The 72,089-nt window shown below is 33.5% G+C and overlaps 4 protein-coding genes across 4 annotated transcripts; all 4 read left to right on the top strand.

The window, feature by feature from the left end:
• The first annotated feature begins 27,724 nt into the window (after positions 1-27,724).
• On the top strand, positions 27,725-29,614 carry LOC142232423 (uncharacterized). Its single transcript, XM_075303246.1, has one exon. It carries the CDS (start codon positions 27,725-27,727, stop codon positions 29,612-29,614), a length of 1,890 nt encoding a protein of 629 aa, XP_075159361.1.
• Positions 29,615-46,227: 16,613 nt separating this feature from the next.
• Positions 46,228-54,679, top strand: LOC142221980 (uncharacterized). The gene is made up of 2 exons (XM_075291883.1): positions 46,228-46,740; positions 53,902-54,679. Exon 2 carries the CDS (start codon positions 53,978-53,980, stop codon positions 54,395-54,397), a length of 420 nt encoding a protein of 139 aa, XP_075147998.1. The 5' UTR covers positions 46,228-46,740; positions 53,902-53,977; the 3' UTR covers positions 54,398-54,679.
• On the top strand, positions 48,510-50,530 carry LOC142232414 (uncharacterized). Its single transcript, XM_075303236.1, has 2 exons — positions 48,510-50,385; positions 50,481-50,530. Exons 1-2 carry the CDS (start codon positions 48,510-48,512, stop codon positions 50,528-50,530), a joined length of 1,926 nt encoding a protein of 641 aa, XP_075159351.1.
• On the top strand, positions 50,598-53,723 carry LOC142232409 (uncharacterized). Its single transcript, XM_075303222.1, has 2 exons — positions 50,598-52,666; positions 52,889-53,723. Exons 1-2 carry the CDS (start codon positions 50,598-50,600, stop codon positions 53,721-53,723), a joined length of 2,904 nt encoding a protein of 967 aa, XP_075159337.1.
• Positions 54,680-72,089: the final 17,410 nt, after the last annotated feature.

Genomic DNA, 72,089 nt, shown 5'->3' with positions numbered 1-72,089 from the left:
AATTGAAATTTTTATATGAAAAACTTCTTTTGCCCATATCTCCTAAACTAAGCGTCCTAGAGCGAAAAGGACTTTAATTGAAATCCACCCACAAAATTGAAAAATCCACCCAAAACCTAAAAAAATTTAAATTTTTATATGAAAAACTTCTTTTGCCCATATCTCCTTAAATATGCGTCCTATAGCGAAAAGGACTTTAATTCGTGACCACCCCCAAAAAATTGAAAAATCCACCCAAAACCTAAAAAAATTTAAATTTTTATATGAAAAACTTCTTTTGCCCATATCTCCTAAACTAAGCGTCCTAGAGCGAAAAGGACTTTAATTCGTGACCACCCCCAAAAAATTGAAAAATTCACCCAAAACCTCAAATAATTGAAATTTTTATATGAAAAACTTCTTTTGCCCATATCTCCTTAAATATGCGTCCTAGAGCGAAAAGGACTTTAATTCGTGACCACCCCCAAAAAATTGAAAAATTCACCCAAAACTTAAAAAAATTGAAATTTTTATATGAAAAACTTCTTTTGCCCATATCTCCTTAAATATGCGTTCTAGAGCGAAAAGGACTTTAATTCGTGACCACCCCAAAAAAATTGAAAAATCCACCCAATACCTAAAAAAATTGAAATTTGTATATGAAAAACTTCTTTTGCCCATATCTCCTAAACTAAGCGTCCTAGAGCGAAAAGGACTTTAATTCGTGACCACCCCCAAAAAATTGAAAAAATTCACGCAAAACCTAAAAAAATTTAAATTTTTATATGAAAAACTTCTTTTGCCCATATCTCCTTAAATATGCGTCCTAGAGCGAAAAGGACTTTAATTCGTGACCACCCCAAAAAGTTGAAAAATCCACCCAAAACTTAAAAAAATTTAAATTTTTATATGAAAAACTTCTTTTGCCCATATCTCCTTAAATATGCGTCCTAGAGCGAAAAGGACTTTAATTCGTGACCACCCCCAAAAAATTTAAAAATCCACCCAAAACCTAAAAAAATTGAAATTTTTATATGAAAAATTTCTTTTGCCCATATCTCCTAAACTAAGCGTCCTAGAGCGAAAAGGACTTTAATTCGTGACCACCCCCAAAAAATTTAAAAATCCACCCAAAACTTAAAAAAATTGAAATTTTTATATGAAAAACTTCTTTTGCCCATATCTCCTTAAATATGCGTCCTAGAGCGAAAAGGACTTTAATTCGTGACCACCCCCAAAAAATTGAAAAATCCACCCAAAACCTAAAAAAATTTAAATTTTTATATGAAAAATTTCTTTTGCCCATATCTCCTAAACTAAGCGTCCTAGAGCGAAAAGGATTTTAATTCGTGACCACCCCAAAAAAATTGAAAAATCCACCCAAAACCTAAAAAAATTGAAATTTTTATATGAAAAACTTCTTTTGCCCATATCTCCTTAAATATGCGTCCTAGAGCGAAAAGGACTTTAATTCGTGACCACCCCAAAAAATTGAAAAATCCACCCAAAACCTAAAAAAATTGAAATTTTTGTACGAAAAACTTCGTTTGCCCATATCTCCTTAAATATGCGTCCTAGAGCGAAAAGGACTTTAATTCGTGACCACCACCAAAAAATTGAAAAATCCATCCAAAACCTAAAAAATTGAAATTTTTATATGAAAAACTTCTTTTGCCCATATCTCCTTAAATATGCGTCCTAGAGCGAAAAGGACTTTAATTCGTGACCACCCCCAAAAAATTGAAAAATTCACCCAAAACCTAAAAAATTGAAATTTTTATATGAAAAACTTCTTTTGCCCATATCTCCTTAAATATGCGTCCTAGAGCGAAAAGGACTTTAATTCGTGACCACCCCCAAAAAATTGAAAAATTCACCCAAAACCTAAAAAAATTGAAATTTTTATTTGAAAAACTTCTTTTGCCCATATCTCCTAAACTAAGCGTCCTAGAGCGAAAAGGACTTTAATTCGTGACCACCCCCAAAAAATTGAAAAATCCACCCAAAACCTAAAAAAATTGAAATTTTTATTTGAAAAACTTCTTTTGCCCATATCTCCTTAAATATGCGTCCTAGAGCGAAAAGGACTTTAATTCGTGACCACCCCCAAAAAATTGAAAAATTCACCCAAAACCTAAAAAAAATTAAATTTTTATATGAAAAACTTCTTTTGCCCATATCTCCTAAACTAAGCGTCCTAGAGCGAAAAGGACTTTAATTCGTGACCACCCCCAAAAAATTGAAAAATTCACGCAAAACCTAAAAAAATTGAAATTTTTATATGAAAAACTTCTTTTGCCCATATCTCCATAAATATGTGTCCTAGAGCGAAAAGGACTTTAATTCGTGACCACCCCAAAAAATTGAAAAATCCACCCAAAACCTAAAAAAATTGAAATTTTTATATGAAAAACTTCTTTTGCCCATATCTCCTTAAATATGCGTCCTAGAGCGAAAAAGACTTTAATACGTGACCACCCCCAAAAAGTTGAAAAATCCACCCAAAACTTAAAAAAATTTAAATTTTTATATGAAAAACTTATTTTGCCCATATCTCCTAAACTAAGCGTCCTAGAGCGAAAAGGACTTTAATTCGTGACCACCCAAAAAATTGAAAAATCCACCCAAAACCTAAAAAAATTGAAATTTTTATATGAAAAACTTCTTTTGCCCATATCTCCTTAAATATGCGTCCTAGAGCGAAAAGGACTTTAATTCGTGACCACCCCCAAAAAATTGAAAAATCCACCCAAAACCAAAAAAAATTGAAATTTTTATATGAAAAACTTCTTTTGCCCATATCTCCTAAACTAAGCGTCCTAGAGCGAAAAGGACTTTAATTCCTGACCACCCCCAAAAATTTGAAAAATCCACCCAAATCCTAAAAAAATTGAAATTTTTATATGAAAAACTTCTTTTGCCCATATCTCCTAAACTAAGCGTCCTAGAGCGAAAAGGACTTTAATTCGTGACCACCCCAAAAAATTGAAAAATCCACCCAAAACCTAAAAAAATTGAAATTTTTGTATGAAAAACTTCTTTTGCCCATATCTCCTTAAATATGCGTCCTAGAGCGAAAAGGACTTTAATTCGTGACCACCACCAAAAAATTGAAAAATTCACCCAAAACCTAAAAAAATTGAAATTTTTATATGAAAAACTTCTTTTGCCCATATCTCCTTAAATATGCGTCCTAGAGCGAAAAGGACTTTAATTCGTGACCACCCCCAACAAAATTGAAAAATTCACCCAAAACCTAAAAAAAATGAAATTTTTATATGAAAAACTTCTTTGCCCATATCTCCTTAAATATGCGTCCTAGAGCGAAAAGGACTTTAATTCGTGACCACCCCCAAAAAATTGAAAAATCCACCCAAAACCTAAAAAAATTGAAATTTTCATTTGAAAAACTTCTTTTGCCCATATCTCCTAAACTAAGCGTCCTAGAGCGAAAAGGACTTTAATTCGTGACCACCCCCAAAAAATTGAAAAATCCACCCAAAACCTAAAAAAATTGAAATTTTTATATGAAAAATTTCTTTTGCCCATATCTCCTAAACTAAGCGTCCTAGAGCGAAAAGGACTTTAATTCGTGACCACCCCCAAAAAATTGAAAAATTCACCTAAAACCTAAAATAATTGAAATTTTTATATGAAAAACTTCTTTTGCCCATATCTCCTTAAATATGCGTCCTAGAGCGAAAAGGACTTTAATTCGTGACCACCCCAAAAAATTGAAAAATCCACCCAAAACCTAAAAAATTGAAATTTTTGTACGAAAAACTTCGTTTGCCCATATCTCCTTAAATATGCGTCCTAGAGCGAAAAGGACTTTAATTCGTGACCACCACCAAAAAATTGAAAAATTCACCCAAAACCTAAAAAATTGAAATTTTTGTATGAAAAACTTCTTTTGCCCATATCTCCTTAAATATGCGTCCTAGAGCGAAAAGGACTTTAATTCGTGACCACCCCCAAAAAATTGAAAAATTCACCCAAAACCTAAAAAATTGAAATTTTTATATGAAAAACTTCTTTTGCCCATATCTCCTTAAATATGCGTCCTAGAGCGAAAAGGACTTTAATTCGTGACCACCCCCAAAAAATTGAAAAATTCACCCAAAACCTAAAAAAATTGAAATTTTTATTTGAAAAACTTCTTTTGCCCATATCTCCTTAAATATGCGTCCTAGAGCGAAAAGGACTTTAATTCGTGACCACCCCCAAAAAATTGAAAAATTCACCCGAAACCTAAAAAAATTGAAATTTTTATTTGAAAAACTTCTTTTGCCCATATCTCCTAAACTAAGCGTCCTAGAGCGAAAAGGACTTTAATTCGTGACCACCCCCAAAAAATTGAAAAATTCACCCAAAACTTAAAAAAATTGAAATTTTTATATGAAAAACTTCTTTGCCCATATCTCCTTAAATATGCGTCCTAGAGCGAAAAGGACTTTAATTCGTGACCACCCCAAAAAAATTGAAAAATCCACCCAATACCTAAAAAAATTGAAATTTGTATATGAAAACTTCTTTTGCCCATATCTCCTAAACTAAGCGTCCTAGAGCGAAAAGGACTTTAATTCGTGACCACCCCCAAAAAATTGAAAAATTCACCCAAAACCTAAAATAATTGAAATTTTTATATGAAAAACTTCTTTTGCCCATATCTCCTTAAATATGCATCCTAGAGTGAAAAGGACTTTAATTCGTGACCACCCCAAAAAATTGAAAAATCCACCCAAAACCTAAAAAAATTTAAATTTTTGTATGAAAAACTTCTTTTGCCCATATCTCCTTAAATATGCGTCCTAGAGCGAAAAGGACTTTAATTCGTGACCACCACCAAAAAATTGAAAAATCCACCCAAAACCTAAAAAAATTGAAATTTTTATATGAAAAACTTCTTTTGCCCATATCTCCTTAAATATGCGTCCTAGAGCGAAAAGGACTTTAATTCGTGACCACCCCCAAAAAATTGAAAAATTCACCCAAAACCTAAAAAAATTGAAATTTTTATTTGAAAAACTTCTTTTGCCCATATCTCCTAAACTAAGCGTCCTAGAGCGAAAAGGACTTTAATTCGTGACCACCCCCAAAAAATTGAAAAATTCACCCAAAACTTAAAAAAATTGAAATTTTTATATGAAAAACTTCTTTTGCCCATATCTCCTTAAATATGCGTCCTAGAGCGAAAAGGACTTTAATTCGTGACCACCCCAAAAAAATTGAAAAATCCACCCAATACCTAAAAAAATTGAAATTTGTATATGAAAAACTTCTTTTGCCCATATCTCCTAAACTAAGCGTCCTAGAGCGAAAAGGACTTTAATTCGTGACCACCCCCAAAAAATTGAAAAAATTCACGCAAAACCTAAAAAAATTTAAATTTTTATATGAAAAACTTCTTTTGCCCATATCTCCTTAAATATGCGTCCTAGAGCGAAAAGGACTTTAATTCGTGACCACCCCAAAAAGTTGAAAAATCCACCCAAAACTTAAAAAAATTGAAATTTTTATATGAAAAACTTCTTTTGCCCATATCTCCTTAAATATGCGTCCTAGAGCGAAAAGGACTTTAATTCGTGACCACCCCCAAAAAATTGAAAAATCCACCCAAAACCTAAAAAAATTGAAATTTTTATATGAAAAATTTCTTTTGCCCATATCTCCTAAACTAAGCGTCCTAGAGCGAAAAGGACTTTAATTCGTGACCACCCCCAAAAAATTTAAAAATTCACCCAAAACTTAAAAAAATTGAAGTTTTTATATGAAAAACTTCTTTGCCCATATCTCCTTAACTATGCGTCCTAGAGCGAAAAGGACTTTAATTCGTGACCACCCCCAAAAAATTGAAAAATCCACCCAAAACCTAAAAAATTGAAATTTTTATTTGAAAAACTTCTTTTGCCCATATCTCCTAAACTAAGCGTCCTAGAGCGAAAAGGACTTTAATTCGTGACCACCCCAAAAAAATTGGAAAATCCACCCAAAACCTAAAAAAATTGAAATTTTTATATGAAAAACTTCTTCCCAAAAAATGGAAAAATCCACCCAAAACTTAAAAAAATTGAAATTTTTATATGAAAAACTTCTTTTGCCCATATCTCCTTAAATATGCGTCCTAGAGCGAAAAGGACTTTAATTCGTGACCACCCCCAAAAAATTGAAAAATCCACCCAAAACCAAAAAAAATTTAAATTTTTATATGAAAAATTTCTTTTGCCCATATATCCTAAACTAAGCGTCCTAGAGCGAAAAGGACTTTAATTCGTGACCACCCCCAAAAAATTGAAAAATTCACCCAAAACCTAAAATAATTGAAATTGTTATATGAAAAACTTCTTTTGCCCATATCTCCTTAAATATGCGTCCTAGAGCGAAAAGGACTTTAATTCGTGACCACCCCAAAAAATTGAAAAATCCACCCAAAACCTAAAAAAATTGAAATTTTTGTACGAAAAACTTCGTTTGCCCATATCTCCTTAAATATGCGTCCTAGAGCGAAAAGGACTTTAATTCGTGACCACCACCAAAAAATTGAAAAATTCACCCAAAACCTAAAAAATTGAAATTTTTATATGAAAAACTTCTTTTGCCCATATCTCCTTAAATATGCGTCCTAGAGCGAAAAGGACTTTAATTCGTGACCACCCCCAAAAAATTGAAAAATTCACCCAAAACCTAAAAAATTGAAATTTTTATATGAAAAACTTCTTTTGCCCATATCTCCTTAAATATGCGTCCTAGAGCGAAAAGGACTTTAATTCGTGACCACCCCCAAAAAATTGAAAAATTCACCCAAAACCTAAAAAAATTGAAATTTTTATTTGAAAAACTTCTTTTGCCCATATCTCCTAAACTAAGCGTCCTAGAGCGAAAAGGACTTTAATTCGTGACCACCCCCAAAAAATTTAAAAATCCACCCAAAACCTAAAAAAATTGAAATTTTTATTTGAAAAACTTCTTTTGCCCATATCTCCTTAAATATGCGTCCTAGAGCGAAAAGGACTTTAATTCGTGACCACCCCCAAAAAATTGAAAAATTCACCCAAAACCTAAAAAAAATTAAATTTTTATATGAAAAACTTCTTTTGCCCATATCTCCTAAACTAAGCGTCCTAGAGCGAAAAGGACTTTAATTCGTGACCACCCAAAAAATTGAAAAATCCACCCAAAACCTAAAAAAATTGAAATTTTTATATGAAAAACTTCTTTTGCCCATATCTCCTTAAATATGCGTCCTAGAGCGAAAAGGACTTTAATTCGTGACCACCTCCAAAAAATTGAAAAATCCACCCAAAACCAAAAAAAAATTTAAATTTTTATATGAAAAACTTCTTTTGCCCATATCTCCTAAACTAAGCGTCCTAGAGCGAAAAGGACTTTAATTCCTGACCACCCCCAAAAATTTGAAAAATCCACCCAAACCCTAAAAAAATTGAAATTTTTATATGAAAAACTTCTTTTGCCCATATCTCCTAAACTAAGCGTCCTAGAGCGAAAAGGACTTTAATTCGTGACCACCCCAAAAAATTGAAAAATCCACCCAAAACCTAAAAAAATTGAAATTTTTGTATGAAAAACTTCTTTTGCCCATATCTCCTTAAATATGCGTCCTAGAGCGAAAAGGACTTTAATTCGTGACCACCACCAAAAAATTGAAAAATTCACCCAAAACCTAAAAAAATTGAAATTTTTATATGAAAAACTTCTTTTGCCCATATCTCCTTAAATATGCGTCCTAGAGCGAAAAGGACTTTAATTCGTGACCACCCCCAACAAAATTGAAAAATTCACTCAAAACTTAAAAAAATTGAAATTTTTATATGAAAAACTTCTTTGCCCATATCTCCTTAAATATGCGTCCTAGAGCGAAAAGGACTTTAATTCGTGACCACCCCCAAAAAATTGAAAAATCCACCCAAAACCTAAAAAAATTGAAATTTTCATTTGAAAAACTTCTTTTGCCCATATCTCCTAAACTAAGCGTCCTAGAGCGAAAAGGACTTTAATTCGTGACCACCCCCAAAAAATTGAAAAATCCACCCAAAACCTAAAAAAATTGAAATTTTTATATGAAAAATTTCTTTTGCCCATATCTCCTAAACTAAGCGTCCTAGAGCGAAAAGGACTTTAATTCGTGACCACCCCCAAAAAATTGAAAAATTCACCCAAAACCTAAAATAATTGAAATTTTTATATGAAAAACTTCTTTTGCCCATATCTCCTTAAATATGCGTCCTAGAGCGAAAAGGACTTTAATTCGCGACCACCCCAAAAAATTGAAAAATCCACCCAAAACCTAAAAAAATTGAAATTTTTGTACGAAAAACTTCGTTTGCCCATATCTCCTTAAATATGCGTCCTAGAGCGAAAAGGACTTTAATTCGTGACCACCACCAAAAAATTGAAAAATTCACCCAAAACCTAAAAAAGTGAAATTTTTATATGAAAAACTTCTTTTGCCCATATCTCCTTAAATATGCGTCCTAGAGCGAAAAGGACTTTAATTCGTGACCACCCCCAAAAAATTGAAAAATTCACCCAAAACCTAAAAAATTGAAATTTTTATATGAAAAACTTCTTTTGCCCATATCTCCTTAAATATGCGTCCTAGAGCGAAAAGGACTTTAATTCGTGACCACCCCCAAAAAATTGAAAAATTCACCCAAAACCTAAAAAAATTGAAATTTTTATTTGAAAAACTTCTTTTGCCCATATCTCCTAAACTAAGCGTCCTAGAGCGAAAAGGACTTTAATTCGTGACCACCCCCAAAAAATTGAAAAATCCACCCAAAACCTAAAAAAATTGAAATTTTTATTTGAAAAACTTCTTTTGCCCATATCTCCTAAACTAAGCGTCCTAGAGCGAAAAGGACTTTAATTCGTGACCACCCCAAAAAAATTGAAAAATCCACCCAAAACCTAAAAAAATTGAAATTTGTATATGAAAAACTTCTTTTGCCCATATCTCCTTAAATATGCGTCCTAGAGCGAAAAGGACTTTAATTCGTGACCACCCCAAAAAATTGAAAAATCCACCCAAAACTTACAAAAATTGAAATTTTTATATGAAAAACTTATTTTGCCCATATCTCCTTAAATATGCGTCCTAGAGCGAAAAGGACTTTAATTCGTGACCACCCCCAGAAAATTGAAAAATCCACCCAAAACCTAAAAAAATTGAAATTTGTATATGAAAAACTTCTTTTGCCCATATCTCCTTAAATATGCGTCCTAGAGCGAAAAGGACTTTAATTCGTGACCACCCCCAAAAAATTGAAAAATTCACCCAAAACCTAAAAAAAATTAAATTTTTATATGAAAAACTTCTTTTGCCCATATCTCCTAAACTAAGCGTCCTAGAGCGAAAAGGACTTTAATTCGTGACCACCCCCAAAAAATTGAAAAATTCACGCAAAACCTAAAAAAATTGAAATTTTTATATGAAAAACTTCTTTTGCCCATATCTCCTTAAATATGTGTCCTAGAGCGAAAAGGACTTTAATTCGTGACCACCCCAAAAAATTGAAAAATCCACCCAAAACCTAAAAAAATTGAAATTTTTATATGAAAAACTTCTTTTGCCCATATCTCCTTAAATATGCGTTCTAGAGCGAAAAGGACTTTAATTCGTGACCACCCCAAAAAAATTGAAAAATCCACCCAATACCTAAAAAAATTGAAATTTGTATATGAAAAACTTCTTTTGCCCATATCTCCTAAACTAAGCGTCCTAGAGCGAAAAGGACTTTAATTCGTGACCACCCCCAAAAAATTGAAAAAATTCACGCAAAACCTAAAAAAATTTAAATTTTTATATGAAAAACTTCTTTTGCCCATATCTCCTTAAATATGCGTCCTAGAGCGAAAAGGACTTTAATTCGTGACCACCCCAAAAAGTTGAAAAATCCACCCAAAACTTAAAAAAATTTAAATTTTTATATGAAAAACTTCTTTTGCCCATATCTCCTTAAATATGCGTCCTAGAGCGAAAAGGACTTTAATTCGTGACCACCCCCAAAAAATTGAAAAATCCACCCAAAACCTAAAAAAATTGAAATTTTTATATGAAAAATTTCGTTTGCCCATATCTCCTAAACTAAGCGTCCTAGAGCGAAAAGGACTTTAATTCGTGACCACCCCCAAAAAATTTAAAAATTCACCCAAAACTTAAAAAAATTGAAGTTTTTATATGAAAAACTTCTTTGCCCATATCTCCTTAAATATGCGTCCTAGAGCGAAAAGGACTTTAATTCGTGACCACCCCCAAAAAATTGAAAAATCCACCCAAAACCTAAAAAATTGAAATTTTTATTTGAAAAACTTCTTTTGCCCATATCTCCTAAACTAAGCGTCCTAGAGCGAAAAGGACTTTAATTCGTGACCACCCCAAAAAAATTGAAAAATCCACCCAAAACCTAAAAAAATTGAAATTTTTATATGAAAAACTTCTTCCCAAAAAATGGAAAAATCCACCCAAAACTTAAAAAAATTTAAATTTTTATATGAAAAACTTCTTTTGCCCATATCTCCTTAAATATGCGTCCTAGAGCGAAAAGGACTTTAATTCGTGACCACCCCCAAAAAATTGAAAAATCCACCCAAAACCTAAAAAAAATTTAAATTTTTATATGAAAAATTTTTTTTGCCCATATCTCCTAAACTAAGCGTCCTAGAGCGAAAAGGATTTTAATTCGTGACCACCCCCAAAAAATTGAAAAATTCACCCAAAACCTAAAATAATTGAAATTTTTATATGAAAAACTTCTTTTGCCCATATCTCCTTAAATATGCGTCCTAGAGCGAAAAGGACTTTAATTCGTGACCACCCCAAAAAATTGAAAAATCCACCCAAAACCTAAAAAAATTGAAACTTTTGTACGAAAAACTTCGTTTGCCCATATCTCCTTAAATATGCGTCCTAGAGCGAAAAGGACTTTAATTCGTGACCACCACCAAAAAATTGAAAAATTCACCCAAAACCTAAAAAATTGAAATTTTTATATGAAAAACTTCTTTTGCCCATATCTCCTTAAATATGCGTCCTAGAGCGAAAAGGACTTTAATTCGTGACCACCCCCAAAAAATTGAAAAATTCACCCAAAACCTAAAAAATTGAAATTTTTATATGAAAAACTTCTTTTGCCCATATCTCCTTAAATATGCGTCCTAGAGCGAAAAGGACTTTAATTCGTGACCACCCCCAAAAAATTGAAAAATTCACCCAAAACCTAAAATAATTGAAATTTTTATATGAAAAACTTCTTTTGCCCATATCTCCTTAAATATGCGTCCTAGAGCGAAAAGGACTTTAATTCGTGACCACCCCAAAAAATTGAAAAATCCACCCAAAACCTAAAAAAATTGAAATTTTTGTACGAAAAACTTCGTTTGCCCATATCTCCTTAAATATGCGTCCTAGAGCGAAAAGGACTTTAATTCGTGACCACCCCCAAAAAATTGAAAAATCCACCCAAAACCTAAAAAAATTGAAATTTTTATTTGAAAAACTTCTTTTGCCCATATCTCCTTAAATATGCGTCCTAGAGCGAAAAGGACTTTAATTCGTGACCACCCCAAAAAATTGAAAAATCCACCCAAAACCTAAAAAAATTGAAATTTTTGTATGAAAAACTTCTTTTGCCCATATCTCCTTAAATATGCGTCCTAGAGCGAAAAGGACTTTAATTCGTGACCACCACCAAAAAATTGAAAAATTCACCCAAAACCTAAAAAAATTGAAATTTTTATATGAAAAACTTCTTTTGCCCATATCTCCTTAAATATGCGTCCTAGAGCGAAAAGGACTTTAATTCGTGACCACCCCCAACAAAATTGAAAAATTCACTCAAAACTTAAAAAAATTGAAATTTTTATATGAAAAACTTCTTTGCCCATATCTCCTTAAATATGCGTCCTAGAGCGAAAAGGACTTTAATTCGTGACCACCCCCAAAAAATTGAAAAATCCACCCAAAACCTAAAAAAATTGAAATTTTCATTTGAAAAACTTCTTTTGCCCATATCTCCTAAACTAAGCGTCCTAGAGCGAAAAGGACTTTAATTCGTGACCACCCCCAAAAAATTGAAAAATCCACCCAAAACCTAAAAAAATTGAAATTTTTATATGAAAAATTTCTTTTGCCCATATCTCCTAAACTAAGCGTCCTAGAGCGAAAAGGACTTTAATTCGTGACCACCCCCAAAAAATTGAAAAATTCACCCAAAACCTAAAATAATTGAAATTTTTATATGAAAAACTTCTTTTGCCCATATCTCCTTAAATATGCGTCCTAGAGCGAAAAGGACTTTAATTCGCGACCACCCCAAAAAATTGAAAAATCCACCCAAAACCTAAAAAAATTGAAATTTTTGTACGAAAAACTTCGTTTGCCCATATCTCCTTAAATATGCGTCCTAGAGCGAAAAGGACTTTAATTCGTGACCACCACCAAAAAATTGAAAAATTCACCCAAAACCTAAAAAAGTGAAATTTTTATATGAAAAACTTCTTTTGCCCATATCTCCTTAAATATGCGTCCTAGAGCGAAAAGGACTTTAATTCGTGACCACCCCCAAAAAATTGAAAAATTCACCCAAAACCTAAAAAATTGAAATTTTTATATGAAAAACTTCTTTTGCCCATATCTCCTTAAATATGCGTCCTAGAGCGAAAAGGACTTTAATTCGTGACCACCCCCAAAAAATTGAAAAATTCACCCAAAACCTAAAAAAATTGAAATTTTTATTTGAAAAACTTCTTTTGCCCATATCTCCTAAACTAAGCGTCCTAGAGCGAAAAGGACTTTAATTCGTGACCACCCCCAAAAAATTGAAAAATCCACCCAAAACCTAAAAAAATTGAAATTTTTATTTGAAAAACTTCTTTTGCCCATATCTCCTAAACTAAGCGTCCTAGAGCGAAAAGGACTTTAATTCGTGACCACCCCAAAAAAATTGAAAAATCCACCCAAAACCTAAAAAAATTGAAATTTGTATATGAAAAACTTCTTTTGCCCATATCTCCTTAAATATGCGTCCTAGAGCGAAAAGGACTTTAATTCGTGACCACCCCAAAAAATTGAAAAATCCACCCAAAACTTACAAAAATTGAAATTTTTATATGAAAAACTTCTTTTGCCCATATCTCCTTAAATATGCGTCCTAGAGCGAAAAGGACTTTAATTCGTGACCACCCCCAGAAAATTGAAAAATCCACCCAAAACCTAAAAAAATTGAAATTTGTATATGAAAAACTTCTTTTGCCCATATCTCCTTAAATATGCGTCCTAGAGCGAAAAGGACTTTAATTCGTGACCACCCCCAAAAAATTGAAAAATTCACCCAAAACCTAAAAAAAATTAAATTTTTATATGAAAAACTTCTTTTGCCCATATCTCCTAAACTAAGCGTCCTAGAGCGAAAAGGACTTTAATTCGTGACCACCCCCAAAAAATTGAAAAATTCACGCAAAACCTAAAAAAATTGAAATTTTTATATGAAAAACTTCTTTTGCCCATATCTCCTTAAATATGTGTCCTAGAGCGAAAAGGACTTTAATTCGTGACCACCCCAAAAAATTGAAAAATCCACCCAAAACCTAAAAAAATTGAAATTTTTATATGAAAAACTTCTTTTGCCCATATCTCCTTAAATATGCGTTCTAGAGCGAAAAGGACTTTAATTCGTGACCACCCCAAAAAAATTGAAAAATCCACCCAATACCTAAAAAAATTGAAATTTGTATATGAAAAACTTCTTTTGCCCATATCTCCTAAACTAAGCGTCCTAGAGCGAAAAGGACTTTAATTCGTGACCACCCCCAAAAAATTGAAAAAATTCACGCAAAACCTAAAAAAATTTAAATTTTTATATGAAAAACTTCTTTTGCCCATATCTCCTTAAATATGCGTCCTAGAGCGAAAAGGACTTTAATTCGTGACCACCCCAAAAAGTTGAAAAATCCACCCAAAACTTAAAAAAATTTAAATTTTTATATGAAAAACTTCTTTTGCCCATATCTCCTTAAATATGCGTCCTAGAGCGAAAAGGACTTTAATTCGTGACCACCCCCAAAAAATTGAAAAATCCACCCAAAACCTAAAAAAATTGAAATTTTTATATGAAAAATTTCTTTTGCCCATATCTCCTAAACTAAGCGTCCTAGAGCGAAAAGGACTTTAATTCGTGACCACCCCCAAAAAATTTAAAAATTCACCCAAAACTTAAAAAAATTGAAGTTTTTATATGAAAAACTTCTTTGCCCATATCTCCTTAAATATGCGTCCTAGAGCGAAAAGGACTTTAATTCGTGACCACCCCCAAAAAATTGAAAAATCCACCCAAAAACTAAAAAATTGAAATTTTTATTTGAAAAACTTCTTTTGCCCATATCTCCTAAACTAAGCGTCCTAGAGCGAAAAGGACTTTAATTCGTGACCACCCCAAAAAAATTGAAAAATCCACCCAAAACCTAAAAAAATTGAAATTTTTATATGAAAAACTTCTTCCCAAAAAATGGAAAAATCCACCCAAAACTTAAAAAAATTTAAATTTTTATATGAAAAACTTCTTTTGCCCATATCTCCTTAAATATGCGTCCTAGAGCGAAAAGGACTTTAATTCGTGACCACCCCCAAAAAATTGAAAAATCCACCCAAAACCTAAAAAAAATTTAAATTTTTATATGAAAAATTTCTTTTGCCCATATCTCCTAAACTAAGCGTCCTAGAGCGAAAAGGATTTTAATTCGTGACCACCCCCAAAAAATTGAAAAATTCACCCAAAACCTAAAATAATTGAAATTTTTATATGAAAAACTTCTTTTGCCCATATCTCCTTAAATATGCGTCCTAGAGCGAAAAGGACTTTAATTCGTGACCACCCCAAAAAATTGAAAAATCCACCCAAAACCTAAAAAAATTGAAATTTTTGTACGAAAAACTTCGTTTGCCCATATCTCCTTAAATATGCGTCCTAGAGCGAAAAGGACTTTAATTCGTGACCACCACCAAAAAATTGAAAAATTCACCCAAAACCTAAAAAATTGAAATTTTTATATGAAAAACTTTTTTTGCCCATATCTCCTTAAATATGCGTCCTAGAGCGAAAAGGACTTTAATTCGTGACCACCCCCAAAAAATTGAAAAATTCACCCAAAACCTAAAAAATTGAAATTTTTATATGAAAAACTTCTTTTGCCCATATCTCCTTAAATATGCGTCCTAGAGCGAAAAGGACTTTAATTCGTGACCACCCCCAAAAAATTGAAAAATTCACCCAAAACCTAAAAAAATTGAAATTTTTATTTGAAAAACTTCTTTTGCCCATATCTCCTAAACTAAGCGTCCTAGAGCGAAAAGGACTTTAATTCGTGACCACCCCCAAAAAATTGAAAAATCCACCCAAAACCTAAAAAAATTGAAATTTTTATTTGAAAAACTTCTTTTGCCCATATCTCCTTAAATATGCGTCCTAGAGCGAAAAGGACTTTAATTCGTGACCACCCCCAAAAAATTGAAAAATTCACCCAAAACCTAAAAAAAATTAAATTTTTATATGAAAAACTTCTTTTGCCCATATCTCCTAAACTAAGCGTCCTAGAGCGAAAAGGACTTTAATTCGTGACCACCCCCAAAAAATTGAAAAATTCACGCAAAACCTAAAAAAATTGAAATTTTTATATGAAAAACTTCTTTTGCCCATATCTCCTTAAATATGTGTCCTAGAGCGAAAAGGACTTTAATTCGTGACCACCCCAAAAAATTGAAAAATCCACCCAAAACCTAAAAAAATTGAAATTTTTATATGAAAAACTTCTTTTGCCCATATCTCCTTAAATATGCGTCCTAGAGCGAAAAAGACTTTAATACGTGACCACCCCCAAAAAGTTGAAAAATCCACCCAAAACTTAAAAAATTTGAAATTTTTATATGAAAAACTTATTTTGCCCATATCTCCTAAACTAAGCGTCCTAGAGCGAAAAGGACTTTAATTCGTGACCACCCAAAAAATTGAAAAATCCACCCAAAACCTAAAAAAATTGAAATTTTTATATGAAAAACTTCTTTTGCCCATATCTCCTTAAATATGCGTCCTAGAGCGAAAAGGACTTTAATTCGTGACCACCCCCAAAAAATTGAAAAATCCACCCAAAACCAAAAAAAATTGAAATTTTTATATGAAAAACTTCTTTTGCCCATATCTCCTAAACTAAGCGTCCTAGAGCGAAAAGGACTTTAATTCCTGACCACCCCCAAAAATTTGAAAAATCCACCCAAAACCTAAAAAAATTGAAATTTTTATATGAAAAACTTCTTTTGCCCATATCTCCTAAACTAAGCGTCCTAGAGCGAAAAGGACTTTAATTCGTGACCACCCCAAAAAATTGAAAAATCCACCCAAAACCTAAAAAAATTGAAATTTTTGTATGAAAAACTTCTTTTGCCCATATCTCCTTAAATATGCGTCCTAGAGCGAAAAGGACTTTAATTCGTGACCACCACCAAAAAATTGAAAAATTCACCCAAAACCTAAAAAAATTGAAATTTTTATATGAAAAACTTCTTTTGCCCATATCTCCTTAAATATGCGTCCTAGAGCGAAAAGGACTTTAATTCGTGACCACCCCCAACAAAATTGAAAAATTCACTCAAAACCTAAAAAAATTGAAATTTTTATATGAAAAACTTCTTTTGCCCATATCTCCTAAACTGAGCGTCCTAGAGCGAAAAGGACTTTAATTCGTGACCACCCCAAAAAATTGAAAAATCCACCCAAAACCTAAAAAAATTGAAATTTTTATATGAAAAACTTCTTTTGCCCATATCTCCTTAAATATGCGACCTATAGCGAAAAGGACTTTAATTCGTGACCACCTCCAAAAAATTGAAAAATCCCAAAACCTAAAAAAAATTAAATTTTTATATGAAAAACTTCTTTTGCCCATATTTCCTAAACTAAGCGTCCTAGAGCGAAAAGGACTTTAATTCGTGACCACCCCCAAAAAATTGAAAAATTCCCGCAAAACCTAAAAAAATTTAAATTTTTACATGAAAAACTTCTTTTGCCCATATCTCCTTAAATATGCGTCCTAGAGCGAAAAGGACTTTAATTCGTGACCACCCCCAAAAAATTGAAAAATCCACCCAAAACCTAAAAAAATTGAAATTTTTATATGAAAAACTTCTTTTGCTTAAATATGCGTCCTAGAGCGAAAAGGACTTTAATTCGTGACCACCACCAAAAAATTGAAAAATTCACCCAAAACCTAAAATAATTGAAATTTTTATATGAAAACCTTCTTTTGCCCATATCTCCTTAAATATGCGTCTTAGAGCGAAAAGGACTTTAATTCGTGACCACCCCAAAAAATTGAAAAATCCACCCAAAACCTAAAAAAATTGAAATTTTTGTATGAAAAACTTCTTTTGCTTAAATATGCGTCCTAGAGCGAAAAGGACTTTAATTCGTGACCACCCCCAAAAAATTGAAAAATTCACCCAAAACCTAAAATAATTGAAATTTTTATATGAAAACCTTCTTTTGCCCATATCTCCTTAAATATGCGTCTTAGAGCGAAAAGGACTTTAATTCGTGACCACCCCAAAAAATTGAAAAATCCACCCAAAACCTAAAAAAATTGAAATTTTTGTATGAAAAACTTCTTTTGCTTAAATATGCGTCCTAGAGCGAAAAGGACTTTAATTCGTGACCACCACCAAAAAATTGAAAAATTCACCCAAAACCTAAAAAAATTGAAATTTTTATATGAAAAACTTCTTTTGCCCATATCTCCTTAAATATGCGTCCTAGAGCGAAAAGGACTTTAATTCGTGACCACCCCCAAAAAATTGAAAAATTCACCCAAAACCTAATAAAATTTAAATTTTTATTTGAAAAACTTCTTTTGCCCATATCTCCTAAACTAAGCGTCCTAGAGCGAAAAGGACTTTAATTCGTGACCACCCCCAAAAAAATTCACCCAAAACTTAAAAAAATTGAAATTTTTATATGAAAAACTTCTTTGCCCATATCTCCTTAAATATGCGTCCTAGAGCGAAAAGGACTTTAATTCGTGACCACCCCCAAAAAATTGAAAAATCCACCCAAAACCTAAAAAAAATGAAATTTTTATTTGAAAAACTTCTTTTGCCCATATCTCCTAAACTAAGCGTCCTAGAGCGAAAAGGACTTTAATTCGTGACCACCCCAAAAAAATTGAAAAATCCACCCAAAACCTAAAAAAATTGAAATTTGTATATGAAAAACTTCTTTTGCCCATATCTCCTTAAATATGCGTCCTAGAGCGAAAAGGACTTTAATTCGTGACCACCCACAAAAAATTGAAAAATTCACCCAAAACCTAAAAAAAATGAAATTTTTATATGAAAAACTTCTTTTGTCCATATCTCCTAAACTAAGCGTCCTAGAGCGAAAAGGACTTTAATTCGTGACCACCCCCAAAAAATTGAAAAATTCACGCAAAACCTAAAAAATTTGAAATTTTTATATGAAAAACTTCTTTTGCCCATATCTCCTTAAATATGCGTCCCAGAGCGAAAAGGACTTTAATTCGTGACCACCCCCAAAAAATTGAAAAATCCACCCAAAACCTAAAAAAATTGAAATTTTTATATGAAAAACTTCTTTTGCCCATATCTCCTTAAATATGCGTCCTAGAGCGAAAAGGACTTTAATTCGTGACCACCCCCAAAAAATTGAAAAATCCACCCAAAACCTAAAAAAATTGAAATTTTTATATGAAAAACTTCTTTTGCCCATATCTCCTAAACTAAGCGTCCTAGAGCGAAAAGGACTTTAATTCGTGACAACCCCAAAAAATTGAAAAATCCACCCAAAACCTAAAAAAAATTGAAATTTTTATATGAAAAACTTCTTTTGCCCATATCCCCTAAACTAAGCGTCCTAGAGCGAAAAGGACTTTAATTCCTGACCACCCCCAAAAATTTGAAAAATCCACCCAAAACCTAAAAAAATTGAAATTTTTATATGAAAAACTTCTTTTGCCCATATCTCCTAAACTAAGCGTCCTAGAGCGAAAAGGACTTTAATTCGTGACCACCCCCAAAAAATTGAAAAATTCACCCAAAACTTAAAAAAATTGAAATTTTTATATGAAAAACTTCTTTTGCCCATATCTCCTTAAATATGCGTCCTAGAGCGAAAAGGACTTTAATTCGTGACCACCCCCAAAAAATTGAAAAATCCACCCAAAACCTAAAAAAATTGAAATTTTTAAATGAAAAACTTCTTTTGCCCATATCTCCTTAAATATGCGTCCTAGAGCGAAAAGGACTTTAATTCGTGACCACCCCAAAAAAATTGAAAAATCCACCCAAAACCTAAAAAAATTGAAATTTGTATATGAAAAACTTCTTTTGCCCATATCTCCTTAAATATGCGTCCTAGAGCGAAAAGGACTTTAATTCGTGACCACCCCCAAAAAATTGAAAAATTCACCCAAAACCTAAAAAAAAATTAAATTTTTATATGAAAAACTTCTTTTGCCCATATCTCCTAAACTAAGCGTCCTAGAGCGAAAAGGACTTTAATTCGTGACCACCCCCAAAAAATTGAAAAATTCACGCAAAACCTAAAAAAATTGAAATTTTTATATGAAAAACTTCTTTTCCCCATATCTCCTTAAATATGCGTCCTAGAGCGAAAAGGACTTTAATTCGTGACCCCCCCAAAAAATTGGAAAATCCACCAAAAACCTAAAAAAATTGAAATTTTTATATGAAAAACTTCTTTTGCCCATATCTCCTTAAATATGCGTCCTAGAGCGAAAAGGACTTTAATTCGTGACAACCCCAAAAAATTGAAAAATCCACCCAAAACCTAAAAAAAATTGAAATTTTTATATGAAAAACTTCTTTTGCCCATATCCCCTAAACTAAGCGTCCTAGAGCGAAAAGGACTTTAATTCCTGACCACCCCCAAAAATTTGAAAAATCCACCCAAAACCTAAAAAAATTGAAATTTTTATATGAAAAACTTCTTTTGCCCATATCTCCTAAACTAAGCGTCCTAGAGCGACCCCCCCAAAAAATTGAAAAATCCACCCAAAACCTAAAAAAATTGAAATTTTTATATGAAAAACTTCTTTTGCCCATATCTCCTAAACTAAGCGTCCTAGTGCGAAAAGGACTTTAATTCGTGACCACCCCCAAAAAATTGACAAATCCACACAAAACCTAAATAAATTGAAATTTTTATATGAAAAACTTCTTTTGCCCATATCTCCTTAAATATGCGTCCTAGAGCGAAAAGGACTTTAATTCGTGACCACCCCCAAAAAGTTGCAAAATCCACCCAAAACCTAAAAAAATTGAAATTTTTATATGAAAAACTTCTTTTGCCCATATCTCCTTAAATATGCGTTCTAGAGCGAAAAGGACTTTAATTCGTGACCACCCCCAAAAAGTTGAAAAATCCACCCAAAACCTAAAAAAATTTAAATTTTTATATGAAAAACTTCTTTTGCCCATATTTCCTAAACTAAGCGTCCTAGAGCGAAAAGCACTTTAATTCGTGACCCCCCAAAAAATTGAAAAATCCACCCAAAACCTAAAAAAATTGAAATTTTTATATGAAAAACTTCTTTTGCCCATATCTCCTTAAATATGCGTCCTAGAGCGAAAAGGACTTTAATTCGTGACCACCCTCAAAAAGTTGAAAAATCCACCCAAAACCTAAAAAAATTGAAATTTTTATATGAAAAACTTCTTTTGCCCATATCTCCTAAACTAAGCGTCCTAGAGCGAAAAGGACTTTAATTCGTGACCCCCCCCCAAAAAATTGAAAAATCCATCCAAAACCTAAAAAAATTGAAATTTTTATATGAAAAACTTCTTTTGCCCATATCTCCTTAAATATGCGTCCTAGAGCGAAAAGGACTTTAATTCGCGACCAAACTTCTTTTGCCCATATTTCCTAAATTAAGCGTCCTAGAGCGAAAAGGACTTTAATTCGTGACCACCCCCAAAAAATTGAAAAATCCACCCAAAACCTAAAAAAATTGAAATTTTTATATGAAAAACTTCTTTTGCCCATATCTCCTTAAATATGCGTCCTAGAGCGAAAAGGACTTTAATTCGTGACCACCCCCAAAAAATTGCAAAATTCACCCAAAACCTAAAAAAATTGAAATTTTTATATGAAAAACTTCTTTTGCCCATATCTCCTAAACTAAGCGTCCTTAAATATGCGTCCTAGAGCGAAAAGGACTTTAATTCGTGACCAGCCCCAAAAAGTTGAAAAATCCACTCAAAACCTAAAAAAAATGAAATTTTTATAAGAAAAACTTCTTTTGCCCATATCTCCTTAAATATGCGTCCTAGAGCGAAAAGGACTTTAATTCGTGACCCCCCCCAAAAAATTGAAAAATCCATCCAAAACCTAAAAAACTTGAAATTTTTATATGAAAAACTTCTTTTGCCCATATCTCCTAACTAAGCGTCCTAGAGCGAAAAGGACTTTAATTCGTGACCACCCCCAAAAAGTTGAAAAATCCACCCAAAACCTAAAAAATTGAAATTTTTTTATGAAAAACTTCTTTTGCCCATATCTCCTAAACTAAGCGTCCTAGAGCGAAAAGGACTTTAATTCGTGACCACCCCCAAAAAATTGAAAAATCCACCCAAAACCTAAAAAAATTGAAATTTTTATATGAAAAACTTCTTTTGCCCATATCTCCTAAACTAAGCGACCTAGAGCGAAAAGGACTTTAATTCGTGACCCCCCCAAAAAATTGAAAAATCCACCCAAAACCTACAAAAATGGAAATTTTTATATGAAAAACTTCTTTTGCCCATATCTCCTAAACTAAGCGTCCTAGAGCGAAAAGGACTTTAATTCGTGACCACCCCCAAAAAATTGAAAAATCCACACAAACCCTAAAAAAATTGAAATTTTTATATGAAAAACTTCTTTTGCCCATATCTCCTAAACTAAGCGTCCTAGAGCGAAAAGGACTTTAATTCGTGACCACCCCCAAAAAATTTAAAAATCCACACAAAACCTAAAAAAATTGAAATTTTTATATGAAAAACTTCTTTTGCCCATATCTCCTTAAATATGCGTCCTAGAGCGATAAAGGACTTTAATTCGTGACCACCCCCAAAAATTTGAAAAATCCACCCAAAACCTAAAAAAATTGAAATTTTTATATGAAAAACTTCTTTTGCCCATATCTCCTAAACTAAGCGTCCTAGAGCGAAAAGGACTTTAATTCGTGACCACCCCCAAAAAATTGAAAAATCCACCCAAAACCTAAAAAAATTGAAATTTTTATATGTAAAACTTCTTTTGCCCATATCTCCTTAAATATGCGTCCTAGAGCGAAAAGGACTTTAATTCGTGACCACCCCCAAAAAATTGAAAAATTCACCCAAAACCTAAAAAAAATGAAATTTTTATATGAAAAACTTCTTTTGCCCATATCTCCTAAACTAAGCGTCCTAGAGCGAAAAGGACTTTAATTCGTGACCACCCCCAAAAAATTGAAAAATTCACCCAAAACCTAAAATAATTGAAATTTTTATATGAAAAACTTCTTTTGCCCATATCTCCTTAAATATGCGTCCTAGAGCGAAAACGACTTTAATTCGTGACCACCCCAAAAAATTGAACAATCCACCCAAATCCTAAAAAAATGAAATTTTTATATGAAAAACTTCTTTTGCCCATATCTCCTTAAATATGCGTCCTAGAGCGAAAAGGACTTTAATTCGTGACCACCCCCAAAAAATTGAAAAATCCACCAAAAACTTAAAAAAATTGAAATTTTTATATGAAAAACTTCTTTTGCCCATATCTCCTTAAATATGCGTCCTAGAGCGAAAAGGACTTTAATTCGTGACCACCCCCAAAAAATTGAAAAATCCACCAAAAACGTAAAAAAATAGAAATTTTTATATGAAAAACTTCTTTTGCCCATATCTCCTTAAATATGCGTCCTAGAGCGAAAAGGACTTTAATTCGTGACCACCCACAAAAAATTGAAAAAACCACCCAAAACCTAAAAAAATTGAAATTTTTATATGAAAAACTTATTTTGCCCATATCTCCTTAAATATGCGTCCTAGAGCGAAAAGGACTTTAATTCGTGACCACCCCCAAAAAATTGAAAAATCCACCCAAAACCTAAAAAAATTTAAATTTTTATATGAAAAACTTCTTTTGCCCATATCTCCTTAAATATGCGTCCTAGAGCGAAAAGGACTTTAATTCGTGACCACCCTCAAAAAGTTGAAAAATCCACCCAAAACCTAAAAAAATTGAAATTTTTATATGAAAAACTTCTTTTGCCCATATCTCCTAAACTAAGCGTCCTAGAGCGAAAAGGACTTTAATTCGTGACCCCCCCAAAAAATTGAAAAATCCATCCAAAACTTAAAAAAATTGAAATTTTTATATGAAAAATTTCTTTTGCCCATATCTCCTTAAATATGCGTCCTAGAGCGAAAAGGACTTTAATTCGCGACCAAACTTCTTTTGCCCATATTTCCCAAATTAAGCGTCCTAGAGCGAAAAGGACTTTAATTCGTGACCACCCCCAAAAAATTGAAAAATCCACCCAAAACCTAAAAAAATTGAAATTTTTATATGAAAAACTTCTTTTGCCCATATCTCCTTAAATATGCGTCCTAGAGCGAAAAGGACTTTAATTCGTGACCACCCCCAAAAAATTGAAAAATTCACCAAAAACCTAAAAAAATTGAAATTTTTACATGAAAAACTTCTTTTGCCCATATCTCCTAAACTAAGCGTCCTTAAATATGCGTCCTAGAGCGAAAAGGACTTTAATTCGTGACCAGCCCCAAAAAGTTGAAAAATCCACTCAAAACCTAAAAAAAATGAAATTTTTATATGAAAAACTTCTTTTGCCCATATCTCCTTAAATATGCGTCCTAGAGCGAAAAGGACTTTAATTCGTGACCCCCCCAAAAAATTGAAAAATCCATCCAAAACCTAAAAAACTTGAAATTTTTATATGAAAAACTTCTTTTGCCCATATCTCCTAACTAAGCGTCCTAGAGCGAAAAGGACTTTAATTCGTGACCACCCCCAAAAAGTTGAAAAATCCACCCAAAACCTAAAAAATTGAAATTTTTTTATGAAAAACTTCTTTTGCCCATATCTCCTAAACTAAGCGTCCTAGAGCGAAAACGACTTTAATTCGTGACCACCCCCAAAAAATTGAAAAATCCACCCAAAACCTAAAAAAATTGAAATTTTTATATGAAAAACTTCTTTTGCCCATATCTCCTAAACTAAGCGACCTAGAGCGAAAAGGACTTTAATTCGTGCCCCCCCCAAAAAATTGAAAAATCCACCCAAAACCTACAAAAATTGAAATTTTTATATGAAAAACTTCTTTTGCCCATATCTCCTAAACTAAGCGTCCTAGAGCGAAAAGGACTTTAATTCGTGACCACCCCCAAAAAATTGAAAAATCCACACAAACCCTAAAAAAATTGAAATTTTTATATGAAAAACTTCTTTTGCCCATATCTCCTAAACTAAGCGTCCTAGAGCGAAAAGGACTTTAATTCGTGACCACCCCCAAAAAATTTTAAAATCCACACAAAACCTAAAAAAATTGAAATTTTTATATGAAAAACTTCTTTTGCCCATATCTCCTTAAATATGCGTCCTAGAGCGATAAAGGACTTTAATTCGTGACCACCCCCAAAAATTTGAAAAATCCACCCAAAACCTAAAAAAATTGAAATTTTTATATGAAAAACTTCTTTTGCCCATATCTCCTAAACTAAGCGTCCTAGAGCGAAAAGGACTTTAATTCGTGACCACCCCCAAAAAATTGAAAAATCCACCCAAAACCTAAAAAAATTGAAATTTTTATATGTAAAACTTCTTTTGCCCATATCTCCTTAAATATGCGTCCTAGAGCGAAAAGGACTTTAATTCGTGACCACCCCCAAAAAATTGAAAAATTCACCCAAAACCTAAAAAAAATGAAATTTTTATATGAAAAACTTCTTTTGCCCATATCTCCTAAACTAAGCGTCCTAGAGCGAAAAGGACTTTAATTCGTGACCACCCCCAAAAAATTGAAAAATTCACCCAAAACCTAAAATAATTGAAATTTTTATATGAAAAACTTCTTTTGCCCATATCTCCTTAAATATGCGTCCTAGAGCGAAAACGACTTTAATTCGTGACCACCCCAAAAAATTGAACAATCCACCCAAAACCTAAAAAAAATGAAATTTTTATATGAAAAACTTCTTTTGCCCATATCTCCTTAAATATGCGTCCTAGAGCGAAAATGACGTTAATTCGTGACCACCCCCAAAAAATTGAAAAATCCACCAAAAACTTAAAAAAATTGAAATTTTTATATGAAAAACTTCTTTTGCCCATATCTCCTTAAATATGCGTCCTAGAGCGAAAAGGACTTTAATTCGTGACCACCCCCAAAAAATTGAAAAATTCACCCAAAACCTAAAAAAATTTAAATTTTTATATGAAAAACTTCTTTTGCCCATATCTCCTTAAATATGCGTCCTAGAGCGAAAAGGACTTTAATTCGTGACCACCCCAAAAAATTGAAAAATCCACCCAAAACCTAAAAAATTGAATTTTTTATATGAAAAACTTCTTTTGCCCATATCTCCTTAAATATGCGTCCTAGAGCGAAAAGGACTTTAATTCGTGACCACCCCCAAAAAATTGAAAAATTCACCCAAAACCTAAAAAAAATGAAATTTTTATATGAAAAACTTCTTTTGCCCATATCTCCTAAACTAAGCGTCCTAGAGCGAAAAGGACTTTAATTCGTGACCACCCCCAAAAAATTTGAAAAATCCACCCAAAACCTAAAAAAATTGAAATTTTTATATGAAAAACTTCTTTTGCCCATATCTCCTTAAATATGCGTCCTAGAGCGAAAAGGACTTTAATTCGTGACCACCCAAAAAATTGAAAAATCCACCCAAAACCTAAAAAAATTGAAATTTTTATATGAAAAACTTCTTTTGCCCATATCTCCTTAAATATGCGTCCTAGAGCGAAAATGACTTTAATTCGTGACCACCCCCAAAAATTTGAAAAATCCACCCAAAACCTAAAAAAATTGAAATTTTTATATGAAAAACTTCTTTTGCCCATATCTCCTAAACTAAGCGTCCTAGAGCGAAAAGGACTTTAATTCGTGACCACCCCCAAAAAATTGAAAAATCCACCCAAAACCTAAAAAAATTGAAATTTTTATATGAAAAACTTCTTTTGCCCATATCTCCTTAAATATGCGTCCTAGAGCGAAAAGGACTTTAATTCGTGACCACCCCCAAAAAATTGAAAAATCCACCCGAAACCTAAAAAAATTGAAATTTTTATATGAAAAACTTCTTTTGCCCATATCTCCTAAACTAAGCGACCTAGAGCGAAAAGGACTTTAATTCGTGACCCCCCCCAAAAAGTTGAAAAATCCACCCAAAACCTAAAAAAATTGAAATTTTTTTATGAAAAACTTCTTTTGCCCATATCTCCTAAACTAAGCGTCCTAGAGCGAAAAGGACTTTAATTCGTGACCACCCCCAAAAAATCTCCTTAAATATGCGTCCAAGAGCGAAAAGGACTTTAATTCGTGACCCCCCCCAAAAAATTGGAAAATCCACCAAAAACCTAAAAAAATTGAAATTTTTATATGACAAACTTCTTTTGCCCATATCTCCTTAAATATGCGTCCTAGAGCGAAAAGGACTTTAATTCGTGACCACCCCCAAAAATTTGAAAAATCCACCCAAAACCTAAAAAAATTGAAATTTTTATATGAAAAACTTCTTTTGCCCATATCTCCTAAACTAAGTGTTTGAATTTCTCAAACATCATTTATCGTAAGTAAACACATGTTGCTCTCGAAGGAAAATCAGATATGTCCATAGCTGGGTAGAATCGTGGATATTAGTTGAACATTGTTGATAACCTATCAATTGTATTTAGATGTTTCTGTTTGTGTGGTATACTCTGTTATTAGTGTGTTACTTATTTTGAGTTTAATGCATGGGATTTTCAGAGTAGAGATAAACATATGAATTTTATGACATCCACAAAGACAAAGTCACTTGAGAAGAGATCAATGTTATCTATAATGGGTTTCTATTTGTATATGAGTTAGGGGATAAGTTGTTGTGACGATAGGTTAAGAAATATTTTGTAAGATAGCATGTAAGAATGAAAAATTTAAAATAAATTGAGTGTATTCATCAACCTCGACGAAGACGGAGGCATTTTCATTCATTTTTGGTCCTTCGAACCTTTCTTAATAAAGAATGAACCAGCGAAAGGTGTTCTACATCAAAGAGTAGAATTAAGTAGACAAAGAAATCCTGCTACGAAGAAAACGTTGGAAGAACGAACGAGTGACGAAGACGAGAGTAACGAAAAGGAGATGATCTAACAAGCCGAAGAAAACAACGGATGAGAACGAGATTACGACGAAGCGAAAACCCAAACTACGTGGGATAAAAGGAACGAATTTTCAACGAAAATGAGAATGAAACTAAGCGAATAAAGCATAGGACGAAAAAAGCAAACCAGAAGAAATAGATCGAAGAGACGAGCGAAAAAAAACACGACAACAAGAAGTACTTGCGAAAACAGATTTAAGAGTAAAGGCATACCGCGAGGAATGAGCATCGAATTTAATTATGTTGAATAAAGTATTAAAAGACATGGGAAGCAGGAAAATGAGGTCGCTCGAAAATGCGTTTAATGTAAATCTGGCCGCATTAAATTCTATGATGAAACAGGGACAGAACGTAAGAGATAAATACTACTTACAAAAAAAGTACGAGAGGTTGGAAGATCAGATGAGGAGGCTCCGTGACATTCATACGGAAATGGTGAAAGAAGGAGAGGTCAACGATTTTACGGAAGACCAATGGGAGCAAGCAGTCTCTGATTTGAATGAGGAACAGGAGAAAATAATGGAAACATCCATGGCTTTAGAATCAACGGACAAGAAGACCATCAAGTTGGAAAAAATAAGAATTCCGGAGTTTAGTGGACGCCTGGAAGACTGGAATACATTCTATGGGCTATTCCGGACTCTGATACACGAAGATGAGAACTCATCTAATCAGGAGAAGATGTTTCGGTTAAAAACTGCATTGAAAGGAGACGCATGGCAACTGATCCGAAACATGCCGTTGTCTAGTACCGGATACAAAACAGCGTTAGAAACTTTGCAACAAAGGTACGACAACAAAAGGAATCTTTTCAACCATTATTTGGACAAGCTTATCGATCAACCGAACATAAATTCGTCATCAACTGCCAGTATTACGCAACTACTGGATGTATCGATTGAGTGCATTGAAGGCATCAAAGCGATGAATTTGAAATTAGAAGATGCGTATCCGATTCTTGCGCATATTATATTACGAAAATTGGATGTGGAAACACGTCTGCAATACGAGCAGACAATACAAAAATCTACGGAAATTCAGGACATCGGTGACATTCTAAAATTCCTGCAGCAACGATACCAAATATTAAAATCAGTATGGACAACAGATGAGAGAAGAAAATCACTCAAGCAATTCAGGTTTAAACCAGCGACAGCTACTGAGTACGATAACAAATTGAAGTGCGGTTATTGTAGGAAGGCAGGACATAAAACGTTCCAATGCAGAGTATATGCCACTTTAAGGGTTCAGGAGAGAATAGAATGGGTAAATAAGAACGAGATATGCCGTAATTGCTTGGTTCACAAAGCCACAAGAAGATGTAGGAGCAAAAGAAGTTGCTATACATGCAAAGGGCTACACCACACAAGTCTACATATTAATAAATCCGAGGCTTTTGAAGATAGCAGCGAAACGACTTTGACAACATTGAATGAAGCACATCACGTTTTAATAGCAACCGCACAGATCCGTGTAAAATCGAATCAGAACGGATTCATAACTTTGAGAGCGTTAATCGATCCCTGCGCGCAAACCTCATTAATCAGTGAGGAAGCCGTAAACATTCTGCAACTCCCAAAACTAAAAACCGATGTAACTCTACAGGGACTTGGGGGTGTAATAGTCGGCAAAGCGAAATCTAAAGTCAATATTGATGTCAAACCACGGTTCATGAGTGACTATGTTTTGAACATAGAAGCAATGGTGTTTCCTAAACTGGCTTCCCTACAACAAGATCCCACGTGTGAGTACAATATTGATAATTGGGATAACATTACTCTTGCAGATCCAGACTTTGCGTCATCAGACAGAATAGATGTGTTGATTGGGAGTGACGTCTATCATGAACTTGTTCAACAAGGTATTCTCAAAACAGATAAACTGCTGGCGCAGGAAACAAAGCTAGGATGGATATTATCTGGATCCATTTCAGCAAACGATAGGAGTGATAAAAAATTTGTAGCCACCACTACGATAAAAAGAGATAAAAAATTTGAAGGTATTACAGAAAACGAAAACGTGGTAAGGGACAACGTTTGTGTGGAGAACTACTCATCAACTAAAACGAATGACCAGCACTTTGTAAGACGTATATTCAAGAACCATATTAAATGGGAAGGCTCAAATCAACGGGCAAGGACACGAGTCCTGAATATAAGGAAGAAGTGATGCAACAACACTGAAATCAAAGAAGAATACGATCCTTTTATAGATGACACATCTTTCACACCACTTACCCTAAACGGTTCTTAGAGGACGATGTACATTCCACTTTGGGGCCGCGCAGAATGTTTGAATTTCTCAAACATCATTTATCGTAAGTAAACACATGTTGCTCTCGAAGGAAAATCAGATATGTCCATAGCTGGGTAGAATCGTGGATATTAGTTGAACATTGTTGATAACCTATCAATTGTATTTAGATGTTTCTGTTTGTGTGGTATACTCTGTTATTAGTGTGTTACTTATTTTGAGTTTAATGCATGGGATTTTCAGAGTAGAGATAAACATATGAATTTTATGACACCCACAAAGACAAAGTCACTTGAGAAGAGATCAATGTTATCTATAATGGGTTTCTATTTGTATATGAGTTAGGGGATAAGTTGTTGTGACGATAGGTTAAGAAATATTTTGTAAGATAGCATGTAAGAATGAAAAATTTAAAATAAATTGAGTGTATTCATCAACCTCGACGAAGACGGAGGCATTTTCATTCACTAAGCGTCCTAGAGCGACCCCCCCAAAAAATTGAAAAATCCACCCAAAACCTAAAAAAATTGAAATTTTTATATGAAAAACTTCTTTTGCCCATATCTCCTAAACTAAGCGTCCTAGTGCGAAAAGGACTTTAATTCGTGCCCACCCCCAAAAAATTGACAAATCCACACAAAACCTAAATAAATTGAAATTTTTATATGAAAAACTTCTTTTGCCCATATCTCCTTAAATATGCGTCCTAGAGCGAAAAGGACTTTAATTCGTGACCACCCCCAAAAAGTTGAAAAATCCACCCAAAACCTAAAAAAATTGAAATTTTTATATGAAAAACTTCTTTTGCCCATATCTCCTTAAATATGCGTTGTAGAGCGAAAAGGACTTTAATTCGTGACCACCCCCAAAAAGTTGAAAAATCCACCCCAAACCTAAAAAAATTGAAATTTTTATATGAAAAACTTCTTTTGCCCATATTTCCTAAACTAAGCGTCCTAGAGCGAAAAGGACTTTAATTCGTGACCCCCCAAAAAATTGAAAAATCCACCCAAAACCTAAAAAAATTGAAATTTTTATATGAAAAACTTCTTTTGCCCATATCTCCTTAAATATGCGTCCTAGAGCGATAAAGGACTTTAATTCGTGACCACCCCCAAAAATTTGAAAAATCCACCCAAAACCTAAAAAAATTGAAATTTTTATATGAAAAACTTCTTTTGCCCATATCTCCTAAACTAAGCGTCCTAGAGCGAAAAGGACTTTAATTCGTGACCACCCCCAAAAAATTGAAAAATTCACCCAAAACCTAAAAAAATTGAAATTTTTATATGAAAAACTTCTTTTGCCCATATCTCCTAAACTAAGCGTCCTAGAGCGAAAAGGACTTTAATTCGTGACCACCCCCAAAAAATTGAAAAATTCACCCAAAACCTAAAAAAATTGAAATTTTTATATGAAAAACTTCTTTTGCCAATATCTCCTAAACTAAGCGTCCTAGAGCGAAAAGGACTTTAATTCGTGACCACCCCCAAAAAATTTAAAAATCCACACAAAACCTAAAAAAATTGAAATTTTTATATGAAAAACTTCTTTTGCCCATATCTCCTTAAATATGCGTCCTAGAGCGATAAAGGACTTTAATTCGTGACCACCCCCAAAAATTTGAAAAATCCACCCAAAACCTAAAAAAATTGAAATTTTTATATGAAAAACTTCTTTCGCCCATATCTCCTAAACTAAGCGTCCTAGAGCGAAAAGGACTTTAATTCGTGACCCCCCACCCCAAAAAGTTGAAAAATCCACCCAAAACCTAAAAAAATTGAAATTTTTTTATGAAAAACTTCTTTTGCCCATATCTCCTAAACTAAGCGTCCTAGAGCGAAAAGGACTTTAATTCGTGACCACCCCCAAAAAATTGACAAATCCACACAAAACCTAAATAAATTGAAATTTTTATATGAAAAACTTCTTTTGCCCATATCTCCTTAAATATGCGTCCTAGAGCGAAAAGGACTTTAATTCGTGACCACCCCCAAAAAATTGAAAAATCCACCCAAAACCTAAAAAAATTGAAATTTTTATATGAAAAACTTCTTTTGCCCATATCTCCTTAAATATGCGTCCTAGAGCGAAAATGACTTTAATTCGTGACCACCCCCAAAAATTTGAAAAATCCACCCAAAACCTAAAAAAATTGAAATTTTTATATGAAAAACTTCTTTTGCCCATATCTCCTAAACTAAGCGTCCTAGAGCGAAAAGGACTTTAATTCGTGACCACCCCCAAAAAATTGAAAAATCCACCCAAAACCTAAAAAAATTGAAATTTTTATATGAAAAACTTCTTTTGCCCATATCTCCTTAAATATGCGTCCTAGAGCGAAAAGGACTTTAATTCGTGACCACCCCCAAAAAATTGAAAAATCCACCCGAAACCTAAAAAAATTGAAATTTTTATATGAAAAACTTCTTTTGCCCATATCTCCTAAACTAAGCGACCTAGAGCGAAAAGGACTTTAAAAAAAAAAAAAACCTAAAAAAATTGAAATTTTTTTATGAAAAACTTCTTTTGCCCATATCTCCTAAACTAAGCGTCCTAGAGCGAAAAGGACTTTAATTCGTGACCACCCCCAAAAAATCTCCTTAAATATGCGTCCAAGAGCGAAAAGGACTTTAATTCGTGACCCCCCCCAAAAAATTGAAAAATCCACCCGAAACCTAAAAAAATTGAAATTTTTATATGAAAAACTTCTTTTGCCCATATCTCCTTAAATATGCGTCCTAGAGCGAAAAGGACTTTAATTCGTGACCACCCCCAAAAATTTGAAAAATCCACCCAAAACCTAAAAAAATTGAAATTTTTATATGAAAAACTTCTTTTGCCCATATCTCCTAAACTAAGCGTCCTAGAGCGACCCCCCCAAAAAATTGAAAAATCCACCCAAAACCTAAAAAAATTGAAATTTTTATATGAAAAACTTCTTTTGCCCATATCTCCTAAACTAAGCGTCCTAGTGCGAAAAGGACTTTAATTCGTGACCACCCCCAAAAAGTTGAAAAATCCACCCAAAACCTAAAAAAATTGAAATTTTTATATGAAAAACTTCTTTTGCCCATATCTCCTTAAATATGCGTTCTAGAGCGAAAAGGACTTTAATTCGTGACCACCCCCAAAAAGTTGAAAAATCCACCCCAAACCTAAAAAAATTGAAATTTTTATATGAAAAACTTCTTTTGCCCATATCTCCTAAACTAAGCGTCCTAGAGCGAAAAGGACTTTAATTCGTGACCACCCCCAAAAAATTGAAAAATCCACCCAAAACCTAAAAAAATTGAAATTTTTATATGAAAAACTTCTTTTGCCCATATCTCCTTAAATATGCGTCCTAGAGCGAAAAGGACTTTAATTCGTGACCACCCCCAAAAAGTTGAAAAATCCACCCAAAACCTAAAAAAATTGAAATTTTTATATGAAAAACTTCTTTTGCCCATATCTCCTAAACTAAGCGTCCTAGTGCGAAAAGGACTTTAATTCGTGACCCCCCCAAAAAATTGAAAAATCCATCCAAAACCTAAAAAATTGAAATTTTTATATGAAAAACTTCTTTTGCCCATATCTCCTTAAATATGCGTCCTAGAGCGAAAAGGACTTTAATTCGCGACCAAACTTCTTTTGCCCATATTTCCTAAATTAAGCGTCCTAGAGCGAAAAGGACTTTAATTCGTGACCACCCCCAAAAAATTGAAAAATCCACCCAAAACCTAAAAAAATTGAAATTTTTATATGAAAAACTTCTTTTGCCCATATCTCCTTAAATATGCGTCCTAGAGCGAAAAGGACTTTAATTCGTGACCACCCCCAAAAAATTGAAAAATTCACCCAAAACCTAAAAAAATTGAAATTTTTATATGAAAAACTTCTTTTGCCCATATCTCCTAAACTAAGCGTCCTTAAATATGCGTCCTAGAGCGAAAAGGACTTTAATTCGTGACCACCCCCAAAAAGTTGAAAAATCCACTCAAAACGTAAAAAAAATGAAATTTTTATATGAAAAACTTCTTTTGCCCATATCACCTTAAATATGCGTCCTAGAGCGAAAAGGACTTTAATTCGTGACCCCCCCAAAAAATTGAAAAATCCATCCAAAACCTAAAAAACTTGAAATTTTTATATGAAAAACTTCTTTTGCCCATATCTCCTTAAATATGCGTCCTAGAGCGAAAAGGACTTTAATTCGAGACCACCCCAAAAAAATTGAAAAATCCACCCAAAACCTAAAAAAATTGAAATTTTTATATGAAAAACTTATTTTGCCCATATCTCCTTAAATATGCGTCCTAGAGCGAAAAGGACTTTAATTCGTGACCACCCCCAAAAAGTTGAAAAATCCACCCAAAACCTAAAAAAATTGAAATTTTTTTATGAAAAACTTCTTTTGCCCATATCTCCTAAACTAAGCGTCCTAGAGCGAAAAGGACTTTAATTCGTGACCACCCCCAAAAAATTGAAAAATCCACCCGAAACCTAAAAAAATTGAAATTTTTATATGAAAAACTTCTTTTGCCCATATCTCCTAAACTAAGCGACCTAGAGCGAAAAGGACTTTAATTCGTGACCCCCCCCAAAAAGTTGAAAAATCCACCCAAAACCTAAAAAAATTGAAATTTTTTTATGAAAAACTTCTTTTGCCCATATCTCCTAAACTAAGCGTCCTAGAGCGAAAAGGACTTTAATTCGTGACCACCCCCAAAAAATCTCCTTAATTATGCGTCCAAGAGCGAAAAGGACTTTAATTCGTGACCCCCCCCAAAAAATTGGAAAATCCACCAAAAACCTAAAAAAAATTGAAATTTTTATATGAAAAACTTCTTTTGCCCATATCTCCTTAAATATGCGTCCTAGAGCGAAAAGGACTTTAATTCGTGACCACCCCCAAAAAGTTGAAAAATCCACCCAAAACCTAAAAAAATTGAAATTTTTATATGAAAAACTTCTTTTGCCCATATCTCCTTAAATATGCGTTCTAGAGCGAAAAGGACTTTAATTCGTGACCACCCCCAAAAAGTTGAAAAATCCACCCCAAACCTAAAAAAATTGAAATTTTTATATGAAAAACTTCTTTTGCCCATATTTCCTAAACTAAGCGTCCTAGAGCGAAAAGGACTTTAATTCGTGACCCCCCAAAAAATTGAAAAATCCACCCAAAACCTAAAAAAATTGAAATTTTTATATGAAAAACTTCTTTTGCCCATATCTCCTTAAATATGCGTCCTAGAGCGAAAAGGACTTTAATTCGTGACCACCCCCAAAAAGTTGAAAAATCCACCCAAAACCTAAAAAAATTGAAATTTTTATATGAAAAACTTCTTTTGCCCATATCTCCTAAACTAAGCGTCCTAGTGCGAAAAGGACTTTAATTCGTGACCCCCCCAAAAAATTGAAAAATCCATCCAAAACCTAAAAAATTTAAATTTTTATATGAAAAACTTCTTTTGCCCATATCTCCTTAAATATGCGTCTTAGAGCGAAAAGGACTTTAATTCGCGACCAAACTTCTTTTGCCCATATTTCCTAAATTAAGCGTCCTAGAGCGAAAAGGACTTTAATTCGTGACCACCCCCAAAAAATTGAAAAATCCACCCAAAACCTAAAAAAATTGAAATTTTTATATGAAAAACTTCTTTTGCCCATATCTCCTTAAATATGCGTCCTAGAGCGAAAAGGACTTTAATTCGTGACCACCCCCAAAAAATTGAAAAATTCACCCAAAACCTAAAAAAATTGAAATTTTTATATGAAAAACTTCTTTTGCCCATATCTCCTAAACTAAGCGTCCTTAAATATGCGTCCTAGAGCGAAAAGGACTTTAATTCGTGACCACCCCCAAAAAGTTGAAAAATCCACTCAAAACGTAAAAAAAATTAAATTTTTATATGAAAAACTTCTTTTGCCCATATCACCTTAAATATGCGTCCTAGAGCGAAAAGGACTTTAATTCGTGACCCCCCCAAAAAATTGAAAAATCCATCCAAAACCTAAAAAACTTGAAATTTTTATATGAAAAACTTCTTTTGCCCATATCTCCTTAAATATGCGTCCTAGAGCGAAAAGGACTTTAATTCGTGACCACCCCCAAAAAATTCAAAAATCCACCCAAAACCTAAAAAAATTTAAATTTTTATATGAAAAACTTCTTTTGCCCATATCTCCTAACTAAGCGTCCTAGAGCGAAAAGGACTTTAATTCGTGACCACCCCCAAAAAGTTGAAAAATCCACCCAAAACCTAAAAAAATTGAAATTTTTTTATGAAAAACTTCTTTTGCCCATATCTCCTAAACTAAGCGTCCTAGAGCGAAAAGGACTTTAATTCGTGACCACCCCCAAAAAATTGAAAAATCCACCCAAAACCTAAAAAAATTGAAAGTTTTATATGAAAAACTTCTTGTTTAGCGTAGTTTTGGAAATATTGAATTTGAACTTTGAATTAACATTGAATTTCTTGTATAAACATAAATTAAAATGAATTTCCTTTTTTAGACCAGTCGTTAACATGTAATAGATTATAGTTTTAAGCTGTCATAATTTTAAGTAGCAACTCTGCTTTCTCCTTTCTTTTCTGAAAAAAAAACTCTGAATTCACCTGTCAAATGTAGTCTAAGTTTCCGCCTCTTTCTTCATCCAGCCATCGACGGGATAACATCATCAATAAAATAACACATCTCAAAACCGAAATCTCTTGTCTCTGTCTCTCTTCTTACAAAACCAGTATATCCCATGTAAGTATTCGTCGTGGGAAGGTAATAAATTAAATGACCCATTAGCCCAGGAGCCTAAGTTCCACCGTCCAATGCATAATCTCGAGGAACCTTAGTTCCCCATTTTTCCACTCAATTTCTCATCTTGAGCTTTAGCGCTTAATTTAAAACCCTTAATATATTATTCATGGTCCTTCGAACCTAAGTTGTTCAACCAATATTGTAATACAGTCCATTGTTAAAACAAACAAAAAAGAAAACTTGTAAAAATCTTAATTTTTATTGGTCACAAAAATTCCCGAATACCCGGTTAATCACATTCTGTCCATATCGTGAATCAACTCTATTGTGAATTGTTGATAACTACCGTCGGCGCAGTTGCGAGCGGCTTTGTGCGAATTACAATAATTGTTGTAGAGAAAATTTTTGCACGCGTGCCCAACAACATATTGACTGAAGGAAAAACGAAAATTACAAAAAGCTCGTAGTTTTCGACATATTAAAACAAACAAAAAAAAAAAACAGAAATAATAAAAATATTAATAAAAAAGGCAGAAGAAATAAAAATTACAACAAGGTCTGGTTTCCCCCGAATTAAGGAAGAGACATATACATATGTACATGAATGCCGGTTTTCGGCAGCAGAGGAAATATGCATCTTTGGAGTATTAAAAACACCAGATAAAATCTAAAAGTCTGTGAGGAAAAATTTACAGCAGTTCGGTATTGTTGAGCTGAAAATATTATCAGGCACAGAAAGTTATACAGGTCGTCCCGGTAAGTGCCACCATAACCTCAAATTGAGCTGGGCCTCCCATCGTGGTTACGACATGTTGCATCATTTCCATAGAGAGATCCATAGTGCCAAATCAACGTAGCTTGGAAGACATACAACCTGTAACAACACTCATGTTGACGGGTTTATTTGGTATACTCAATCTATTTTACTTCACAATTGTGGTTTCCACCTACATTTTTTTATTCATAGTTAATCTTCGTTTGCATTTTAGGAGTCTGTAAAAGGAGGCCGTTCATTTACCATTATTTGCACGATTTGCATTTAATACAGGTATCAATCAATTACATATATATGTATGTAATAGTGTCCCCGTTCGCTCGTGTTGGAAAAGAAACAAAGGTTCATGGTAAAAGCAACATAACCACCATACATCCCAAACCTGGAAATAGTAAGTTTTAAAATCAAGAAGCCACTGATTCGCGAAGACACACAGTCCCCTGCGCACGCCGCTCGAATCATACAAGTGGAGGAAAAAACTTGGAAGACAAACACACAACTCCACCAAATCGTATCAACACTGTGACGTCATCACAAATTCTTGCAAAAATTACGTACACCAACTAAACCTATGAATTATTGAGGTAAAACAATGAAAATCCACCACTATCACCTAAAGTGAAGTGCCATATGTTCTATTTGCAACACAAAAATTCACCATTTCAATCTCAGTAGCTGTACTGGAGAGGACCAACTTTAATCCACCAATTAAACGGCGCTATTGTTCAACGCAACATTCTGCCAAAAAACCAAAGTAGAGGCGGTGATTTCTTTTGTATTTCCATTTTTTATATGTCGTCTGTTTGTTGCATTAGAAATCTCCGTTCGTGTTAGAAGCGCATGTCCAAGAAAGTAGAATTGCCATTTTCGAATTTCGAAAATTTGAAAGTTGTGCTGGATTGTGCTAGGTTTGTGCCGATTTGTGCTGCAATTTGTTTTTTTAAATTTTATCAAATAGCCGAGATATTTCGAAAAAACTTTTTTCAACAAAATTTTTGCCAGAATCGCCATTTTCGAAATTCGACATTTTGACAGTTGTGCTGACTTGTGCTAGCCGAGTACATTATTGTGCCGTTTAAATAAAAATTCTATCTCTTATAGTTTTCGAGAAATTCTAAAATTTCGAAAAATTTCCAGAATCGCCATTTTCGAATTTCGAAATTTTTAATATTGTATTAAACCGTTATCGACTTGTGCTAAGTTGTGCCGTTGAGATCACCTTTCTATCTCAAGCCGTTTCCGAGAAACAGCCAAATTAAATTTTTAAAAAAGTTCAAAAATATGTGTTTGAAAAACGCCAAAATTTAAAATTTTCGAATTTCAAAAAACTGAACGTTGTGCCAATTTGTGCTAGGTTAGTACTCTTTTGTGCCGTTTGAATCAACTTTCTATCTCAAACCGTTTTGGAGATATTCGCAAAAACTTTTTTTAAAAAATGCCAATTTATGATTGAAAATAGTCAAAATTTAAAATTTTCGAATTTCAAAAAACTGAACGTTGTGCCAATTTGTGCTAGGTTAGTACTCATTTGTGCCGTTTGAATCAACTTTCTATCTCAAACCGTTTTGGAGATATTCGCAAAAACTTTTTTTAAAAAATGCCAATTTATGATTGAAAATAGTCAAAATTTAAAATTTTCGAATTTCAAAAAACTGAACGTTGTGCCAATTTGTGCTAGGTTAGTACTCATTTGTGCCGTTTGAATCAACTTTCTATCTCAAACCGTTTTGGAGATATTCGCAAAAACTTTTTTTAAAAAATGCCAATTTATGATTGAAAATAGTCAAAATTTAAAATTTTCGAATTTCAAAAAACTGAACGTTGTGCCAATTTGTGCTAGGTTAGTACTCATTTGTGCCGTTTGAATCAACTTTCTATCTCAAACCGTTTTGGAGATATTCGCAAAAACTTTTTTTAAAAAATGCCAATTTATGATTGAAAATAGTCAAAATTTAAAATTTTCGAATTTCAAAAACCTGAACGTTGTGCCAATTTGTGCTAGGTTAGTACTCTTTTGTGCCGTTTGAATCAACTTTCTATCTCAAACCGTTTTGGAGATATTCGCAAAAACTTTTTTTAAAAAATGCCAATTTATGATTGAAAATAGTCAAAATTTAAAATTTTCGAATTTCAAAAAACTGAACGTTGTGCCAATTTGTGCTAGGTTAGTACTCTTTTGTGCCGTTTGAATCAACTTTCTATCTCAAACCGTTTTGGAGATATTCGCAAAAACTTTTTTTAAAAAATGCCAATTTATGCCAAAATAGTCAAAATTTAAAATTTTCGAATTTCAAAAAACTGAACGTTGTGCCAATTTGTGCTAGGTTAGTACTCATTTGTGCCGTTTGAATCAACTTTCTATCTCAAACCGTTTTGGAGATATTCGCAAAAACTTTTTTTAAAAAATGCCAATTTATGCCAAAATAGTCAAAATTTAAAATTTTCGAATTTCAAAAAACTGAACGTTGTGCCAATTTGTGCTAGGTTAGTACTCATTTGTGCCGTTTGAATCAACTTTCTATCTCAAACCGTTTTGGAGATATTCGCAAAAATTTTTTTTAAAAAATGCCAATTTATGATTGAAAATAGTCAAAATTTAAAATTTTCGAATTTCAAAAAACTGAACGTTGTGCCAATTTGTGCTAGGTTAGTACTCTTTTGTGCCGTTTGAATCAACTTTCTATCTCAAACCGTTTTGGAGATATTCGCAAAAACTTTTTTTAAAAAATGCCAATTTATGATTGAAAATAGTCAAAATTTAAAATTTTCGAATTTCAAAAAACTGAACGTTGTGCCAATTTGTGCTAGGTTAGTACTCTTTTGTGCCGTTTGAATCAACTTTCTATCTCAAACCGTTTTGGAGATATTCGCAAAAACTTTTTTTAAAAAATGCCAATTTATGCCAAAATAGTCAAAATTTAAAATTTTCGAATTTCAAAAAACTGAACGTTAGGCCAATTTGTGCTAGGTTAGTACTCATTTGTGCCGTTTGAATCAACTTTCTATCTCAAACCGTTTTGGAGATATTCGCAAAAACTTTTTTTAAAAAATGCCAATTTATGATTGAAAATAGTCAAAATTTAAAATTTTCGAATTTCAAAAAACTGAACGTTGTGCCAATTTGTGCTAGGTTAGTACTCATTTGTGCCGTTTGAATCAACTTTCTATCTCAAACCGTTTTGGAGATATTCGCAAAAACTTTTTTTAAAAAATGCCAATTTATGATTGAAAATAGTCAAAATTTAAAATTTTCGAATTTCAAAAAACTGAACGTTGTGCCAATTTGTGCTAGGTTAGTACTCATTTGTGCCGTTTGAATCAACTTTCTATCTCAAACCGTTTTGGAGATATTCGCAAAAACTTTTTTTAAAAAATGCCAATTTATGCCAAAATAGTCAAAATTTAAAATTTTCGAATTTCAAAAAACTGAACGTTGTGCCAATTTGTGCTAGGTTAGTACTCATTTGTGCCGTTTGAATCAACTTTCTATCTCAAACCGTTTTGGAGATATTCGCAAAAACTTTTTTTAAAAAATGCCAATTTATGATTGAAAATAGTCAAAATTTAAAATTTTCGAATTTCAAAAAACTGAACGTTGTGCCAATTTGTGCTAGGTTAGTACTCATTTGTGCCGTTTGAATCAACTTTCTATCTCAAACCGTTTTGGAGATATTCGCAAAAACTTTTTTTAAAAAATGCCAATTTATGATTGAAAATAGTCAAAATTTAAAATTTTCGAATTTCAAAAAACTGAACGTTGTGCCAATTTGTGCTAGGTTAGTACTCATTTGTGCCGTTTGAATCAACTTTCTATCTCAAACCGTTTTGGAGATATTCGCAAAAACTTTTTTTAAAAAATGCCAATTTATGATTGAAAATAGTCAAAATTTAAAATTTTCGAATTTCAAAAAACTGAACGTTGTGCCAATTTGTGCTAGGTTAGTACTCATTTGTGCCGTTTGAATCAACTTTCTATCTCAAACCGTTTTGGAGATATTCGCAAAAACTTTTTTTAAAAAATGCCAATTTATGATTGAAAATAGTCAAAATTTAAAATTTTCGAATTTCAAAAAACTGAACGTTGTGCCAATTTGTGCTAGGTTAGTACTCTTTTGTGCCGTTTGAATCAACTTTCTATCTCAAACCGTTTTGGAGATATTCGCAAAAACTTTTTTTAAAAAATGCCAATTTATGCCAAAATAGTCAAAATTTAAAATTTTCGAATTTCAAAACTTTTTTAAAAAAAGTTTTTGCGAATATCTCCAAAACGGTTTGAGATAGAAAGTTGATTCAAACGGCACAAAAGAGTACTAACCTAGCACAAATTGGCACAACGTTCAGTTTTTTGAAATTCGAAAATTTTAAATTTTGACTATTTTCAATCATAAATTGGCATTTTTTAAAAAAAGTTTTTGCGAATATCTCCAAAACGGTTTGAGATAGAAAGTTGATTCAAACGGCACAAATGAGTACTAACCTAGCACAAATTGGCACAACGTTCAGTTTTTTGAAATTCGAAAATTTTAAATTTTGACTATTTTCAATCATAAATTGGCATTTTTTAAAAAAAGTTTTTGCGAATATCTCCAAAACGGTTTGAGATAGAAAGTTGATTCAAACGGCACAAATGAGTACTAACCTAGCACAAATTGGCACAACGTTCAGTTTTTTGAAATTCGAAAATTTTAAATTTTGACTATTTTCAATCATAAATTGGCATTTTTTAAAAAAAGTTTTTGCGAATATCTCCAAAACGGTTTGAGATAGAAAGTTGATTCAAACGGCACAAATGAGTACTAACCTAGCACAAATTGGCACAACGTTCAGTTTTTTGAAATTCGAAAATTTTAAATTTTGACTATTTTCAATCATAAATTGGCATTTTTTAAAAAAAGTTTTTGCGAATATCTCCAAAACGGTTTGAGATAGAAAGTTGATTCAAACGGCACAAATGAGTACTAACCTAGCACAAATTGGCACAACGTTCAGTTTTTTGAAATTCGAAAATTTTAAATTTTGACTATTTTGGCATAAATTGGCATTTTTTAAAAAAAGTTTTTGCGAATATCTCCAAAACGGTTTGAGATAGAAAGTTGATTCAAACGGCACAAATGAGTACTAACCTAGCACAAATTGGCACAACGTTCAGTTTTTTGAAATTCGAAAATTTTAAATTTTGACTATTTTCAATCATAAATTGGCATTTTTTAAAAAAAGTTTTTGCGAATATCTCCAAAACGGTTTGAGATAGAAAGTTGATTCAAACGGCACAAATGAGTACTAACCTAGCACAAATTGGCACAACGTTCAGTTTTTTGAAATTCGAAAATTTTAAATTTTGACTATTTTCAATCATAAATTGGCATTTTTTAAAAAAAGTTTTTGCGAATATCTCCAAAACGGTTTGAGATAGAAAGTTGATTCAAACGGCACAAATGAGTACTAACCTAGCACAAATTGGCCTAACGTTCAGTTTTTTGAAATTCGAAAATTTTAAATTTTGACTATTTTGGCATAAATTGGCATTTTTTAAAAAAAGTTTTTGCGAATATCTCCAAAACGGTTTGAGATAGAAAGTTGATTCAAACGGCACAAAAGAGTACTAACCTAGCACAAATTGGCACAACGTTCAGTTTTTTGAAATTCGAAAATTTTAAATTTTGACTATTTTCAATCATAAATTGGCATTTTTTAAAAAAAGTTTTTGCGAATATCTCCAAAACGGTTTGAGATAGAAAGTTGATTCAAACGGCACAAAAGAGTACTAACCTAGCACAAATTGGCACAACGTTCAGTTTTTTGAAATTCGAAAATTTTAAATTTTGACTATTTTCAATCATAAATTGGCATTTTTTAAAAAAAATTTTTGCGAATATCTCCAAAACGGTTTGAGATAGAAAGTTGATTCAAACGGCACAAATGAGTACTAACCTAGCACAAATTGGCACAACGTTCAGTTTTTTGAAATTCGAAAATTTTAAATTTTGACTATTTTGGCATAAATTGGCATTTTTTAAAAAAAGTTTTTGCGAATATCTCCAAAACGGTTTGAGATAGAAAGTTGATTCAAACGGCACAAATGAGTACTAACCTAGCACAAATTGGCACAACGTTCAGTTTTTTGAAATTCGAAAATTTTAAATTTTGACTATTTTGGCATAAATTGGCATTTTTTAAAAAAAGTTTTTGCGAATATCTCCAAAACGGTTTGAGATAGAAAGTTGATTCAAACGGCACAAAAGAGTACTAACCTAGCACAAATTGGCACAACGTTCAGTTTTTTGAAATTCGAAAATTTTAAATTTTGACTATTTTCAATCATAAATTGGCATTTTTTAAAAAAAGTTTTTGCGAATATCTCCAAAACGGTTTGAGATAGAAAGTTGATTCAAACGGCACAAAAGAGTACTAACCTAGCACAAATTGGCACAACGTTCAGGTTTTTGAAATTCGAAAATTTTAAATTTTGACTATTTTCAATCATAAATTGGCATTTTTTAAAAAAAGTTTTTGCGAATATCTCCAAAACGGTTTGAGATAGAAAGTTGATTCAAACGGCACAAATGAGTACTAACCTAGCACAAATTGGCACAACGTTCAGTTTTTTGAAATTCGAAAATTTTAAATTTTGACTATTTTCAATCATAAATTGGCATTTTTTAAAAAAAGTTTTTGCGAATATCTCCAAAACGGTTTGAGATAGAAAGTTGATTCAAACGGCACAAATGAGTACTAACCTAGCACAAATTGGCACAACGTTCAGTTTTTTGAAATTCGAAAATTTTAAATTTTGACTATTTTGGCATAAATTGGCATTTTTTAAAAAAAGTTTTTGCGAATATCTCCAAAACGGTTTGAGATAGAAAGTTGATTCAAACGGCACAAATGAGTACTAACCTAGCACAAATTGGCACAACGTTCAGTTTTTTGAAATTCGAAAATTTTAAATTTTGACTATTTTCAATCATAAATTGGCATTTTTTAAAAAAAGTTTTTGCGAATATCTCCAAAACGGTTTGAGATAGAAAGTTGATTCAAACGGCACAAATGAGTACTAACCTAGCACAAATTGGCACAACGTTCAGTTTTTTGAAATTCGAAAATTTTAAATTTTGACTATTTTCAATCATAAATTGGCATTTTTTAAAAAAAGTTTTTGCGAATATCTCCAAAACGGTTTGAGATAGAAAGTTGATTCAAACGGCACAAATGAGTACTAACCTAGCACAAATTGGCCTAACGTTCAGTTTTTTGAAATTCGAAAATTTTAAATTTTGACTATTTTGGCATAAATTGGCATTTTTTAAAAAAAGTTTTTGCGAATATCTCCAAAACGGTTTGAGATAGAAAGTTGATTCAAACGGCACAAAAGAGTACTAACCTAGCACAAATTGGCACAACGTTCAGTTTTTTGAAATTCGAAAATTTTAAATTTTGACTATTTTCAATCATAAATTGGCATTTTTTAAAAAAAGTTTTTGCGAATATCTCCAAAACGGTTTGAGATAGAAAGTTGATTCAAACGGCACAAAAGAGTACTAACCTAGCACAAATTGGCACAACGTTCAGTTTTTTGAAATTCGAAAATTTTAAATTTTGACTATTTTCAATCATAAATTGGCATTTTTTAAAAAAAGTTTTTGCGAATATCTCCAAAACGGTTTGAGATAGAAAGTTGATTCAAACGGCACAAATGAGTACTAACCTAGCACAAATTGGCACAACGTTCAGTTTTTTGAAATTCGAAAATTTTAAATTTTGACTATTTTGGCATAAATTGGCATTTTTTAAAAAAAGTTTTTGCGAATATCTCCAAAACGGTTTGAGATAGAAAGTTGATTCAAACGGCACAAATGAGTACTAACCTAGCACAAATTGGCACACCGTTCAGTTTTTTGAAATTCGAAAATTTTAAATTTTGACTATTTTCAATCATAAATTGGCATTTTTTAAAAAAAAGTTTTTGCGAATATCTCCAAAACGGTTTGAGATAGAAAGTTGATTCGAACGGATTTCAGTTTTTTGAAATTCGAAAATTTTAAATTTTGACTATTTTCAATCATAAATTGGCATTTTTTAAAAAAAGTTTTTGCGAATATCTCCAAAACGGTTTGAGATAGAAAGTTGATTCAAACGGCACAAATGAGTACTAACCTAGCACAAATTGGCACAACGTTCAGTTTTTTGAAATTCGAAAATTTTAAATTTTGACTATTTTGGCATAAATTGGCATTTTTTAAAAAAAGTTTTTGCGAATATCTCCAAAACGGTTTGAGATAGAAAGTTGATTCAAACGGCACAAATGAGTACTAACCTAGCACAAATTGGCACAACGTTCAGTTTTTTGAAATTCGAAAATTTTAAATTTTGACTATTTTCAATCATAAATTGGCATTTTTTAAAAAAAAGTTTTTGCGAATATCTCCAAAACGGTTTGAGATAGAAAGTTGATTCGAACGGCACAAATGAGTACTGAACTAGCACAAATTGGCACAACATTCAGTTTTTTGAAATTCGAAAATTTAAATTTTGGCGTTTTTCAAACACATATTTTTGAACTTTTTTAAAAATTTAATTTGGCTGTTTCTCGGAAACGGCTTGAGATAGAAAGGTGATCTCAACGGCACAACTTAGCACAAGTCGATAACGGTTTAATACAATATTAAAAATTTCGAAATTCGAAAATGGCGATTCTGGAAATTTTTCGAAATTTTAGAATTTCTCGAAAACTATAAGAGATAGAATTTTTATTTAAACGGCACAATAATGTACTCGGCTAGCACAAGTCAGCACAACTGTCAAAATGTCGAATTTCGAAAATGGCGATTCTGGCAAAAATTTTGTTGAAAAAAGTTTTTTCGAAATATCTCGGCTATTTGATAAAATTTAAAAAAACAAATTGCAGCACAAATCGGCACAAACCTAGCACAATCCAGCACAACTTTCAAATTTTCGAAATTCGAAAATGGCAATTCTACTTTCTTGGACATTAGAAGCGCAACTAATAAATGTACATTTACAGGTTTGCTGACTAGAAGAAGCTATTTGGTGGAATGCCATATATACGACAGCAGACATATTTTTAGGGGCAAAGTCAAACTGGTTTTCTTATGCAACGGCTGTGAAATACAATTAATCGTCGCTTGAATTCACATACCGAAACTACCGGAGCTCATACCTCGTCTCTAAAGTCACCATAGCGTTATTCACCACATCGCAGCAGGCTACATATTTCAACGTAACAATTTTTCAAAACTGCAGACCAGCTCGACCGACCTACTCAATCAACCCTTAGTACTCAACGCTGCCTCAACGCATTCATACCAACAACACAGCTGGTAACAACACCACTTAGTTGATCTCACAACCACCTCGCAACGTATTCTCAGCGTTAGCTGTCAACCAAAATATTTCTCAACATTTTTTGCACCAACAAAAACAACGGCGAACTCTTCAACACAGACACAGGCACAACACAACAACATCATCTCGTTCAAATCACTTGTGGTATAGTTGCATGTGGATTTCTGTAAGTCGACAACCATTTTATTTACGTAAAAGTTCAGTGTTTTCGTTACTTCGTGTGGCTCATCATATAATAATTTATAAACGCCTAAAGATATGCTATGTTGTATATAGCAATATTCGTCAACAAACGCCAAAACAGTTGCTATACGACTAGGTAACGAAAACACCAACGCCAGGACTGCTGTAGGGAGACACAATTGAAAACAAACGTGAATCAAACATAAAGTTAAAAGCCTATAAGTAACGAATTTTGAAACAATTTTTTTTTTTTCTACGAATTATAAACGAATCCCTCTTGCCAATTTACTGCTTTAACTAAATTGATCCCTACACAGCCGCTAATAAATCCAACATATAGTAGTATTATAATTATTAAATTTTACATATACTACATACTCCTTCATAATACGAATATAACTATTTTTAAATAGTATCTCACTGCATATAAACAATTTTCCCAATTGAATTTCTGCAATACAAATATAAATAAATTCGATATTATGTATTATGGTTTTAATGAAGATTAAAAAGGCTACATTTTATAAATAAATCTATGCTAATTCGAAGACGTTCACCACGATAGAAAAGTCTTGGAAAATTGATTTGGGTTTCGCTACCAGAAGCCAAGAGTCGTACAGACTCGGACAAATTTAATTTTTTGGTCTCGCTACCAGAGACTACGAGTCGTACAGACTCCGTCGAATAGTTGCTCATATTCCAATCCCTCTTGGAATAATTTTGACCATCGTTACTGGAATTGAAGACCTATTAATACTATTTAATTATTTATGGTATATTGAAAGTGATCTCTCACGAATTCTGTGTGTACCGTACACCGAGAGCATAGGCTTCTGATAGCACAGGCCTTGGGTACGAAGAAAATTTATGTTGAATTTCTTTTTTACTTGCTTATGAGACTTCAACGCATTTACTACCCAGATTTTGAAATAACTTCGTGTGACTTCACGGAAGCATTCGGAATTTTCGAATCTTCTTTTATTAATGTTTTTCAACGGTTCTCAACACTCTTTAAGGTGTTTTCACAATAATTTTTCTCAATACACAAAATTAGTCGAAGTTTCTATTAAATCGACGGATTTATTTGGATTTACGCGTTTGTGTCTCGGATAGTCGATTTTTTCATGAATCACTGAAATTTGCCGCCCTTTCTATGCATTTATCTGGTATTGCGACCAAAACTAAGAAAGTCAAGTCTGCTCTCTCGTGTTTGCTGGGTGAACGACTAGTTATCGACTACCCAATTGAACATTGCTCGCTATAAAGACCTAAAATTTTAGTCCTGGGGTCAGCGCTCAACCTTGCTTGCTTGTGTCATGGTTTCAAATGGCTTGTGAGGTTGACACAGATTCAAAGGTTGGTACCAGTTGCCATTTTGGGTTGACCGCTCAAGTTAATGTCTCACTTCGGTAGTCTGCAACGAAATCAATCCTCGGAAACCTTGATGCATTCTGATATTTCTATGCCGGTTATTATACACACGTTAATGTGTTTAAATCTGAAGAAGAATTAAAACGAATTTAATATTTCACACTAGAATTTTTTTTTCTATCGCCGAATAAAAATTAAGCCCACACATTTTGTCGTAAAATTTTTGAAGCATTTCATGCTGAATTTGGACTCTCTTGATACGCTCATTCTTGTAATTTTTTCACTTACTTCCATTTGTCTCTCGAATTGCTCACATATAATTACCCGCCCATAATGGATAATTTACAAGGAGATTTTATTTTCTTTTCTGACGATCTAGTCATGTTCTGTACGGACTTCGAGGAGAGACCAGAGACAGATCATACTGACTCCTCCTTAACAGTTGCATCTCAGGATTTACATGAAAGATGGACAAATGTCCAAATGTCCTATAAAAAAATTTTCACCACTAGGGAGGGGAAATTCACTGATGAATTCATAAACGCTGCCAAGGAAAAGTACAGAAGCTGTACTTTACGTTTTCACACATGCAAAGCAAAGATGATGGACGCACAAAAATCTTTTGTAGCTCCTCCAAACCCATCTCAGGTTTCATTACCACTCGATAATTCAGACTCATCATTTAGTTGTATTAAAGTTCCCCCTTGCGATACTGAGAATTTCCAAGGCAGTTATGAAGAGTGGCCTTCATTTCGCGATATGTTTACCGCAGTATATATCAATCACCCCAAATTAACTCCCGTTCAGAAACTTTACCATCTTCGCCTCAAGGTAAAGGGTCAGGCTGCTGGTATTGTGAGAAAATACCAATTATGTGGAGAAAACTTTGAGTTGGCTTGGGAAGCACTACGATCAAGATATGAGAACAAAAGGATACTTGTTGATAATCAATTGAAAATTCTCTTAAATTTGAAGATTATTTCTTCAGAGAGCAGTGAAGCGTTACAAAAGATTCAGACAACAATTAATGATTGTTTAGCTGCCCTTAAGACTCATAATATTTCCACGAAAGATTGGGATCCAATTTTAGTATACTTGTGTTCGAGTAAGTTACCTCACGAAACTTTGTCTCTGTGGGAGCAATCTCTCCATACTCATAAGGAGCTCCCAACTTGGTCCCAAATGGATAGTTTTCTCTCAAATCGATACGAAATTGTTGAAAGACTTGACAGTATTCACGGTCCGAAATCTTCTCCCACTAAAAGATCCGCCGAAGTCAACTCTTTCAAAACTGAAGGCATTGCGCATCTCAAGTGCAAACTTTGTGACCTAAGTCACCCCCTAAAGGATTGTACTAAATTCAGAGATTTAAGCCCTCCATCTCGCAATCGATTTGTAAATGAAAACAATATATGTCTCAATTGTCTTTCTTATAGACATGTGCGAAGAGATTGTAAAAGCAAATTCGTATGCCTTGAATGTAAAAGAAACCATCATACTCTTTTACACTTTCCTAAGGTTAGAGCTTCAGTCAATCCTAACGGATCGGAGTCTCATCCCCAATCGTCGACATCGAATTTCACAACAGCATCAACTGACCAAAATGAACACTCGTCGTTCCAAAATTTTGACTCGCCCGATAGTGCTACTGTTTTACAGACTTCTGCCCACTTTTCCTCGCCTAATAGCTCTTCCTCTAGAGAAAACACATTGTTACCCACAGCTATTGTTACCATCAGGCATAGAGGAGACACTTTTAAGGCTCGTGCCTTTCTCGATCAAGGATCAGAAAAAACTTTCATTTCTCGAAGTCTTCAACAAAGACTTTCTCTTCCTACTGAGAGCAAGAATTTTGAGATTCGCGGTGTTGGTGGTCAAGTTGTTGCCAATTCCAATCATATATGTACCCTCTCACTATTTTCACAATCGCACGATATTACTATTGACACTCAAGCTATTGTCGTCCCCAAGATCACTCGACTTTTGCCTAACTTCTTCGTTCCCAAAGAGAAAATCAATGTTTCTGATGTGCAAGAATTAGATTTAGCAGACCCACAGTTTCATCGCCCGGGTCACGTGGATTTGCTCCTAGGTAGCAATATCCTTCCTCAAATACTCCTTCATGGAGTAAAGAATATTTGTGATTCACTTTTAGCTCAAGCGACTATATTTGGTTGGGTAATTAGCGGACCAATCAATACCCAATTCGTTTCCTCTTTCTCAATCCAAGTAACAGATGTTACTGAAGACCCTATTAGTAAACAGTTGCGATTATTCTGGGAACAAGAAGAAGTTCCAGAAGAGAAGACTCTATCTCCATCGGATGAATTCTGTGAATCCCTTTACACTAAGACTACTGTCCGAAACCAAGACGGTCGATATATTGTCCGTCTCCCCTTTAAGGAAGATTATCAATTCCGATCACCTCTTGGTCATTCTCGAACTCAGGCCTTTATTCAATATGCTCGAATGGAGCAATCCATTCAGAACAAACCCGAACTTTGTCAGACCTATCACAATGTCCTGAAGGAATATTTGGATCTTGATCAAATGAGACCCACGACTTCAAAAGAATCTTCTATTAATGGCTCTTTTGGATCATTTTACTTGCCTCATCATGCTGTACTCAAACCACAAAGTGTCAGTACAAAAGTTCGGGTAGTCTTTAACGCCTCAAAACGTACCACCTCTGGTACCTCACTTAACGATATACTCTATGTAGGCCCTACCCTTCAATCTGACCTCATGACTCTAATCCTCAGATGGCGAATCTTCAAGTATGTCTTTAACGGCGACATCGAGAAGATGTATCGTCAAATATTAGTCCACGAGGACGACACTCATTTCCAACGAATACTTTTCCGTCCTTCACCCACAAGTCCTATCAGAGATTATGCCCTAAGGACAGTGACTTTTGGAGTAAATTGTGCTCCGTATTTGGCTATAAGAACTTTAATCCAACTTGCTCGGGATTCAGAAGATTCTTATCCTCGTGCTGCGAAGATAATTAAGAATGATATGTATGTAGATGATGTACTTTCTGGAGCTCATGATCCAGAATCTGCAATAGATTCCTTGTCCCAACTCCTTGAAATGTTAAGCTCTGCTGGCTTTCAACTCAAGAAAATTACTTCGAATAATTCGGAAATTCTCAATTCTGTCTCCGAAGATAAAGTCTTAGATTCAAAATTTCTTAAATTCTATGAAACAAGTGGAATGAAGACTTTAGGCGTACAATGGAACGCACTTGAAGATGGGTTTTCTTATAAGATTGATCCCCCGAAGATCACCCAGTCGATAACGAAACGACAGATTTTATCCGCAGTGTCCAAATTATTTGACCCGGCTGGTTGGATCTCTCCTATTGTCATTCAAGCCAAAATTCTATTGCAACATTTGTGGCTAGAAGGCACAGGATGGGATGAAAATGTGAAACCGAATACACTTATAAGATGGAATCAATTCATAGAGTCTCTTCATTATACGTCTCAAATAAAAATACCTCGATGGGTACATTTCTCCCCCAAATACAAAACTCAACTACACGGATTTTGTGATGCCTCTGAGAAGGCATACTGCGCTGTACTTTACATTCGAGTGGACACAGGAGAGTCAGTACTGAGTAATCTCTTGGTGTCTAAGACCAAAGTAGCACCCATTGATCCACTCAGCTTACCTCGCTTGGAACTTTGTGGTGCAGTCCTCCTTTCTCAGCTGATTAAACATGTTCTCAAAGACATTTCCCTTGATAACTTTGAATTATTTCTTTGGTGCGATTCCTCTATTGCTTTGGGTTGGTTAGGAAAGCCTCCACATACGTGGAAAACCTTTGTAGCCAATCGTATAGCTAAAATAATACGAAATGTAGGAAACTGCTCGTGGCGTCATATCCGTTCCAACGAAAACCCGGCAGATCTTGGATCGCGTGGTTGCTCTCCAAGGGAACTCATGAATAGCTCACTTTGGTGGCACGGTCCTGAATGGCTTATTGAGCCTCCCGAAAATTGGCCTAAATCTGTTGTCTCCATTGAGAATCCCCCAGAAATTCGAAAAATTGAAACTTTTCACTTAAGTGGCAACGACGAAGATATTTTGGACAGGTTTTCATGCTGGGCTCGCGCTTTACGAGTTATTTCTTATGTACTCCGTTTTTTCAAATCGTCACGACGACAAGTAGTCTACACCTCGTTATCGATCACTCATCAGGAATTTAAGGAGACTAGAAACTTACTGATTCGTGTCACACAGAAAAAATACTATTCCCAAGAATATGATAATCTGACCATGTCGAGACAAGTCAATCGTAAAAGTTCACTTTACACAATTAATCCATATATTGATCCCAGCGGTATTATACGTGTAAATGGACGAATCGCTAATTCAAATTTAAGATTTAGCGAACGTCACCCCATAATCATCCCAGTTAAATCCCAATATTGCAAATTGCTCATCTCTTATTTACATACGACTCTATTGCATGCAGAAATCAATTTATTGATGCGCTCAGTACGAGAGGAATATTATATTTCCAGATTAAGGTCAGCGATTAAAAAATGTATACGTTCTTGCAAAATTTGTGCGATTTATAAACAAAAACTTCAATCACAACAAATGAGCGCGCTCCCCATAGAACGAAGCTCCTTTTCACCACCTTTCTCAGTAACTGGTTTAGACTTTGCCGGTCCCTTTTCGATAAAGACGTCTAATCTCAGACAGGCCATTTATCACAAAGGTTATGTATGTGTTTTTGTATGTTTTAGTACTAAAGCCATACATTTGGAATTATGCTCCAATCTCTCCTCCGAATCCTTCCTCGCAGCTTTCACTCGATTTGCAGCAAGAAGAGGACTCCCATCGAAAATTATGTCTGATAACGGAACGAACTTTGTTGGCGCTGAAAGAAAACTACGTCACGAATTCAAAGAATTTCTGAATACAACATCTCGTGACATTGCCGAAAAATATGAAATTCATGGGTTTGAATGGTCTTTTATACCCCCAAATGCCCCTCATATGGGAGGAATATGGGAAGCCGGCGTGAAATCCTTCAAAATCCACTTTCGTAAAGTTTCTCAGAACCATAAGTATACGTTTGAAGAATTTACAACCTTACTTGCACGCATTGAAGCAGTCCTCAACTCTCGTCCACTGTCTCCCATGACTGACGATCCATTTGAAATTCTTGCCTTGACACCCGGTCACTTTCTTCGGGGTGCTCCCTTAGTTGCAGCTCCAGAAACTGTGTCAGATAATCTATCATATGTTGATCGTTGGGATAAATTAAAGTCACAACAGCACGAATTTGCTCGTCGTTGGAAAGATGAATATTTAAAGGAGTTACAACAGCGATACAAATGGCAGTCTCCCAATGAAAATCTCAAAATGAACCAACTCGTCGTTATTAAAGATGACCAATTACCACCCTGCGAGTGGAAGCTTGGTCGTATTAAAGCGGTGCATCCAGGACGCGATGGTCTTGTCCGTATTGTTGACATTCGCACAAGCAATGGTCTTATCACTCGAGATATCACCAAGTTATGTCCTCTCCCATACGAATCTCAAACAAACCCTAAAAAAACCCCTATCTCAAAATGATTATCTCAAGCGTTCGTTTTCTTTCTCTCCGTTGGTACTCTCTTTGCTCTACTTCCGCCCTTTCTTCACTTGTCAAAATAAATTTCTCTCTCAGCAGCATTGTATCTATATGCCGACAGATTTTTTCCCGTAATATAAATTGTACGAATATTTAAAATGTTTCAATTTATCTCCACAGGGCTCCAAGCAACATTCGTCAGTGTCTCGTCTGTGAAGGCACTCACTCCTTACGCTTTTGTAAGAAATTTTTAAACATGGACGTGGGTCGTCGTCGCACCGAAGCTAGGAGGCTAGGTTATTGTTTTAATTGTCTAGCTAGGTCACACAAAACGTACGAGTGCATCTCTGAGAGCGCCTGCCGTCATTGTGGAGAGGAGCATCATACCCTCCTACATATCGCGCCCCTTGTACGAGTGACATACGACGAAATCAAACGTGGTCGTGTTCCCTCTGATGTCCGCCACCTTCTTACCAGTCGTCGTGCAGAAGAACACCAATTGCAACAAGCAATCGATCGCCAACGTATACGGGATAAAGCGAATGAGATTCGAGAGAGATCTAGCAGACTCCACACCCAGTCGACTAGTAGAGATAGAAGACTTTCACCGCGTCGACTTATTTTGAAGAAAGCCATGGAAGCCCTCCGCCAGCTGGAAGAGGCCCTAGACGATTAAATTGGCCTCCTTGGCCAAGGCCGGGAGGATGTTTAGCGTAGTTTTGGAAATATTGAATTTGAACTTTGAATTAACATTGAATTTCTTGTATAAACATAAATTAAAATGAATTTCCTTTTTTAGACCAGTCGTTAACATGTAATAGATTATAGTTTTAAGCTGTCATAATTTTAAGTAGCAACTCTGCTTTCTCCTTTCTTTTCTGAAAAAACTCTGAATTCATCTGTCAAATGTAGTCTAAGTTTCCGCCTCTTTCTTCATCCAGCCATCGACGGGATAACATCATCAATAAAATAACACATCTCAAAACCGAAATCTCTTGTCTCTGTCTCTCTTCTTACAAAACCAGTATATCCCATGTAAGTATTCGTCGTGGGAAGGTAATAAATTAAATGACCCATTAGCCCAGGAGCCTAAGTTCCACCGTCCAATGCATAATCTCGAGGAACCTTAGTTCCCCATTTTTCCACTCAATTTCTCATCTTGAGCTTTAGCGCTTAATTTAAAACCCTTAATATATTATTCACTTCTTTTGCCCATATCTCCTAAACTAAGCGTCCTAGAGCGAAAAGGACTTTAATTCGTGACCACCCCCAAAAAATTGAAAAATCCACCCAAAACCTAAAAAAAATGAAATTTTTATATGAAAAACTTCTTTTGCCCATATCTCCTTAAATATGCGTCCTAGAGCGAAAAGGACTTTAATTCGTGACCACCCCCAAAAAATTGAAAAATCCACCCAAAACCTAAAAAAATTGAAATTTTTATATGAAAAACTTCTTTTGCCCATATCTCCTTAAAGAGCGAAAAGGACTTTAATTCGTGACCACCCCCAAAAAATTGAAAAATCCACCCAAAACCTAAAAAAATTGAAATTTTTATATGAAAACTTCTTTTGCCCATATCTCCTTAAATATGCGTCCTAGAGCGAAAATGACTTTAATTCGTGACCACCCCCAAAAATTTGAAAAATCCACCCAAAACCTAAAAAAATTGAAATTTTTATATGAAAAACTTCTTTTGCCCATATCTCCTAAACTAAGCGTCCTAGAGCGAAAAGGACTTTAATTCGTGACCACCCCCAAAAAATTGAAAAATCCACCCAAAACCTACAAAAATTGAAATTTTTATATGAAAAACTTCTTTTGCCCATATCTCCTTAAATATGCGTCCTAGAGCGAAAAGGACTTTAATTCGTGACCACCCCCAGAAAATTGAAAAATCCACCCAAAACCTAAAAAAAATTAAATTTTTATATGAAAAACTTCTTTTGCCCATATCTCCTTAAATATGCGTCCTAGAGCGAAAAGGACTTTAATTCGTGACCACCCCCAAAAAGTTGAAAAATCCACCCAAAACTAAAAAAAATTGAAATTTTTATATGAAAAACTTCTTTTGCCCATATCTCCTTAAATATGCGTCCTAGAGCGAAAATGACTTTAATTCGTGACCACCCCCAAAAATTTGAAAAATCCACCCAAAACCTAAAAAAATTGAAATTTTTATATGAAAAACTTCTTTTGCCCATATCTCCTAAACTAAGCGTCCTAGAGCGAAAAGGACTTTAATTCGTGACCACCCCCAAAAAATTGAAAAATCCACCCAAAACCTAAAAAAATTGAAATTTTTATATGAAAAACTTCTTTTGCCCATATCTCCTTAAATATGCGTCCTAGAGCGAAAAGGACTTTAATTCGTGACCACCCCCAAAAAATTGAAAAATCCACCCAAAACCTAAAAAAATTGAAATTTTTATATGAAAAACTTCTTTTGCCCATATCTCCTTAAATATGCGTCCTAGAGCGAAAAGGACTTTAATTCGTGACCACCCCCAAAAAATTGAAAAATCCACCTAAAACCAAAAAAAATTGCCCATATTTCCTAAACTAAGCGTCCTAGAGCGAAAAGGACTTTAATTCGTGACCCCCCAAAAAATTGAAAAATCCACCCAAAACCTAAAAAAATTGAAATTTTTATATGAAAAACTTCTTTTGCCCATATCTCCTTAAATATGCGTCCTAGAGCGATAAAGGACTTTAATTCGTGACCACCCCCAAAAATTTGAAAAATCCACCCAAAACCTAAAAAAATTGAAATTTTTATATGAAAAACTTCTTTTGCCCATATCTCCTAAACTAAGCGTCCTAGAGCGAAAAGGACTTTAATTCGTGACCACCCCCAAAAAATTGAAAAATTCACCCAAAACCAAAAAAAATTGAAATTTTTATATGAAAAACTTCTTTTGCCCATATCTCCTAAACTAAGCGTCCTAGAGCGAAAAGGACTTTAATTCGTGACCACCCCCAAAAAATTGAAAAATTCACCCAAAACCTAAAAAAATTGAAATTTTTATATGAAAAACTTCTTTTGCCCATATCTCCTAAACTAAGCGTCCTAGAGCGAAAAGGACTTTAATTCGTGACCACCCCCAAAAAATTTAAAAATCCACACAAAACCTAAAAAAATTGAAATTTTTATATGAAAAACTTCTTTTGCCCATATCTCCTTAAATATGCGTCCTAGAGCGATAAAGGACTTTAATTCGTGACCACCCCCAAAAATTTGAAAAATCCACCCAAAACCTAAAAAAATTGAAATTTTTATATGAAAAACTTCTTTTGCCCATATCTCCTAAACTACGCGTCCTAGAGCGAAAAGGACTTTAATTCGTGACCACCCCCAAAAAATTGAAAAATCCACCCAAAACCTAAAAAAATTGAAATTTTTATATTAAAAACTTCTAGAGCGAAAAGGACTTTAATTCGTGACCACCCCCAAAAAATTGAAAAATCCACCCAAAACCTAAAAAAATTGAAATTTTTATATGAAAAACTTCTTTTGCCCATATCTCCTTAAATATGCGTCCTAGAGCGAAAAGGACTTTAATTCGTGACCACCCCCAAAAAATTGAAAAATCCACCCAAAACCTAAAAAAATTGAAATTTTTATATGAAAAACTTCTTTTGCCCATATCTCCTTAAATATGCGTCCTAGAGCGAAAATGACTTTAATTCGTGACCACCCCCAAAAATTTGAAAAATCCACCCAAAACCTAAAAAAATTGAAATTTTTATATGAAAAACTTCTTTTGCCCATATCTCCTAAACTAAGCGTCCTAGACCGAAAAGGACTTTAATTCGTGACCCCCCCACCCCAAAAAGTTGAAAAATCCACCCAAAACCTAAAAAAATTGAAATTTTTTATGAAAAACTTCTTTTGCCCATATCCCCTAAACTAAGCGTCCTAGAGCGAAAAGGACTTTAATTCGTGACCACCCCCAAAAAATCTCCTTAAATATGCGTCCAAGAGCGAAAAGGACTTTAATTCGTGACCCCCCCAAAAAATTGGAAAATCCACCAAAAACCTTAAAAAATTGAAATTTTTATATGAAAAACTTCTTTTGCCCATATCTCCTTAAATATGCGTCCTAGAGCGAAAAGGACTTTAATTCGTGACCACCCCCAAAAAATTGAAAAATCCACCCAAAACCTAAAAAAATTGAAATTTTTATATGAAAAACTTCTTTTGCCCATATCTCCTTAAATATGCGTCCTAGAGCGAAAATGACTTTAATTCGTGACCACCCCCAAAAAATTGAAAAATCCACCCAAAACCTAAAAAAATTGAAATTTTTATATGAAAAACTTCTTTTGCCCATATCTCCTTAAATATGCGTCCTAGAGCGAAAAGGACTTTAATTCGTGACCACCCCCAAAAAATTTAAAAATCCACCCGAAACCTAAAAAAATTGAAATTTTTATATGAAAAACTTCTTTTGCCCATATCTCCTAAACTAAGCGACCTAGAGCGAAAAGGACTTTAATTCGTGACCCCCCAAAAAGTTGAAAAATCCACCCAAAACCTAAAAAAATTGAAATTTTTTTATGAAAAACTTCTTTTGCCCATATCTCCTAAACTAAGCGTCCTAGAGCGAAAAGGACTTTAATTCGTGACCACCCCCAAAAAATCTCCTTAAATATGCGTCCAAGAGCGAAAAGGACTTTAATTCGTGACCCCCCCAAAAAATTGGAAAATCCACCAAAAACCTAAAAAAATTGAAATTTTTATATGAAAAACTTCTTTTGCCCATATCTCCTTAAATATGCGTCCTAGAGCGAAAAGGACTTTAATTCGTGACCACCCCCAAAAATTTGAAAAATCCACCCAAAACCTAAAAAAATTGAAATTTTTATATGAAAAACTTCTTTTGCCCATATCTCCTAAACTAAGCGTCCTAGAGCGACCCCCCCAAAAAATTGAAAAATCCACCCAAAACCTAAAAAAATTGAAATTTTTATATGAAAAACTTCTTTTGCCCATATCTCCTAAACTAAGCGTCCTAGTGCGAAAAGGACTTTAATTCGTGCCCACCCCCAAAAAATTGACAAATCCACACAAAACCTAAATAAATTGAAATTTTTATATGAAAAACTTCTTTTGCCCATATCTCCTTAAATATGCGTCCTAGAGCGAAAAGGACTTTAATTCGTGACCACCCCCAAAAAGTTGAAAAATCCACCCAAAACCTAAAAAAATTGAAATTTTTATATGAAAAACTTCTTTTGCCCATATCTCCTTAAATATGCGTTCTAGAGCGAAAAGGACTTTAATTCGTGACCACCCCCAAAAAGTTGAAAAATCCACCCCAAACCTAAAAAAATTGAAATTTTTATATGAAAAACTTCTTTTGCCCATATTTCCTAAACTAAGCGTCCTAGAGCGAAAAGGACTTTAATTCGTGACCCCCCAAAAAATTGAAAAATCCACCCAAAACCTAAAAAAATTGAAATTTTTATATGAAAAACTTCTTTTGCCCATATCTCCTTAAATATGCGTCCTAGAGCGAAAAGGACTTTAATTCGTGACCACCCCCAAAAAGTTGAAAAATCCACCCAAAACCTAAAAAAATTGAAATTTTTATATGAAAAACTTCTTTTGCCCATATCTCCTAAACTAAGCGTCCTAGTGCGAAAAGGACTTTAATTCGTGACCCCCCCAAAAAATTGAAAAATCCATCCAAAACCTAAAAAATTGAAATTTTTATATGAAAAACTTCTTTTGCCCATATCTCCTTAAATATGCGTCCTAGAGCGAAAAGGACTTTAATTCGCGACCAAACTTCTTTTGCCCATATTTCCTAAATTAAGCGTCCTAGAGCGAAAAGGACTTTAATTCGTGACCACCCCCAAAAAATTGAAAAATCCACCCAAAACCTAAAAAAATTGAAATTTTTATATGAAAAACTTCTTTTGCCCATATCTCCTTAAATATGCGTCCTAGAGCGAAAAGGACTTTAATTCGTGACCACCCCCAAAAAATTGAAAAATTCACCCAAAACCTAAAAAAATTGAAATTTTTATATGAAAAACTTCTTTTGCCCATATCTCCTAAACTAAGCGTCCTTAAATATGCGTCCTAGAGCGAAAAGGACTTTAATTCGTGACCACCCCCAAAAAGTTGAAAAATCCACTCAAAACGTAAAAAAAATGAAATTTTTATATGAAAAACTTCTTTTGCCCATATCACCTTAAATATGCGTCCTAGAGCGAAAAGGACTTTAATTCGTGACCCCCCCAAAAAATTGAAAAATCCATCCAAAACCTAAAAAACTTGAAATTTTTATATGAAAAACTTCTTTTGCCCATATCTCCTTAAATATGCGTCCTAGAGCGAAAAGGACTTTAATTCGTGACCACCCCCAAAAAATTGAAAAATCCACCCAAAACCTAAAAAAATTTAAATTTTTATATGAAAAACTTCTTTTGCCCATATCTCCTAACTAAGCGTCCTAGAGCGAAAAGGACTTTAATTCGTGACCACCCCCAAAAAGTTGAAAAATCCACCCAAAACCTAAAAAAATTGAAATTTTTTTATGAAAAACTTCTTTTGCCCATATCTCCTAAACTAAGCGTCCTAGAGCGAAAAGGACTTTAATTCGTGACCACCCCCAAAAAATTGAAAAATCCACCCAAAACCTAAAAAAATTGAAAGTTTTATATGAAAAACTTCTTTTGCCCATATCTCCTAAACTAAGCGTCCTAGAGCGAAAAGGACTTTAATTCGTGACCACCCCCAAAAAATTGAAAAATCCACCCAAAACCTAAAAAAATTGAAATTTTTATATGAAAAACTTCTTTTGCCCATATCTCCTTAAATATGCGTCCTAGAGCGAAAAGGACTTTAATTCGTGACCACCCCCAAAAAATTGAAAAATCCACCCAAAACCTAAAAAAATTGAAATTTTTATATGAAAAACTTCTTTTGCCCATATCTCCTTAAATATGCGTCCTAGAGCGAAAAGGACTTTAATTCGTGACCACCCCCAAAAAATTGAAAAATCCACCCAAAACCTAAAAAAATTGAAATTTTTATATGAAAAACTTCTTTTGCCCATATCTCCTTAAATATGCGTCCTAGAGCGAAAATGACTTTAATTCGTGACCACCCCCAAAAATTTGAAAAATCCACCCAAAACCTAAAAAAATTGAAATTTTTATATGAAAAACTTCTTTTGCCCATATCTCCTAAACTAAGCGTCCTAGAGCGAAAAGGACTTTAATTCGTGACCACCCCCAAAAAATTGAAAAATCCACCCAAAACCTACAAAAATTGAAATTTTTATATGAAAAACTTCTTTTGCCCATATCTCCTTAAATATGCGTCCTAGAGCGAAAAGGACTTTAATTCGTGACCACCCCCAAAAAATTGAAAAATCCACCCAAAACCTAAAAAAATTGAAATTTTTATATGAAAAACTTCTTTTGCCCATATCTCCTTAAATATGCGTCCTAGAGCGAAAAGGACTTTAATTCGTGACCACCCCCAGAAAATTGAAAAATCCACCCAAAACCTAAAAAAAATGAAATTTTTATATGAAAAACTTCTTTTGCCCATATCTCCTTAAATATGCGTCCTAGAGCGAAAAGGACTTTAATTCGTGACCACCCCCAAAAAATTGAAAAATCCACCCAAAACTTAAAAAAATTGAAATTTTTATATGAAAAACTTCTTTTGCCCATATCTCCTTAAATATGCGTCCTAGAGCGAAAATGACTTTAATTCGTGACCACCCCCAAAAATTTGAAAAATCCACCCAAAACCTAAAAAAATTGAAATTTTTATATGAAAAACTTCTTTTGCCCATATCTCCTAAACTAAGCGTCCTAGAGCGAAAAGGACTTTAATTCGTGACCACCCCCAAAAAATTGAAAAATCCACCCAAAACCTAAAAAAATTGAAATTTTTATATGAAAAACTTCTTTTGCCCATATCTCCTTAAATATGCGTCCTAGAGCGAAAAGGACTTTAATTCGTGACCACCCCCAAAAAATTGAAAAATCCACCCAAAACCTAAAAAAATTGAAATTTTTATATGAAAAACTTCTTTTGCCCATATCTCCTTAAATATGCGTCCTAGAGCGAAAAGGACTTTAATTCGTGACCACCCCCAAAAAATTGAAAAATCCACCTTAAACCTAAAAAAATTGAAATTTTTATATGAAAAAACTTCTTTTGCCCATATCTCCTTAAATATGCGTCCTAGAGCGAAAATGACTTTAATTCGTGACCACCACCAAAAAATTGAAAAATTCACCCAAAACCTAAAAAAATGAAATTTTTATATGAAAAACTTCTTTTGCCCATATCTCCTAAACTAAGCGTCCTAGAGCGAAAAGGACTTTAATTCGTGACCACCCCCAAAAAATTGAAAAATTCACCCAAAACCTAAAATAATTGAAATTTTTATATGAAAAACTTCTTTTGCCCATATCTCCTTAAATATGCGTCCTAGAGCGAAAAGGACTTTAATTCGTGACCACCCCAAAAAATTGAAAAATCCACCCAAAACCTAAAAAAATTGAAATTTTTATATGAAAAACTTCTTTTGCCCATATCTCCTAAACTAAGCGTCCTAGAGCGAAAAGGACTTTAATTCGTGACCACCCCCAAAAAATTGAAAAATCCACCCAAAACCTAAAAAAATTGAAATTTTTATATGAAAAACTTCTTTTGCCCATATCTCCTTAAATATGCGTCATAGAGCGAAAAGGACATTAATTCGTGACCACCCCCAAAAAATTGAAAAATTCACCCAAAACCTAAAAAAATTGAAATTTTTATATGAAAAACTTCTTTTGCCCATATCTCCTTAAATATGCGTCCTAGAGCGAAAATGACTTTAATTCGTGACCACCCCCAAAAAATTGAAAAATCCACCCAAAACCTAAAAAAATTGAAATTTTTATATGAAAAACTTCTTTTGCCCATATCTCCTTAAATATGCGTCCTAGAGCGAAAAGGACTTTAATTCGTGACCACCCCCAAAAAATTGAAAAATCCACCCGAAACCTAAAAAAATTGAAATTTTTATATGAAAAACTTCTTTTGCCCATATCTCCTTAAATATGCGTCCTAGAGCGAAAAGGACTTTAATTCGTGACCACCCCCAAAAAAATTGAAAAATCCACCCAAAACCTAAAAAAATTGAAATTTTTTTATGAAAAACTTCTTTTGCCCATATCTCCTAAACTAAGCGTCCTAGAGCGAAAAGGACTTTAATTCGTGACCACCCCCAAAAAATCTCCTTAAATATGCGTCCAAGAGCGAAAAGGACTTTAATTCGTGACCCCCCCAAAAAATTGGAAAATCCACCAAAAACCTAAAAAAATTGAAATTTTTATATGAAAAACTTCTTTTGCCCATATCTCCTTAAATATGCGTCCTAGAGCGAAAAGGACTTTAATTCGTGACCACCCCCAAAAATTTGAAAAATCCACCCAAAACCTAAAAAAATTGAAATTTTTATATGAAAAACTTCTTTTGCCCATATCTCCTAAACTAAGCGTCCTAGAGCGACCCCCCCAAAAAATTGAAAAATCCACCCAAAACCTAAAAAAATTGAAATTTTTATATGAAAAACTTCTTTTGCCCATATCTCCTAAACAAAGCGTCCTAGTGCGAAAAGGACTTTAATTCGTGCCCACCCCCAAAAAATTGACAAATCCACACAAAACCTAAATAAATTGAAATTTTTATATGAAAAACTTCTTTTGCCCATATCTCCTTAAATATGCGTCCTAGAGCGAAAAGGACTTTAATTCGTGACCACCCCCAAAAAGTTGAAAAATCCACCCAAAACCTAAAAAAATTGAAATTTTTATATGAAAAACTTCTTTTGCCCATATCTCCTTAAATATGCGTTCTAGAGCGAAAAGGACTTTAATTCGTGACCACCCCCAAAAAGTTGAAAAATCCACCCCAAACCTAAAAAAATTGAAATTTTTATATGAAAAACTTCTTTTGCCCATATTTCCTAAACTAAGCGTCCTAGAGCGAAAAGGACTTTAATTCGTGACCCCCCAAAAAATTGAAAAATCCACCCAAAACCTAAAAAAATTGAAATTTTTATATGAAAAACTTCTTTTGCCCATATCTCCTTAAATATGCGTCCTAAAGCGAAAAGGACTTTAATTCGTGACCACCCCCAAAAAGTTGAAAAATCCACCCAAAACCTAAAAAAATTGAAATTTTTATATGAAAAACTTCTTTTGCCCATATCTCCTAAACTAAGCGTCCTAGTGCGAAAAGGACTTTAATTCGTGACCCCCCCAAAAAATTGAAAAATCCATCCAAAACCTAAAAAATTGAAATTTTTATATGAAAAACTTCTTTTGCCCATATCTCCTTAAATATGCGTCCTAGAGCGAAAAGGACTTTAATTCGCGACCAAACTTCTTTTGCCCATATTTCCTAAATTAAGCGTCCTAGAGCGAAAAGGACTTTAATTCGTGACCACCCCCAAAAAATTGAAAAATCCACCCAAAACCTAAAAAAATTGAAATTTTTATATGAAAAACTTCTTTTGCCCATATCTCCTTAAATATGCGTCCTAGAGCGAAAAGGACTTTAATTCGTGACCACCCCCAAAAAATTGAAAAATTCACCCAAAACCTAAAAAAATTGAAATTTTTATATGAAAAACTTCTTTTGCCCATATCTCCTAAACTAAGCGTCCTTAAATATGCGTCCTAGAGCGAAAAGGACTTTAATTCGTGACCACCCCCAAAAAGTTGAAAAATCCACCCAAAACGTAAAAAAAATGAAATTTTTATATGAAAAACTTCTTTTGCCCATATCACCTTAAATATGCGTCCTAGAGCGAAAAGGACTTTAATTCGTGACCCCCCCAAAAAATTGAAAAATCCATCCAAAACCTAAAAAACTTGAAATTTTTATATGAAAAACTTCTTTTGCCCATATCTCCTTAAATATGCGTCCTAGAGCGAAAAGGACTTTAATTCGTGACCACCCCCAAAAAATTGAAAAATCCACCCAAAACCTAAAAAAATTTAAATTTTTATATGAAAAACTTCTTTTGCCCATATCTCCTAACTAAGCGTCCTAGAGCGAAAAGGACTTTAATTCGTGACCACCCCCAAAAAGTTGAAAAATCCACCCAAAACCTAAAAAAATTGAAATTTTTTTATGAAAAACTTCTTTTGCCCATATCTCCTAAACTAAGCGTCCTAGAGCGAAAAGGACTTTAATTCGTGACCACCCCCAAAAAATTGAAAAATCCACCCAAAACCTAAAAAAATTGAAAGTTTTATATGAAAAACTTCTTTTGCCCATATCTCCTAAACTAAGCGTCCTAGAGCGAAAAGGACTTTAATTCGTGACCACCCCCAAAAAATTGAAAAATCCACCCAAAACCTAAAAAAATTGAAATTTTTATATGAAAAACTTCTTTTGCCCATATCTCCTTAAATATGCGTCCTAGAGCGAAAAGGACTTTAATTCGTGACCACCCCCAAAAAATTGAAAAATCCACCCAAAACCTAAAAAAATTGAAATTTTTATATGAAAAACTTCTTTTGCCCATATCTCCTTAAATATGCGTCCTAGAGCGAAAAGGACTTTAATTCGTGACCACCCCCAAAAAATTGAAAAATCCACCCAAAACCTAAAAAAATTGAAATTTTTATATGAAAAACTTCTTTTGCCCATATCTCCTTAAATATGCGTCCTAGAGCGAAAATGACTTTAATTCGTGACCACCCCCAAAAATTTGAAAAATCCACCCAAAACCTAAAAAAATTGAAATTTTTATATGAAAAACTTCTTTTGCCCATATCTCCTAAACTAAGCGTCCTAGAGCGAAAAGGACTTTAATTCGTGACCACCCCCAAAAAATTGAAAAATCCACCCAAAACCTACAAAAATTGAAATTTTTATATGAAAAACTTCTTTTGCCCATATCTCCTTAAATATGCGTCCTAGAGCGAAAAGGACTTTAATTCGTGACCACCCCCAAAAAATTGAAAAATCCACCCAAAACCTAAAAAAATTGAAATTTTTATATGAAAAACTTCTTTTGCCCATATCTCCTTAAATATGCGTCCTAGAGCGAAAAGGACTTTAATTCGTGACCACCCCCAGAAAATTGAAAAATCCACCCAAAACCTAAAAAAAATGAAATTTTTATATGAAAAACTTCTTTTGCCCATATCTCCTTAAATATGCGTCCTAGAGCGAAAAGGACTTTAATTCGTGACCACCCCCAAAAAATTGAAAAATCCACCCAAAACTTAAAAAAATTGAAATTTTTATATGAAAAACTTCTTTTGCCCATATCTCCTTAAATATGCGTCCTAGAGCGAAAATGACTTTAATTCGTGACCACCCCCAAAAATTTGAAAAATCCACCCAAAACCTAAAAAAATTGAAATTTTTATATGAAAAACTTCTTTTGCCCATATCTCCTAAACTAAGCGTCCTAGAGCGAAAAGGACTTTAATTCGTGACCACCCCCAAAAAATTGAAAAATCCACCCAAAACCTAAAAAAATTGAAATTTTTATATGAAAAACTTCTTTTGCCCATATCTCCTTAAATATGCGTCCTAGAGCGAAAAGGACTTTAATTCGTGACCACCCCCAAAAAATTGAAAAATCCACCCAAAACCTAAAAAAATTGAAATTTTTATATGAAAAACTTCTTTTGTCCATATCTCCTTAAATATGCGTCCTAGAGCGAAAAGGACTTTAATTCGTGACCACCCCCAAAAAATTGAAAAATCCACCTTAAACCTAAAAAAATTGAAATTTTTATATGAAAAAACTTCTTTTGCCCATATCTCCTTAAATATGCGTCCTAGAGCGAAAATGACTTTAATTCGTGACCACCCCCAAAAAATTGAAAAATTCACCCAAAACCTAAAAAAATTTAAATTTTTATATGAAAAACTTCTTTTGCCCATATCTTCTAAACTAAGCGTCCTAGAGCGAAAAGGACTTTAATTCGTGACCACCCCCAAAAAATTGAAAAATTCACCCAAAACTTAAAAAAATTGAAATTTTTATATGAAAAACTTCTTTTGCCCATATCTCCTTAAATATGCGTCCTAGAGCGAAAAGGACTTTAATTCGTGACCACCCCCAAAAAATTGAAAAATCCACCCAAAACCTAAAAAAATTGAAATTTTTAAATGAAAAACTTCTTTTGCCCATATCTCTTTAAATATGCGTCCTAGAGCGAAAAGGACTTTAATTCGTGACCACCCAAAAAAAATTGAAAAATCCACCCAAAACCTAAAAAAATTGAAATTTGTATATGAAAAACTTCTTTTGCCCATATCTCCTTAAATATGCGTCCTAGAGCGAAAAGGACTTTAATTCGTGACCACCACCAAAAAATTGAAAAATTCACCCAAAACCTAAAAAAATGAAATTTTTATATGAAAAACTTCTTTTGCCCATATCTCCTAAACTAAGCGTCCTAGAGCGAAAAGGACTTTAATTCGTGACCACCCCCAAAAAATTGAAAAATTCACCCAAAACCTAAAATAATTGAAATTTTTATATGAAAAACTTCTTTTGCCCATATCTCCTTAAATATGCGTCCTAGAGCGAAAAGGACTTTAATTCGTGACCACCCCAAAAAATTGAAAAATCCACCCAAAACCTAAAAAAATTGAAATTTTTATATGAAAAACTTCTTTTGCCCATATCTCCTAAACTAAGCGTCCTAGAGCGAAAAGGACTTTAATTCGTGACCACCCCCAAAAAATTGAAAAATCCACCCAAAACCTAAAAAAATTGAAATTTTTATATGAAAAACTTCTTTTGCCCATATCTCCTTAAATATGCGTCATAGAGCGAAAAGGACATTAATTCGTGACCACCCCCAAAAAATTGAAAAATTCACCCAAAACCTAAAAAAATTGAAATTTTTATATGAAAAACTTCTTTTGCCCATATCTCCTTAAATATGCGTCCTAGAGCGAAAAGGACTTTAATTCGTGACCACCCCCAAAAAATTGAAAAATTCACCCAAAACTTAAAAAAATTGAAATTTTTATATGAAAAACTTCTTTTGCCCATATCTCCTTAAATATGCGTCCTAGAGCGAAAAGGACTTTAATTCGTGACCACCCCCAAAAAATTGAAAAATCCACCCAAAACCTAAAAAAATTTAAATTTTTATATGAAAAACTTCTTTTGCCCATATCTCCTTAAATATGCGTCCTAGAGCGAAAAGGACTTTAATTCGTGACCACCCCCAAAAAATTGAAAAATTCACCCAAAACCTAAAAAAATTGAAATTTTTATATGAAAAACTTCTTTTGCCCATATCTCCTAAACTAAGCGTCCTAGAGCGAAAAGGACTTTAATTCGTGACCACCCCCAAAAAATTGAAAAATTCACCCAAAACGTAAAAAAATTGAATTTTTTATAAGAAAAACTTCTTTTGCCCATATCTCCTTAAATATGCGTCCTAGAGCGAAAAGGACTTTAATTCGTGACCACCCCCAAAAAATTGAAAAATCCACCCAAAATCTAAAAAAAATTAAATTTTTATATGAAAAACTTCTTTTGCCCATATCTCCTTAAATATGCGTCCTAGAGCGAAAGGGACTTTAATTCGTGACCACCCCAAAAAAATTGAAAAATCCACCCAAAACCTAAAAAAGTTGAAATTTGTATATGAAAAACTTCTTTTGCCCATATCTCCTTAAATATGCGTCCTAGAGCGAAAAGGACTTTAATTCGTGACCACCCCCAAAAAATTGAAAAATTCACCCAAAACCTAAAAAAAATGAAATTTTTATATGAAAAACTTCTTTTGCCCATATCTCCTAAACTAAGCGTCCTAGAGCGAAAAGGACTTTAATTCGTGACCACCCCCAAAAAATTGAAAAATTCACGCAAAACCTAAAAAAATTGAAATTTTTATATGAAAAACTTCTTTTGCCCATATCGCCTTAAATATGCGTCCTAGAGCGAAAAGGACTTTAATTCGTGACCACCCCAAAAAATTGAAAAATCCACCCAAAACCTAAAAAAATTGAAATTTTTATATGAAAAACTTCTTTTGCCCATATCTCCTTAAATATGCGTCCTAGAGCGAAAAGGACTTTAATTCGTGACCACCCCCAAAAAATTGAAAAATTCACCCAAAACCTAAAAAAAATGAAATTTTTATATGAAAAACTTCTTTTGCCCATATCTCCTAAACTAAGCGTCCTAGAGCGAAAAGGACTTTAATTCGTGACCACCCCCAAAAAATTGAAAAATTCACCCAAAACCTAAAATAATTGAAATTTTTATATGAAAAACTTCTTTTGCCCATATCTCCTTAAATATGCGTCCTAGAGCGAAAAGGACTTTAATTCGTGACCACCCCAAAAAATTGAAAAATTCACCCACAACCTAAAAAAATTGAAATTTTTATATGAAAAACTTCTTTTGCCCATATCTCCTTAAATATGCGTCCTAGAGCGAAAAGGACTTTAATTCGTGACCACCCCCAAAAAATTTAAAAATTCACCCAAAACCTAAAAAAATTGAAATTTTTATTTGAAAAACTTCTTTTGCCCATATCTCCAAAACTAAGCGTCCTAAAGCGAAAAGGACTTTAATTCGTGACCACCCCCCAAAAATTGAAAAATCCACCCAAAACCTAAAAAATGAAATTTTTATATGAAAAACTTCTTTTGCCCATATCTCCTAAACTAAGCGTCCTAGAGCGAAAAGGACTTTAATTCGTGATCACCCCCAAAAAATTGAAAAATTCACCCAAAACCTAAAATAATTGAAATTTTTATATGAAAAACTTCTTTTGCCCATATCTCCTTAAATATGCGTCCTAGAGCGAAAAGGACTTTAATTCGTGACCACCCCAAAAAATTGAAAAATTCACCCACAACCTAAAAAAATTGAAATTTTTATATGAAAAACTTCTTTTGCCCATATCTCCTTAAATATGCGTCCTAGAGCGAAAAGGACTTTAATTCGTGACCACCCCCAAAAAATTTAAAAATTCACCCAAAACCTAAAAAAATTGAAATTTTTATTTGAAAAACTTCTTTTGCCCATTTCTCCTAAACTAAGCGTCCTAAAGCGAAAAGGACTTTAATTCGTGACCACCCCCAAAAAATTGAAAAATTCACCCAAAACTTAAAAAAATTGAAATTTTTATATGAAAAACTTCTTTGCCCATATCTCCTTAAATATGCGTCCTAGAGCGAAAAGGACTTTAATTCGTGACCACCCCCAAAAATTTGAAAAATCCACCCAAAACCTAAAAAATTGAAATTTTTATTTGAAAAACTTCTTTTGCCCATATCTTCTAAACTAAGCGTCCTAGAGCGAAAAGGACTTTAATTCGTGACCACCCCAAAAAAATTGAAAAATCCACCCAAAACCTAAAAAAATTGAAATTTGTATATGAAAAACTTCTTTTGCCCATATCTCCTTAAATATGCGTCCTAGAGCGAAAAGGACTTTAATTCGTGACCACCCCCAAAAAATTGAAAAATTCACCCAAAACCTAAAAAAAATGAAATTTTTATATGAAAAACTTTTTTTGCCCATATCTCCTTAAATATGCGTCCTAGAGCGAAAAGGACTTTAATTCGTGACCACCCCCAAAAAATTGAAAAATTCACCCAAAACCTAAAAAAATTGAAATTTTTATATGAAAAACTTCTTTTGCCCATATCTCCTAAACTAAGCGTCCTAGAGCGAAAAGGACTTTAATTCGTGACCACCCCAAAAAATTGAAAAATCCACCCAAAACTTACAAAAATTGAAATTTTTATATGAAAAACTTCTTTTGCCCATATCTCCTTAAATATGCGTCCTAGAGCGAAAAGGACTTTAATTCGTGACCACCCCCAAAAAAATTGAAAAATTCACCCAAAACCTAAAAAAATTGAAATTTTTATATGAAAAACTTCTTTTGCCCATATCTCCTTAAATATGCGTCCTAGAGCGAAAAGGACTTTAATTCGTGACCACCCCCAAAAAATTGAAAAATTCACCCAAAACCTAAAAAAATTGAAATTTTTATATGAAAAACTTCTTTTGCCCATATCTCCTAAACTAAGCGTCCTAGAGCGAAAAGGACTTTAATTCGTGACCACCCCCAAAAAATTGAAAAATTCACCCAAAACGTAAAAAAATTGAATTTTTTATAAGAAAAACTTCTTTTGCCCATATCTCCTTAAATATGCGTCCTAGAGCGAAAAGGACTTTAATTCGTGACCACCCCCAAAAAATTGAAAAATCCACCCAAAACCTAAAAAAAATTAAATTTTTATATGAAAAACTTCTTTTGCCCATATCTCCTTAAATATGCGTCCTAGAGCGAAAGGGACTTTAATTCGTGACCACCCCAAAAAAATTGAAAAATCCACCCAAAACCTAAAAAAGTTGAAATTTGTATATGAAAAACTTCTTTTGCCCATATCTCCTTAAATATGCGTCCTAGAGCGAAAAGGACTTTAATTCGTGACCACCCCCAAAAAATTGAAAAATTCACCCAAAACCTAAAAAAAATGAAATTTTTATATGAAAAACTTCTTTTGCCCATATCTCCTAAACTAAGCGTCCTAGAGCGAAAAGGACTTTAATTCGTGACCACCCCCAAAAAATTGAAAAATTCACGCAAAACCTAAAAAAATTGAAATTTTTATATGAAAAACTTCTTTTGCCCATATCTCCTTAAATATGCGTCCTAGAGCGAAAAGGACTTTAATTCGTGACCACCCCAAAAAATTGAAAAATCCACCCAAAACCTAAAAAAATTTAAATTTTTATATGAAAAACTTCTTTTGCCCATATCTCCTTAAATATGCGTCCTAGAGCGAAAAGGACTTTAATTCGTGACCACCCCCAAAAAATTGAAAAATTCACCCAAAACCTAAAAAAAATGAAATTTTTATATGAAAAACTTCTTTTGCCCATATCTCCTAAACTAAGCGTCCTAGAGCGAAAAGGACTTTAATTCGTGACCACCCCCAAAAAATTGAAAAATTCACCCAAAACCTAAAATAATTGAAATTTTTATATGAAAAACTTCTTTTGCCCATATCTCCTTAAATATGCGTCCTAGAGCGAAAAGGACTTTAATTCGTGACCACCCCAAAAAATTGAAAAATTCACCCACAACCTAAAAAAATTGAAATTTTTATATGAAAAACTTCTTTTGCCCATATCTCCTTAAATATGCGTCCTAGAGCGAAAAGGACTTTAATTCGTGACCACCCCCAAAAAATTTAAAAATTCACCCAAAACCTAAAAAAAATGAAATTTTTATTTGAAAAACTTCTTTTGCCCATATCTTCTAAACTAAGCGTCCTAAAGCGAAAAGGACTTTAATTCGTGACCACCCCCAAAAAATTGAAAAAT

The sequence above is a fragment of the Haematobia irritans genome, chromosome 1, assembly GCF_050003625.1.
Source record: "Haematobia irritans isolate KBUSLIRL chromosome 1, ASM5000362v1, whole genome shotgun sequence".
In the NCBI taxonomy this organism is placed as follows: Eukaryota; Metazoa; Arthropoda; class Insecta; order Diptera; family Muscidae; genus Haematobia; species Haematobia irritans.
Note: the sequence above shows the minus strand (reverse complement) of the source record. Positions and strands in the feature narration are given on the sequence as shown.

Coding starts and splice junctions, on each gene's coding strand:
- LOC142232423 (XM_075303246.1), top strand. CDS start 27,725: ATGAGGTCGCTCGAAAATGCGTTTAATGTAAATCTGGCCGCATTAAAT.
- LOC142232414 (XM_075303236.1), top strand. CDS start 48,510: ATGTTCTGTACGGACTTCGAGGAGAGACCAGAGACAGATCATACTGAC. Junction 50,386..50,480: donor TGTTACTGAAGACCCTATTA/GTAAACAGTTGC, acceptor CTTTACACTAAG/ACTACTGTCCGAAACCAAGA.
- LOC142232409 (XM_075303222.1), top strand. CDS start 50,598: ATGGAGCAATCCATTCAGAACAAACCCGAACTTTGTCAGACCTATCAC. Junction 52,667..52,888: donor TATTATATTTCCAGATTAAG/GTCAGCGATTAA, acceptor TGTATGTTTTAG/TACTAAAGCCATACATTTGG.
- LOC142221980 (XM_075291883.1), top strand. CDS start 53,978: ATGGACGTGGGTCGTCGTCGCACCGAAGCTAGGAGGCTAGGTTATTGT.